This window comes from Melitaea cinxia, chromosome 30, assembly GCF_905220565.1.
Source record: "Melitaea cinxia chromosome 30, ilMelCinx1.1, whole genome shotgun sequence".
Lineage (NCBI taxonomy): Eukaryota > Metazoa > Arthropoda > Insecta > Lepidoptera > Nymphalidae > Melitaea > Melitaea cinxia.
The window spans coordinates 7,266,866-7,327,813 of NC_059423.1; the positions used below are offsets into that span (position 1 = coordinate 7,266,866).

The following is a 60,948-nucleotide window of genomic DNA, read 5'->3' on the forward strand; positions in this document are numbered from 1 at the left end:
ACAGACAGACAGACAGACAGACAGACAGACAGACAGACAGACAGACAGACAGACAGACAGACAGACAGACAGACAGACAGACAGACAGACAGACAGACAGACAGACAGACAGACAGACAGACAGACAGACAGACAGACAGACAGACAGACAGACAGACAGACAGACAGACAGACAGACAGACAAAGCCAAGACCAAGCCAAGACAGCCCCAATAACATCCGGAGGCTTCTGGGCAGTTACCTGAGTGACAGGCGTGCCAGGGCGAGGTACTTGGGGGAGGAGCACATAAGAGACACTGGGAAGGGCTGCGTGCAGGGGTCTATCGGTGGGCCGATATTGTGGAATCTGCTCTTGGATCCACTGCTTCGGGAGATGGAGGCCAAAGGCGATTACGCGCAGGCCTTCGCGGACGATGTTGTGTTGGTATTTGAGGGTGAGACGGGCCTCGAGATCGAGCGGCGGGCCAATGCCGCCCTCGAACGTGTGAGGGCGTGGGGCCAGTCTAATAAGCTCCGGTTTGCGCCTCACAAGACCAATGCTATGGTTGTGACGCGCAAACTGAAGTATGACACCCCACGTCTCCACATGGGCGGGGTCGACATTGTCCTGTCGCACGAAATCAAGCTGCTGGGGGTCGTCATAGACCACAAATTGACTTTCAACGCCCACGTCGCGAACGTCTGCAGGCGCGCGCTCGCCTTTTACCACCAGCTGGCCCGTGCGGCTAAGACCAGCTGGGGTCTCCATCCCGAAGTTATCCGCACTATTTACAGAGCGGTGGTTGAGCCCGTGATCTTGTATGCGGCTGCCGTTTGGGCGCCGGCCGTGGACAAGCTCGGTGTCCGTAAGCAGCTGAACGTGGTCCAGCGGGGCTTCGCGCAGAAGCTGTGTAGGGCATACCGAACCACCTCCCTGAACTCGGTATTGTTGCTCGCTGGGATACTCCCCCTCGACCTCCGTGTTCGCGAAGCGGCGACTTTATACGAGGCGCGGAGGGGGGTGCCCCAGCGGGTGATAGGGGATCGGGAGGTGGAGCGGATGTCCTCGGCTCTGCGGTCTCCGCATCCCGCCTGTCATGTCGACCTCGAGTTCAAGTGCCTGGTCGACCAAGAACAGTTTACCGCACATAGCGAACACGAAGTCAACATCTTTACGGACGGCAGCAAGATTGAGGGCAAGGTGGGGGCGGCCCTGTCCGTATGGACTGGCGCCGCCGAAGCTAGAACCCTCAAGCTTGCTTTGCCGTCCTATTGCACGGTGTACCAGGCGGAACTCTTGGCGATATGCCGGGCGGCGCGGATGGCCGCAGATAACTTGGCCGGATCAGTCGGGATATACTCTGACTCCCTGTCGGCACTGCTCACACTCAAGAATCTAAAAGCCCTCCATCCCCTGGCCGTAGAGGCGAGGGAACACCTGCGAAGGGCTCTGCTCCGGGACAAACATATAGAATTGTTCTGGATCAAAGCCCACGCAGGGCTAGAGGGGAACGAGCGTGCCGACCATCTGGCCAAGGAGGCTGCGCTGAAGTCCAAACGCACGTTTGACTACGACAGCTGCCCGGTTTCGTTCATCAAGCGGAGCATTCGCATGCAATCACTTGATGAATGGAACCAGCGGTATCGGGCCGGCGAAACGGCTGGCGTCACCAGGGTCTTCTTCCCTGACGCGACGGCCGCACACAGGATCATAGCTAAAATAAAGGTGGACAGGTTTGTCACTCAGGTGTTGACGGGGCATGGCGGATTCTCCGAGTACTTGTACCGCTTCAAGTGCAAGGAGAGTCCGTCGTGCGTCTGCGACCCTGAGTGTTCGGAATCTGTCCTCCACGTCCTCCTGGACTGCCCAACCATAGAATACGAGAGACTGCGTCTTGAAAGTCGGTTGGGAGCAAAATTGACTAAAAATACCTTGCCAAAACTGCTAGAAAACACAAATACTAGAGAGCTGTTCCTGCAGTTTTGTAAAAATGCTGCAATAAAAGTAAACAATAGGAACAAAAATTAGAAAATTATGTTGTGTAAATATTGTATATAATATTTAAGACAACATAATAGCGAAGGATACATTATATAAGGAATAGTTCGTAAGTTAATTTTGTAAATTTAGATTTAGTTTTATAGTCATAAGTGTAAGCGAGGTAATTAACTGTAATTAGAAATGTAGATTAGTTAGAAATGTAATTAGAAAATGTAAAAGATTAAATAATAAAATAAAATATAATAATATTAGCTCCCTCCCCGCTCCACTTAGCTTAGCGCTACACACTGTAAATAGGCTTGCTTTTTGTTCTTGTGGGTAATAACCCAAAATGAATGAATGTGAATGGATGAAAGACGAAATTGGAATGATAGTGTAACGGACTAAAAGCGTGATGTATGGTAAAAGAGGACTAGATTTAAAGTTTAATATTTCTTTTATTTTTACACAAAACTGAAATAGAATAAACTAAGTAGAAATGATAATTTAATTTGATGAGGGGAAATACCCCACAATGAATGAATGCGGATGGATAAAAGAAGAAACTGGAATGCGGAATGACAGTGCAATGGATTAAAAGCGAGAAGTATGATAAAAGAGACCTAGATGTAAATTATACGTATTGTAAATAAGGACTCCGAAACATAAAACTCGGAGGCGTAGGGATAAAAAAAAAAAAAAAAAAAAAAAAAAAAAAAAAAAAAAAAGACAGACAGACAGACAGACAGACAGACAGACAGACAGACAGACAGACAGACAGACAGACAGACAGACAGACAGACAGACAGACAGACAGACAGACAGACAGACAGACAGACAGACAGACAGACAGACAGACAGACAGACAGACAGACAGACAGACAGACAGACAGACAGACAGACAGACAGACAGACAGACAGACAGACAGACAGACAGACAGACAGACAGACAGACAGACAGACAGACAGACAGACAGACAGACAGACAGACAGACAGACAGACAGACAGACAGACAGACAGACAGACAGACAGACAGACAGACAGACAGACAGACAGACAGACAGACAGACAGACAGACAGACAGACAGACAGACAGACAGACAGACAGACAGACAGACAGACAGACAGACAGACAGACAGACAGACAGACAGACAGACAGACAGACAGACAGACAGACAGACAGACAGGACAGACAGACAGACAGACAGACAGACAGACAGACAGACAGACAGACAGACAGACAGACAGACAGACAGACAGACAGACAGACAGACAGACAGACAGACAGACAGACAGACAGACAGACAGACAGACAGACAGACAGACAGACAGACAGACAGACAGACAGACAGACAGACAGACAGACAGACAGACAGACAGACAGACAGACAGACAGACAGACAGACAGACAGACAGACAGACAGACAGACAGACAGACAGACAGACAGACAGACAGACAGACAGACAGACAGACAGACAGACAGACAGACAGACAGACAGACAGACAGACAGACAGACAGACAGACAGACAGACAGACAGACAGACAGACAGACAGACAGACAGACAGACAGACAGACAGACAGACAGACAGACAGACAGACAGACAGACAGACAGACAGACAGACAGACAGACAGACAGACAGACAGACAGACAGACAGACAGACAGACAGACAGACAGACAGACAGACAGACAGACAGACAGACAGACAGACAGACAGACAGACAGACAGACAGACAGACAGACAGACAGACAGACAGACAGACAGACAGACAGACAGACAGACAGACAGACAGACAGACAGACAGACAGACAGACAGACAGACAGACAGACAGACAGACAGACAGACAGACAGACAGACAGACAGACAGACAGACAGACAGACAGACAGACAGACAGACAGACAGACAGACAGACAGACAGACAGACAGACAGACAGACAGACAGACAGACAGACAGACAGACAGACAGACAGACAGACAGACAGACAGACAGACAGACAGACAGACAGACAGACAGACAGACAGACAGACAGACAGACAGACAGACAGACAGACAGACAGACAGACAGACAGACAGACAGACAGACAGACAGACAGACAGACAGACAGACAGACAGACAGACAGACAGACAGACAGACAGACAGACAGACAGACAGACAGACAGACAGACAGACAGACAGACAGACAGACAGACAGACAGACAGACAGACAGACAGACAGACAGACAGACAGACAGACAGACAGACAGACAGACAGACAGACAGACAGACAGACAGACAGACAGACAGACAGACAGACAGACAGACAGACAGACAGACAGACAGACAGACAGACAGACAGACAGACAGACAGACAGACAGACAGACAGACAGACAGACAGACAGACAGACAGACAGACAGACAGACAGACAGACAGACAGACAGACAGACAGACAGACAGACAGACAGACAGACAGACAGACAGACAGACAGACAGACAGACAGACAGACAGACAGACAGACAGACAGACAGACAGACAGACAGACAGACAGACAGACAGACAGACAGACAGACAGACAGACAGACAGACAGACAGACAGACAGACAGACAGACAGACAGACAGACAGACAGACAGACAGACAGACAGACAGACAGACAGACAGACAGACAGACAGACAGACAGACAGACAGACAGACAGACAGACAGACAGACAGACAGACAGACAGACAGACAGACAGACAGACAGACAGACAGACAGACAGACAGACAGACAGACAGACAGACAGACAGACAGACAGACAGACAGACAGACAGACAGACAGACAGACAGACAGACAGACAGACAGACAGACAGACAGACAGACAGACAGACAGACAGACAGACAGACAGACAGACAGACAGACAGACAGACAGACAGACAGACAGACAGACAGACAGACAGACAGACAGACAGACAGACAGACAGACAGACAGACAGACAGACAGACAGACAGACAGACAGACAGACAGACAGACAGACAGACAGACAGACAGACAGACAGACAGACAGACAGACAGACAGACAGACAGACAGACAGACAGACAGACAGACAGACAGACAGACAGACAGACAGACAGACAGACAGACAGACAGACAGACAGACAGACAGACAGACAGACAGACAGACAGACAGACAGACAGACAGACAGACAGACAGACAGACAGACAGACAGACAGACAGACAGACAGACAGACAGACAGACAGACAGACAGACAGACAGACAGACAGACAGACAGACAGACAGACAGACAGACAGACAGACAGACAGACAGACAGACAGACAGACAGACAGACAGACAGACAGACAGACAGACAGACAGACAGACAGACAGACAGACAGACAGACAGACAGACAGACAGACAGACAGACAGACAGACAGACAGACAGACAGACAGACAGACAGACAGACAGACAGACAGACAGACAGACAGACAGACAGACAGACAGACAGACAGACAGACAGACAGACAGACAGACAGACAGACAGACAGACAGACAGACAGACAGACAGACAGACAGACAGACAGACAGACAGACAGACAGACAGACAGACAGACAGACAGACAGACAGACAGACAGACAGACAGACAGACAGACAGACAGACAGACAGACAGACAGACAGACAGACAGACAGACAGACAGACAGACAGACAGACAGACAGACAGACAGACAGACAGACAGACAGACAGACAGACAGACAGACAGACAGACAGACAGACAGACAGACAGACAGACAGACAGACAGACAGACAGACAGACAGACAGACAGACAGACAGACAGACAGACAGACAGACAGACAGACAGACAGACAGACAGACAGACAGACAGACAGACAGACAGACAGACAGACAGACAGACAGACAGACAGACAGACAGACAGACAGACAGACAGACAGACAGACAGACAGACAGACAGACAGACAGACAGACAGACAGACAGACAGACAGACAGACAGACAGACAGACAGACAGACAGACAGACAGACAGACAGACAGACAGACAGACAGACAGACAGACAGACAGACAGACAGACAGACAGACAGACAGACAGACAGACAGACAGACAGACAGACAGACAGACAGACAGACAGACAGACAGACAGACAGACAGACAGACAGGACAGACAGACAGACAGACAGACAGACAGACAGACAGACAGACAGACAGACAGACAGACAGACAGACAGACAGACAGACAGACAGACAGACAGACAGACAGACAGACAGACAGACAGACAGACAGACAGACAGACAGACAGACAGACAGACAGACAGACAGACAGACAGACAGACAGACAGACAGACAGACAGACAGACAGACAGACAGACAGACAGACAGACAGACAGACAGACAGACAGACAGACAGACAGACAGACAGACAGACAGACAGACAGACAGACAGACAGACAGACAGACAGACAGACAGACAGACAGACAGACAGACAGACAGACAGACAGACAGACAGACAGACAGACAGACAGACAGACAGACAGACAGACAGACAGACAGACAGACAGACAGACAGACAGACAGACAGACAGACAGACAGACAGACAGACAGACAGACAGACAGACAGACAGACAGACAGACAGACAGACAGACAGACAGACAGACAGACAGACAGACAGACAGACAGACAGACAGACAGACAGACAGACAGACAGACAGACAGACAGACAGACAGACAGACAGACAGACAGACAGACAGACAGACAGACAGACAGACAGACAGACAGACAGACAGACAGACAGACAGACAGACAGACAGACAGACAGACAGACAGACAGACAGACAGACAGACAGACAGACAGACAGACAGACAGACAGACAGACAGACAGACAGACAGACAGACAGACAGACAGACAGACAGACAGACAGACAGACAGACAGACAGACAGACAGACAGACAGACAGACAGACAGACAGACAGACAGACAGACAGACAGACAGACAGACAGACAGACAGACAGACAGACAGACAGACAGACAGACAGACAACAATTCCAACATAAATACACTAAACAACAATTCCAACATAATTCAATAAAGTCCCGATCAATTGACCATACAGTTGAAATGAAAAACAATTTGATATGATTTGATTATAAAATTAAATTAACGTCAATGAATAAATCACAAATCATCGAAACTTACCATATCTTCATTGTTCTGAACAGGAGAACAACCATCATCATTGTTATTCAAACTGAAGGATATTCTTTTCTTTTCTGTAAAATATAAATATAAAAATACATACTATTCATTGTATTCTATAAACAGTTAAGGGTTTGTAACTTAACATATACCACATATCACTTCAGCCTATCGCAGTCCACTGCTGGACATAGGCCTCCACAAGTTCGCGCCAAAAATGGCGTGAACTCATGTGTGTTGCCCATAGTCGCCACGCTGGGCAGGCGGGTTGATACCACATAACATTTATAAGATGTATTTTTTTTTATACAACTAGACTGACAAGCGAGCGTACTGCTCAGCTGATGGTAAGTGGTTACCGTAGCCTATACACGTCTACAGCACTACGTCACGATAAAGAAACAAACACATAAATGTATAGGACAGAATGAGATAGAATAGATTACACAGTATTTTATATTATCTGTAAAAAAATCTCACATAGGCTACTTTTACAGAAGTTTCACTGCTACCGTGTATAAATTTCACATGCAACACGCGCTTTTATATAGAAGTTACACATCTTTTAGCGCGTTAAAGAAAAAATTTTACGATGCGCGCGCACACTGTCACGAAAAAACCGATACCCTGAAGTTAGCTAGTAAACGGAGAAGAAGTTAGCAACGTGAAGTTACCTAGGCAATGAATACGCATGAACTCCGTCACGAAAAACCGACACCCTGAAGTTGGCTAGTCAACGAAGAAGTTAGCAAAGTCAAGTTAGCTAGCCAATGAAGTATAACTTCTTACATGCGTATATACATACACACTAAGGGATAACAAGGTTCCACAACCACCTTGGAACTTAAGAAGCCGACCGATGGCGGGATAACCATCCAACTGCTGGCTTTGAAATACACAGGCCGAAGACGGGCAGCAGCGTCTTCGGTGCGACAAAGCCAGTACTGCGGTCACCAACCCGCCTGCCCAGCGTGGTGACTATGGGCAAAACACATGAGTTCACGTTATTTTTGGCGTAAACTTGTGGAGGCCTATGTCCAGCAGTGGACTGTATTGGCTGTAATGATGATACATACACACACTTTTTTTAAGTTAAATAAAAAAACATACCTCCATCCTGTTTCTCATTGCATATATCAACTGATTTGTGCCTTTTCATCTGTAGTACGTATCTCAAATCGCACGCATCCAATCTTTTTAAAGAATCTTCATTACTTTTATCATTTTCAGAATAATCAACCTTATTGGGTTGACTTAAGCTTCTATTTTCTAAATCCTCATTAGTTTTCGAAAGCAAGCTATCATTGTAAGTATCTTTCTCTGACAGTTTCTTTAATTTTGCTTCTTTTAAAATTAACTTTGGTTCAACCAATTTTCTTTTATATTGTAACTGAGATATTTTTCCTTTTTGATATTTATCATTACCCGTATCTAAAACTTGTTCAGTGATATTCCACACATTTTTCATCTGTGTTCTAAATTGAAATTCCTTAACGGGTATGCAGTAATTATAGTTATAATCAGTGGGAGATGATATCGTATTGATATTGCCAAGCGAAGCAAAACGTTTTGACAAAGGTATGGTACAATTCTGTAGAAATAAATCTCTATCTGGTTCAGATGTTTGCGTATTTTGATCCAACATTGCCTTTCTTTCCGCCATATTGGGGACAAACATTGGTATTGGCGCCCAAATTATGTTTTGAAAGTGTGGTTCATTATTATTGATGTATTTTGGAAAGATAGGAGTGTTAAATGTTTGATTTGCTGTATTTGTATAGCTGTTCCTGGGGTTAAACAAACTAGATGTGACAGTGTTTTCATTTGGTGGCGTCATCGGATCTGGGCAATTATGCACTCTATCCTCAGCTTGTTTGGTGCTATTCGAGCTTTTTAAAATTTTTGACTGAAATGTCTTAAAATTATTTATTCAATCTTTTTACAAAAATATAAATAAGTACTACTCTCAAATAATTTGAATGTAACTAAAGCAGATACAGATAATTTTTATCTTACACATAAGTTACTGATACAATTCAATAGAAGGAAGAAAAACAGACCCTTAGAGTAGAAAAGTAGTAGTTTTTTAATGTACGTGCTTTATCTCTTGCTGATAAAGTACATGATAGCCTATCAGTATCTTATGTAAGAGATACATTTTATCATACACCAGTAAAATAATTACTGAACTGGCAACTTGAATGAAACTACTATCTAAATTATTGTTTATTAAAATTGTGATTATAAATAATATGAATAATAAATAAGAGTACGCAAATACCTCAGCTCCATTCAAACTCCATACAGTCTCTCCGGTAACCACGTTAAAGTAATAATATTTCCCAGGGAATCTTTTCGAAGGATTGAGCACCCAATCACAACTATTTTGCTTATTTATGTTCATTTTTAGATTTATTTAGGCTGTTTTATCACATTTTCTTTTAAAACAATAATCAATAATCGTGTATTGTACTTACAAAAGTCCTAAAGTATAAATGTTTATACCATAGTACTCTGTGAGTATAAACAATGTTATAGAAAATTGATCGTTTATATTTATAGATATATACATATGAGTAAGCTCAGTAAGCTGATAACTTTTAAAATTTTGCTGACACCCGCGAAAAAGTTTATTTCTTCTCACAGATTAAAAAAAAAATCACTCATATAGAGTGTGATCCACTATGTGACCGCAGCGATCGATCGCGAGAGACCCGTCGTCATCGCGAGCGATCGCTCGACGTCAGTTCATGAACACATACACATCGCCCACAAAATAAAGGTGGGTCAGAGTTGGCTTTCATCAAAACGTGGCGGGAATTAAAAGAAAACAACTGTAATGTAAAAATGTGAATGTTATTTCTCATTGGATTCGGCAAAAACGCAACGATAAATACTCGGGAAACCATGTTGAATTAAGTTTTACTCCAATCCATGCGAAATATTTACTTACAACCCCAACAGCTACATGTTTCTATTATGCCGTCATATCGCGAGCAAACAGTACTCAAATACGCATTCGCCCTATAAAATTCGCCTACAGCGCCCGCGGCGTTTTTACGTTAGTGGAACAGCAGTTTCAATAGTCGTGGTCGATGACGTTGCAGGCCTTAAATGGAACGTAGCCATAACGATAGCATTTGACATTGACAAAGACAAAATATCAGAACCATAGATGAAAAATTTCTTTTATCATTGATCAGAACCAAAGAGCAACACGGAGGGGAGTAGCCATGTACAGGCGTTCCCCTCTGTCAAGGTATAAGGCCAAATGGCCATATGCGTACAATAAAACTAGTTGCAGCCGCACTGATCACTAGACTAAATCTAGTTGCGCGATTGAATCAACGTCCTTCAAAAAATGCCAAATTGTTCTGTTTTTTGCTTCAAAAAAAGATCTGTCACGTCAAATTTACTAAAACATGGCGTTACCTTTCATACGTAAGTATTTTTTAATCACATTATTACTTGTATACTACTTTTAAACCTTTTTTAAACTTAAAAATTACAAATATTATCGGTCGTGTTGACTCGATTTGTTTACCAACATAGGCCGCTCGCCCTCATACAATATGCGGATCGGTCGAGCGACTGATCGGAGTCTATTTCCGAGAAGTCACTGTCGCCGAGCGATAGTGTTGTTACCGGTTTGTTTGTAGATAGTTATCGATAAAAACGGCAAAGGCAAAAGAGGTGACAGACATTTTTGAGATCTTGATTTATTTATAATATAATATTGCTAGCTTTTTTAAAAAACATAGTTATATAATAAAATTGCATTAAATTAAATATAATACGCGTATTACGAGTATTAATACATTTTACTAGAATTACTTAATGTGAACTTCGACCATAATGTTTTATATAAAAATTTGGCAGGTTTTCTGAAAATCCAAATTTAAGGGATACATGGAAAAAAATTGTAATAACAGACAGACCTGGACGCTCACAAAAAATAGTGTAATTTGTTCAGATCATATCAATACCACTAACTTTCAAGTGTTGGCGAACAATAGAAGGATTAGTCGAGGGCACCAAACCAACACTAACGCCACACTGTTTTTGTCCCGTAAGTTTTTTTTTTGTCTCATGTACAAGGTAATCAAGATATGGTTCACCATTGTCATAGTAGTGAAACGAAACTTAGATTTGTCAACTTTGAAAATTAACAATGTTAAATCCATCCTTTCAGAGTCATCAACAAATCATTCAATCTAACAGATGACAGGCTATCGTCTTATGATGCCATTAGTGCTACGCTCCCTATTCCTGATTCGTTGAAATCACAGTGTACATCATCAACTCCTCAAAATGTGGGTTAATTTTAAATCGTTTATTGTAGACTGGCATTGTTTGGCACAACAACGTTGCACCAAACGTATTGTGACATAATTATAATAGTTAGACATATGCTGTCGCGACACTTTTTAACCGACTTCCAAAAAGGGAGGAGGGTCTCAATTCGAGTGTATTTTTTATGTATGTTACTTCAGAACTTTTGACTGGGTGGACCAATTTTGATAATTTTTATTTTAATAGAAAGCTGATGTTTATCATGTGGTTGCGCTTAAATTTCATCGAGATCTGATAACATCTTTTTGAGTCACTTTTGATAACGCGTATACAGGGTGGGGATGACAATACGACAATAACTTTGACATCGTATATGTAATGATATTCCAAGCCCACATACAAAAATCAATAAAATACATCCAGTAGTTTAGTCAAAAAATATGATTTTTCATTTTTTAAAATTACTACGTGTTGTATAACATTAATAAACGGTCACCCGCAGGTTAACGACCCTTTGAGCGCGATCGGTACAAACATAATATTACGCGTACGCGTAATTTAAAAACGTGCAAAATTGTTATCTATTTTGGTAGGTCAGTGTTGTGTTAAGACATATTAAAAACATTTGTTAAATAGTTTTAATATTCGGTATGATTCTAATAATTTTCTTTTTATAATTGTTTGTTTTTTAAAAAATTATTGTTTCTTTTGCTTAAATTTTAAATTCTGAAAATCTAAATTCTGAATCTAACATAGTTTTTGCAAGTAGGTAATATCACGGGGAGCACACATGGCATATCAACAATATTTAATAAATTTAAGTATTTCATTGACTATATTTATTTCAAGATCAAAATATTCGCGAAACTTTTGCTCAAACAGTTCAACAAATACGATGAAGACGAATAACAACAATTATTAATAATAAAATACCACGTTATTACATTAAAATATTAAATCTTGCAACAGCTGAAAAAAACAATCAACGTGGCACGTGTGTTGCAATGACCCTGAGAACGTCTAACGGTGTAAAGGACTGCTGTGCCAGGGCTGCTAGAAAAATTTGTCACACTCATACAAAATTTTCTGTGGTCATATTTTTTAACAAAAGAATTTGTTGGCTTAAAATTCGTATCATTTTCGTTTCTTCTTATTAATTGCTAGGCTAATAATGTGCCCTTAAGGGTATCATTGGATAAACTGTTTCTGCTGATTAAATTAACTTCGCTGAATTCTCGTTCACATTACAGATTGCACTGTAATGGGGAAAACATAACAAATTTAAAGCAAATTGAGCCAGTGTTTTATAATTTTCAAATTGTTTTTTATTTCAAAATGTATTTTTTTTTCAAGTCGCAATTATTACCACAAGATAAATTATAAGTTTCATTAGAAAGCAAACAAATACAGCCTTTATATGATTTTTCAAAGAGTCCTCATTCACATAAAAGTGGTAGGTTCATTCAAGTAAGGGAAATTAACGAAATTCAAGCTTGCCGGTGAATGATGTTTCTTTAATTATGAAATGCTTCCAGGTAATAGGAATATAAAAATCGCACATTTTGCATATGATTTTAGTCTAGCGATCGTACATGAGTAAAAATTAAAAAAAAAAATCGTATCGATTAAAATCGTACATCTGTCAGCCCTGGTGCGTAGGCTAGCGTAAACAAAACATGTTATAACCTGTTTTTGGTTTTTCCCTGAGTTGCCGCGTACGCGACAAGCGGCCAGTGGTCTCTGTGCCGTTTATTTAGGTACTCATGTTTCTTGATGTCATACGCGTTGATTTGTCAATTTTCTACATATGCGCACGAGTTTTGTTCGTTTTAATGAATTATTGGATTATCTCGAAAGACTTGGAGTGATTGTGCGATATTTTAACGCTTTATTTTTATAGTAACAAGAACATTAACGTAGAATAAATGCCTAGTTTAATAGTTATTAGGTGAATTGTGCTGTGTGGCTACGGCACTAAAGAATTTAGCCACCCTCTCTCTTCCCGTGGGTGTCGTAAGAGGCGACTAAGGGATAACAAGGTTCCACAACCACCTTGGAACTTAAGAAGCCGACCGATGGCGGGATAACCATCCAACTGCTGGCTTTGAAATACACAGGCCGAAGACGGGCAGCAGCGTCTTCGGTGCGACAAAGCCAGTACTGCGGTCACCAACCCGCCTGCCCAGCGTGGTGACTATGGGCAAAACACACGAGTTCGCGTTGTTTTTGGCGTAAACTTGTGGAGGCCTATGTCCAGCAGTGGACTGTATAGGCTGTAATGAATGAATGAAAAAAGGTGAATTGTGCGAAATTAGGCGCTAGTGTTAATAGTAAGAATAGTTTTTATTTTATTTACAATGCCACGTTATAATTACACAGCTTCGGAGTACATGATTTTTGTTTACGGAGAATGCCACGGCAAGGCTAATTTAGCAATACAAAAGTACCGGGAGAGATATGGGAACACCCGTATTTGTCCAACCGATGGCCGCACTATTTCAAATGCTTTTCAGAGGATACGGGAAGATCAATGCTTAATCCCGCATTTTCTGTGAAGTTTTGTAACAAACGACTTGTACTCAACAGACGTAAATACAGTTGATGAGTTAAAAAATAGAATTATTAGGCCTTTTAATAAATTAAAAAATATGGCCACTAATGGCGACATCATGTCAAAATTAATGAATTAAATTATAAGAAGATAATTATTTTAGATAGAATTTAAAAATTTAGTAACCTACTATGACCGACCAAACAAACCAACGTACCTAGTTCGTAGTAGTTCGTTGTGTCACCGCGCGTCATAACAGGTCAGTGAACCTATAGTCACACATGTTGTAGTATAATTTTATTATATTTTTCTTATTTAGTTTGTTTGAAAAAATCATTTTTTTGATTTTGACGTTAGAACTTTTTTGATGGTTTTGAAATACTCCTATAAACTAGTATTACCTGTGTTATCAATTTTTGTCGTATTGTCATCCCCACTCTGTATATTACATATATTGTGTTACTTGTCGATGTAATTGAAGTCAGTTTTTTTTTCGTTTGCGAGCAAATACAATTATAGTAGATAATGATGTATTCTACAAAGTCTTACTACATTTTGTATTTCTATTATCATAAGTTTTTGTAGCGCACGCAATGTAAGGACTTTTTTAGGATATTTTTTTATCCCTTGGGTTACATTATTGGAGTTTTAGTAAAGATCCCTAATATTTTTAAAAATATAGTATAACCTATGTCGTTCAAGGATAGTGTAGCTTCTCAACGATGAAATAATTTTTTGAATCGGTCCAATAGTTTCGGAGCCTATTCAATGCTAACAAACAAACAATCAAATCTTTACTCTTTATAATCGTTTATTTTACATGAAGATGATTTGTAGTATATAATAAATTAAGTCTATTTTTATAATAATATCTTACCTTTGTATCACTTTAAAAACATTATTTCCCTAACCGAGTAGTTGAATTTATCGATAATGCATATCGACAGTTGTTACAACCACGGCTGTTAGCAACTTTTCAGTGTAGTTGCGGTGTGTCATTATACTGTAATGACACAGAATGTATCTATGTGTGTGTGAAAAATGTAAGTGTGATTTTAATTTAGTATGTGTGAGTTTCGTAGTGACAGACGATTATTTTTGTGTGGGAATTAGATAAAGTGTGCATGTGTGTAATTTCCCCCCGCAAAAAATGACAGAAAGTTTTGTATCGGTAACAAACGCAATGGCTACTCCCCTCCGTGTTGCTCTATGATCAGAACACATTTAGAAAAAGTAAAAAGGCGCAGTCGTGTCACTAATGTCAATGTCAATGGCGGTTAAAGATAATTTAGCGGGCAGCCCTATTCATCGATCGCGAAATAGTCTATTTTCTATGTAGTAAAAATGCCTGAAACAATAATTGAAAGTGCTATTTCGGGAAAGTTAGATTTAGATTTACTGTGTAAATGGCTAAATAACGAATCGATTGAGGTTAGGAACCTAGTGGTGACATAAAATTATATTGCTTCAATAAGTTTTTTTTATTTATTTATTGTTTTATATTTCAGGCTGCACCAGAAGACTGCATATTATTTTGCTCGAATAGAAATGAATTTACCGGGTTTTTTCTCTCTTATCTTAGAAATCAGACTGATTGGTGAGTTATTATTTTTTATCAATAATAATAACACAAGGTGATCCACATCCGTTATAGCATATGTATTGTAGTTTATAAACATATTTTTGTACATAAACATTGTGTTTTAAGATACACAATAACTTTTAAATTGATCCAGCAGAACTTAATAGTAAATTTCTTCCAAAAGAAACAAACACTTCCTTTTTCTTTTTCATTTCTTTTTATTCAATATGGTAATTCTAAATGCTTGCATTAAATTGCCCTTAAAAATACCGAATGTGCTATATTATTATTATTGTAATATTTGTGTAGCTGCAAAAGCTGTTTATCTTAGTTTTTGGTTATTTGTTACTCACTTCTCCATGTGGTATTTTTCTATAAAAATTAATGTTACTTCAGTTAAATCAATAAATACACTGTTCCTAGCAGTGTTAGTAATCTTAATTGTCAATAAAGTTATGCACCTTTGACTCCTGCTTGAGGCCTACAATAATTTGAAGTATATAATTATATTATTTACTGTTTATTTGTTGTGGTGACACAATGGTCAATGATATTGGATGTTTCGCTAGCTACCAGATTAACCTCGGCTCATGGATAAATATTTGCAAAGATCAAGAGACTAAACTATATAATCCAATTAACCTTGTCATGTCTTGCAAAATAAAAATAAAAGTAATAGGAAACTTAAAAACAAAGTTTGTGTGTCACCTATGATAAGCGACTGGAGTTAACTCTTTAAAAACATTTACAGTCATTTTCTATTGTTTACACGAATTTCACTAATAATAATGAAACAACTTTTTCGAATTTTATTCTGGTTGGCTTTATCCTAAATTCTATAAAAACTTTTTAATAAATCAATTTTTACCATCTGTCAAGTGTCATATGACACTGTACATGAACACAATACTGCTTGAAAACAGTGTTATTTAGCTGTGATCTTCTGTAAGTTCGAGGTATATCTCCAGTCGGGCTGCTCCATGTTTTGAGCAGGAAATTCCCGCTTTTTCCCCAACCTCAGTAAAGTATTTACTTATTTGAGACATTCTTAAATTTAACATAAATGCTATGACTGATAAAAAAATATTCGTTACACAGAATCATTGCAGTTTTATCGCAAATATTAATTTATCATTTCAGCATATTACAGACGAACAGCAATTGCATACCAATCCCACACCAAGGTACACCAGAGAAAGCACTCGGCCAACGCAAGCACCATCGATCGATCAGTGATCCTACGTGTGACAATGACAAGTCGAATGATAGTCTCACCATCAAGTCAGAGAGAAAAACACAAGAATCCCCCCACAGGGATAGAAGAAAACCTGGCAGACGAGTCAAAACCAAATTATTCTCCGATGACAAGAAAGATCAAAATACATCCCTATCTTCTGACGAATCAAGAATCAGTATGGGGGTAGAGAGGCTCATGCTATCCAGTACTCCAGTCAAAAATGGCTTCAAACCTGACTATCCAAGTTTACCAACAAGCAGCCCTGTCACCCCACAGCCAAGGACATTTAAAGATTTTGAAAGGTGCGACACTCCAAGAGTTGGCAGGCATTCTAGATCTCAAGATAAAAGCGTCAGTCTAGCAGATTATTTAGTCAACGTCCAGCCGAAGACTTCAAAGAAGAGACGCTCCAAAAATACGTCGAACGATGATAGCGAAACGAAAATCGACTTGGATTTGAGCAATTCGGAGATTTTTTCAGAAATCGGTGCCAGAAAATCAAGTTCCTTAAAGTCTGAACGACGCAGGATCAAACCAACTAATATTGACAGAAGCCAGAAGAGTTATTCTCTAAATAGTTTCACCCCAGAAGCCTTCCAAACACCCTCACCATTAGCACTCGAGGAAAATTTAGCCTTTAAGCCAAAACTGCAGCCTAAAGAGCTGTCTAACAGCATCGAAATCGAACGTAATATTTTGAAACAGGAGAGACACAAATTGATGGAGAAATTTAACATTTTAAACACTACCACAACTCCTAAAGTTACAACGCCTCAAATAAAGATCATCCAAAAAGATTTGACTGATAGAAACCAGAATTATATCGAGGCCGAGTGCGGTAAAGTTGTATTTAGTGATAAAATCGACATTCTAATCGAAATTTACAACGTTTTACTAAAGAACAACTTAATATTGAGTATCAATACAGAAATATCTTTTCTAATAACTATATTGCTCTCGAAACAGTTAGAAGATGATTACAGGATTTCTGAATCTCAGTTACAGACAAATTTATATGAATCGATATTGAAATCAATACACAATAGTACATATTTCGCTGTTAAGTCGTTATGGAATCAGCGATCGACCCTAGAAGTTATACTAGACAAAAATTCCCTAAAAATTTTAGGTGAAAATAAGAAAGTTCGAAGTTTCTACCCTGATTTGGCGAAATTTCTTCTAAATTCCTATGGTCTGAAATGCGAGGCTGAAAGCAATAGTGATAGGTCTAAAAGCACTGAAAATAATACTTCAAACGGCATTGTCTGCTTTAACCATGAAACGGATAATGCAGAGAACTTTCCATCGATATTGAGTTTTCAAAATTTCAAGAAACAGAGGGATATGTTTTACGAAATATTAAGGTGAGTAATAATAATATTTATAAATAAATAAATAATTATCTTTAACATACACACGGTCGTCTGTTGCTAAGGTAATCTTAATGCTTGTGTTATAGGAAACAGCCGACTGGTATAGGTATATCAAGTTATTTCCCCAGTTGGGCTGAAAATGTGTGACTGGCGTATTAATGTCTGTTAATTACTGTGTGTCTGACAATTGCCTTAAGCTTTTATATTCTGTTCTATATCACTATTATATTTTTGTCAGCGCAACGGTCACAGTACTGTTTTATAGCTGTTGAGTTGGTAATCGCGAGTTCGATTCCCGCACGTGACGTTTATATGTATTGCCCATATAGATGTTAGTTGTGGTCTGGCCGTTTGCGCTTGTGTATTTTGTGTGTTATCGGACTGACACAGGAGTAAATCCTAGTGGAGGTGTATAGAAATGTGTTTTAATAGCTGTGTGTGGTGGTAGGTGGTACGAGAGCGGCGGTAGTAGTGGGGGTGGTGGGGGGCTACGCACTCGCGCTCGCTCGCTCCTGGCGCTGGGAGCGCGACCCGACAACCACGCGCACCTGGCCGCGCTGCTCACGCGCATGCTGCTCAACACGCCCGTGCCAGTGAGTGCTCTGCTCTGTATTGTAGTGGTAGGTGGTAGGAGGTACGTGGTACGAGGGTGGTGGACAACCACGCGCACCTGGCCGCGCTGCTCACGCGCATGCTGCTCGATACGTCCATAAGTGCTTTCCTGTGGCGTGGTGGTAGGTTTTTTTTTTTTTTTTTTATACATAGATAGGCTGGCGTTTGACCGCTATTTCACCTGATGATAAGTGAAAATGCGGTCTAAGATGGAGCACGCTTACCTAGAAGTAACCTATTCACTCGCGACTTAAAGATCCCCAGGTCATAGCTTTCAGGAAACACAGACGCTGGTAGAGAGTTCCATTCTTTGGCCGTACGGATCAAGAATGTACTAGCGAAACGCTTAGTGCGTATACGGGGAATGTCAACCATATAAGGGTGACGAAACGCAGAGCGTCTGGTTGTACGATGATGGAAGGGGGAGGGAGGAATCAGGTCATGGAGTTCTTGCGCACACTCTCCGAAGTGTATCCGATAAAAAACCGACAGGCCGGCCACCCTACGCCGACTACCGGTACTACGAGGGTGGTGGCGGCGCACTACTCTGTTCTATTCTGCTGATTAGATAATAATAATAATAAAGCCCTTTATTCTGGGATTAAAGATAATGTACGCGTTTGCATCATTTATAACCTATACAATGTCTCTAATCACAGTGTGCCTCTTGGCATAGGCCTCCTCTAATAATCCCCACTGTGGTTTGTCCTGAGTTACCCGTCCCCAATTTGGGCCAGCTGTCATTTTGAGGTCATCCTCCCATCTTATGCACTGTCTTTCATGCCTTCTCTTCCCATCTCTTGGGTACCGCTCTGAAATTGCCTTACAACATTTTCCTTTTTTGTCCCGCATCATATCCGGTCCACCTCCTCTTTTGTTGGTCTATGCGTAGTAGGATATCAGTTAGCTTAGTTTTCATCCTGATATCGGTATTTCTGACCCTATCCGCGAAGTTTTGTCCCTACTATACTGCGCTCCATTGCTCTTTGACATTTGGCAAGTTTGTCTCTTAGAGATTCGGTGAGTTGTCATTGTTTGCCCCATATTTCACACCCGTAAGTTAAGCATGAAAGGATACATGTGTTGAAAGTTTTTTTTTCAATGCCATGCCCATGTCCTGTGACTTCATGATTTTCATTATGTGACCAGAACTTCTTCCAACCATTGGCGATCCTTGTATTTATTTCCTTTGCTATTAAGTCTTCTGGAGAGATAAGCTGACCTAGGTAGATATATTCATCAACAAATTCTAGGGTCGCTCCGTTCACTATTATGTCCACCTTTGTTGAATTAGTCCTGCTAATCAGATACTATTTTGTAAAAAAAAAATTAGGACCACCATTTCATAATTTTCTAGGCATGAGCGGACTAGCATTCGTAGCCATAAACTGAACTTATAACTTTTCTTGTGTTAGTAAGGTAAAGATAAAAAAATTAACGGTGTGCTTTAGACCACACGACTGAAGTAAAAGGCCTGCACTGTGTCTTAGATATACGAAACGTAACTGGCTGTGAGAGAAAGAGAGAAAGAAAATGTGCGCTTGCATCTCTCTCTTGTCCCGTTCGCCACGCCCGATCACACTTTTCGTAACGCTCTGTTCACGCATTCACAAGCTCACTCCCCAAGTGAAGCGTGCGCAAAGAAATTTTACATCAAAAACATTATACTATATTTTCTATTCCAGGAATCGAAGCTAAGCAAACTTCAACGTAGATTAACATGTCCATCAGCTACTGAATCACATCGCTTACCTCATTTTACAGATAAAGAGATGTTTTACAAGTAAGTACTAGACATATTGTAGCCTACCTTCCTCATCACGTAGGCTTTAATAAGTATTGACAATTGTAACTAATGAATAAAATATATTTAACTGCAGAGATTAGATTGCGAATAAGAATAGCTTAATATAAACTGTATGACAAACTGATGTATATGTGTATGTGACGCCGCGTTGGCGCAGCGGTCACAGCCATGGATTGTACATGCTGCGCTGGCGGTTGCGGGTTCGATCCCTGCATATGACAAACATTTGTATTGGCCATACAGGTGTTTGCCGTGGTCTGGGTGTTTGTGCAGTCCTAGTGGGTCTCCCCACCGTGCCTCGGAGAGCACGTTAAGCCGTCGGTCCCGGTTGTTATCATGTACACCTGATAGCGATCGTTACTCATAGTAGGGAATATATCCGCAACCCAGTAATCAGCAAGCCCAGTAGTGGGATATTACAGGCTGAAGCGAAAACTGTATAAATTAAATTACTTGCGATAATCGCGCGATAGATTGCTCATTGTCAAGAATAATAAAACTGTTTGGTTAATATTTGTATGTCGCTCGCTGATTGTCAAATAAATTTTTTAATTTTATCTCGTGCCTATAAAAAATAGTGACGATATTGGGTTTATTTATTTATAACTAGATGCAACGTAATCGGTTTCTTCGTCTATCGTTTTTTGACTTGCAATATAACAGCAATATTTACACGGTTATTGCTATTGCTCTTGCTTGGCTATTGCATTGGAATACCTCACAATAGTTTTTTGATGAAACAAAATGTTCTTAACATTAAATACTTTACAGATATCGAAAGTGTATAAAGTTTTTTTTTAATCTGTCCATAAATTTGCCACATTTTTGGTTTTTCAGGGATTTCATAATGTATGCTGAGAATGAGAGTTTCAGAGTACATTTGAAGGATGCCTTCGCATCAGAAATTATTGCTTTGGATTCCACGCTTATTGGCAATGATACTTGTAAGTTTATTATATATATTAATAGTCAATTTTTAATATTTGTTATTAAAAAAAAAAATGAACAGTGACAACAGTGAACCCTTTTTAGGGTTTTTACAATATTTTTCTGTAAACTTTGTTATAATACAGTAATATAGTATAAATATATATATATTTTTATTGAATATTTTATTTATTACAATTTAAAATATTTTGAAGTAAATTTTTGTTAATTTTTGTGCGTTTTAGGTATATTTTGTCTTATTGAATTATCTCTTTTTATGTGTAATAATCTGTATAGAAAATTAATGAAAGTTGGAAACAGTTATATTTAATTTTAATACTTGTACAATATAAAAAATATTACTTAATTTTACTAAAGTAAAAACTATTTTTTTTCCAGCAAACGGATCGGATTGCTCAAGAGAATTACTAATATTATCCAAGAAGTTATGTCTCCTATCAAAATTCCTGGGATACCTTACTTCCCTGCCCTACGTCCAGACATCTGTAGATGTCATGTTAAAAAGTGGTGCCTTAGTGAATAAAGCCCAGAAGGACGATATATTTTCTGTACCCAAGGAGAAAGTTCTGGAAAACAATTTAGCTTTACGGAACTATGTAAGTATCTTTTGTATATCACTATGGAGCGTATTGCTCACCTTATGGTAAATGGTCACTGTAGCTTATAGACGCCGGTAATACCAGAAGCATTGCAAGCGCGTTGCCGTCCCTACCCTCATCCCCCCAAGAGCTCCAGTCACACAACACTACTTGATAGTAGTGTTATTTGTCTATGATCTCTGTAAGGTTATGGGACTTCCCCTAGATAGTTCTTCCCCCAAATACAGGATCTAAAATTATGTCTATCTTTTAGTTAACAGCCGACTGATAGGGACACATTTTCTAGTGATAATTTCTACTCAGGGCGGGAATTAAAATCAAAAACCAAGAATTAGAAATCAGGACTACTAAAAACTGTACTAACAGGCTAGTCAAAACTAGCTAAGGAATTAGATATTTTAGGTTCATAAATACATATATTACGTCCAGACGAGAAGCGGCAATCGAATCCACAAACCTGAAGTGTAAAGCAGGGTCATTGTCAACTGAACCATTGGTCGACACAAACTTAAATTACTTAATTATTTGCTTATAATAAATATTTGTGTTTCGTTACAGAGTCAACCAGCACTAGATGTAAAGGAAATTTTAAGGACAGCCATAGAGAATGGCAGAATGACGATAACAGTACCGTGGATAGTCCATTATTTATCCATGCTCGACTTTACCACTCTACGTCTGAGATACTACAAGAATCTCCTTAACTACCTCTTCTATATATATGAAACTATATTAAAATCAAATAATATCATGAAGAAAAACACGATAATTTATCTAAAATCCATTCTCGGGTGGCTGTTCGACCTGCCACATTTTCCTCAAGATTTTTTCAATGAAAAAAAAGATCTGGCAGCGGTCTTAAATGTCCCCGATGACGGTTTCGACGCGAGTGTAGTGATCGATGAGTCGATTTTATTTGAATTGTGTCCGTTTTTGAGAGATGTCAATATTTTGTTGTCAACGTCGAGAGTTAATCATGAAAAGGAGAGTTTCAGACACATAACGCCAGTCAGATTGAGTCTGAACAACGATGATAGGATTCGGAATAAGGAGAAGGAGTTACAGGTGCGTATTTACTTGTATAATGCTTTAGATTTAATTGGGGTAACGATATAATTAAATGAAATCAAAACAACGCTGTCATACACAGTTAACGAACGTAAAAAAGGACGTAGATTGTATAACACTTGGCGTGCTACGGCGGCTGGGGGTCGACTTTTGGACTAGTTGTGAACTACTCGAAGGGTTGAATAAATAAAACCACGACAGTATTCTGATTTACGTATCGACCACCGACACCGACGTCCGATAGCTCGATCGTTCGTTTATTTAAATTACTAATCTTACATACTATACCGCGTAAATAAAGTTTTAGCGCGATTTATTTTGATCCGCACGCCATCTGTCGAGCATTGGACTAATTTTACATACAACGATACTCAAATATACACAATATATTGCGACACCAACAATTTATACTACGCCAATTCGATTTTTCGATAAGTTTGTTTTTTAATGCGAACTTGATAAAATGTGTTTTTATATGTAATAAAAAAAATTGTGAAATTGCAATGAATAAATTAACTATTAAAGATACCAAAATTCAAATAAGTATCTTAATTAATATAAAAGGTATCACGTTTTTCCCTTTTATAAGTCTCTATTGTAAAGTTCATTTTTAAGAGTTAGTATAAATTGCTGGTGTCGATTTGTATTGTCACGTATGTATTATCTGCATTTCAGGCGCGTCTCGAAGAAGAGCTGATCCGCAGCCAGCCGCCCTCCAGCAGGCGGGTGCTGGAGCTGGTCTCCGAGCGCGTGTGCGCCGCCGCCGTGCGCGAGCTGGCCGCCAGCCTGGCCTGCGCCAGGACCAGGGCTCGGGGGGCGGCCGCCGCGCTCGTGGCGCGCCCGCCCAAGGTGAGGTGTCCCACCGTGTGGAGCTGGTCTCCGAGCGCGTGTGCGCCGCCGCCGTGCGCGAGCTGGCCGCCAGCCTGGCCTGCGCCAGGACCAGGGCTCGGGGGGCGGCCGCCGCGCTCGTGGCGCGCCCGCCCAAGGTGAGGTGTCCCACCGTGTGGAGCTGGTCTCCGAGCGCGTGTGCGCCGCCGCCGTGCGCGAGCTGGCCGCCAGCCTGGCCTGCGCCAGGACCAGGGCTCGGGGGGCGGCCGCCGCGCTCGTGGCGCGCCCGCCCAAGGTGAGGTGTCCCACCGTGTGGAGCTGGTCTCCGAGCGCGTGTGCGCCGCCGCCGTGCGCGAGCTGGCCGCCAGCCTGGCCTGCGCCCGGGGCGCGGCCCGGGGGGCGGCCGCCGCGCTCGTGGCGCGCCCGCCCAAGGTGAGGTGTCCCACCGTGTGGAGCTGGTCTCCGAGCGCGTGTGCGCCGCCGCCGTGCGCGAGCTGGCCGCCAGCCTGGCCTGCGCCCGGGGCGCGGCCCGGGGGGCGGCCGCCGCGCTCGTGGCGCGCCCGCCCAAGGTGAGGTGTCCCACCGTGTGGAGCTGGTCTCCGAGCGCGTGTGCGCCGCCGCCGTGCGCGAGCTGGCCGCCAGCCTGGCCTGCGCCCGGGGCGCGGCCCGGGGGGCGGCCGCCGCGCTCGTGGCGCGCCCGCCCAAGGTGAGGTGTCCCACCGTGTGGAGCTGGTCTCCGAGCGCGTGTGCGCCGCCGCCGTGCGCGAGCTGGCCGCCAGCCTGGCCTGCGCCCGGGGCGCGGCCCGGGGGGCGGCCGCCGCGCTCGTGGCGCGCCCGCCCAAGGTGAGGTGTCCCACCGTGTGGAGCTGGTCTCCGAGCGCGTGTGCGCCGCCGCCGTGCGCGAGCTGGCCGCCAGCCTGGCCTGCGCCCGGGGCGCGGCCCGGGGGGCGGCCGCCGCGCTCGTGGCGCGCCCGCCCAAGGTGAGGTGTCCCACCGTGTGGAGCTGGTCTCCGAGCGCGTGTGCGCCGCCGCCGTGCGCGAGCTGGCCGCCAGCCTGGCCTGCGCCCGGGGCGCGGCCCGGGGGGCGGCCGCCGCGCTCGTGGCGCGCCCGCCCAAGGTGAGGTGTCCCACCGTGTGGAGCTGGTCTCCGAGCGCGTGTGCGCCGCCGCCGTGCGCGAGCTGGCCGCCAGCCTGGCCTGCGCCCGGGGCGCGGCCCGGGGGGCGGCCGCCGCGCTCGTGGCGCGCCCGCCCAAGGTGAGGTGTCCCACCGTGTGGAGCTGGTCTCCGAGCGCGTGTGCGCCGCCGCCGTGCGCGAGCTGGCCGCCAGCCTGGCCTGCGCCAGGACCAGGGCTCGGGGGGCGGCCGCCGCGCTCGTGGCGCGCCCGCCCAAGGTGAGGTGTCCCACCGTGTGGAGCTGGTCTCCGAGCGCGTGTGCGCCGCCGCCGTGCGCGAGCTGGCCGCCAGCCTGGCCTGCGCCCGGGGCGCGGCCCGGGGGGCGGCCGCCGCGCTCGTGGCGCGCCCGCCCAAGGTGAGGTGTCCCACCGTGTGGAGCTGGTCTCCGAGCGCGTGTGCGCCGCCGCCGTGCGCGAGCTGGCCGCCAGCCTGGCCTGCGCCCGGGGCGCGGCCCGGGGGGCGGCCGCCGCGCTCGTGGCGCGCCCGCCCAAGGTGAGGTGTCCCACCGTGTGGAGCTGGTCTCCGAGCGCGTGTGCGCCGCCGCCGTGCGCGAGCTGGCCGCCAGCCTGGCCTGCGCCCGGGGCGCGGCCCGGGGGGCGGCCGCCGCGCTCGTGGCGCGCCCGCCCAAGGTGAGGTGTCCCACCGTGTGGAGCTGGTCTCCGAGCGCGTGTGCGCCGCCGCCGTGCGCGAGCTGGCCGCCAGCCTGGCCTGCGCCAGGACCAGGGCTCGGGGGGCGGCCGCCGCGCTCGTGGCGCGCCCGCCCAAGGTGAGGTGTCCCACCGTGTGGAGCTGGTCTCCGAGCGCGTGTGCGCCGCCGCCGTGCGCGAGCTGGCCGCCAGCCTGGCCTGCGCCCGGGGCGCGGCCCGGGGGGCGGCCGCCGCGCTCGTGGCGCGCCCGCCCAAGGTGAGGTGTCCCACCGTGTGGAGCTGGTCTCCGAGCGCGTGTGCGCCGCCGCCGTGCGCGAGCTGGCCGCCAGCCTGGCCTGCGCCAGGACCAGGGCTCGGGGGGCGGCCGCCGCGCTCGTGGCGCGCCCGCCCAAGGTGAGGTGTCCCACCGTGTGGAGCTGGTCTCCGAGCGCGTGTGCGCCGCCGCCGTGCGCGAGCTGGCCGCCAGCCTGGCCTGCGCCAGGACCAGGGCTCGGGGGGCGGCCGCCGCGCTCGTGGCGCGCCCGCCCAAGGTGAGGTGTCCCACCGTGTGGAGCTGGTCTCCGAGCGCGTGTGCGCCGCCGCCGTGCGCGAGCTGGCCGCCAGCCTGGCCTGCGCCCGGGGCGCGGCCCGGGGGGCGGCCGCCGCGCTCGTGGCGCGCCCGCCCAAGGTGAGGTGTCCCACCGTGTGGAGCTGGTCTCCGAGCGCGTGTGCGCCGCCGCCGTGCGCGAGCTGGCCGCCAGCCTGGCCTGCGCCAGGACCAGGGCTCGGGGGGCGGCCGCCGCGCTCGTGGCGCGCCCGCCCAAGGTGAGGTGTCCCACCGTGTGGAGCTGGTCTCCGAGCGCGTGTGCGCCGCCGCCGTGCGCGAGCTGGCCGCCAGCCTGGCCTGCGCCCGGGGCGCGGCCCGGGGGGCGGCCGCCGCGCTCGTGGCGCGCCCGCCCAAGGTGAGGTGTCCCACCGTGTGGAGCTGGTCTCCGAGCGCGTGTGCGCCGCCGCCGTGCGCGAGCTGGCCGCCAGCCTGGCCTGCGCCAGGACCAGGGCTCGGGGGGCGGCCGCCGCGCTCGTGGCGCGCCCGCCCAAGGTGAGGTGTCCCACCGTGTGGAGCTGGTCTCCGAGCGCGTGTGCGCCGCCGCCGTGCGCGAGCTGGCCGCCAGCCTGGCCTGCGCCAGGACCAGGGCTCGGGGGGCGGCCGCCGCGCTCGTGGCGCGCCCGCCCAAGGTGAGGTGTCCCACCGTGTGGAGCTGGTCTCCGAGCGCGTGTGCGCCGCCGCCGTGCGCGAGCTGGCCGCCAGCCTGGCCTGCGCCAGGACCAGGGCTCGGGGGGCGGCCGCCGCGCTCGTGGCGCGCCCGCCCAAGGTGAGGTGTCCCACCGTGTGGAGCTGGTCTCCGAGCGCGTGTGCGCCGCCGCCGTGCGCGAGCTGGCCGCCAGCCTGGCCTGCGCCCGGGGCGCGGCCCGGGGGGCGGCCGCCGCGCTCGTGGCGCGCCCGCCCAAGGTGAGGTGTCCCACCGTGTGGAGCTGGTCTCCGAGCGCGTGTGCGCCGCCGCCGTGCGCGAGCTGGCCGCCAGCCTGGCCTGCGCCAGGACCAGGGCTCGGGGGGCGGCCGCCGCGCTCGTGGCGCGCCCGCCCAAGGTGAGGTGTCCCACCGTGTGGAGCTGGTCTCCGAGCGCGTGTGCGCCGCCGCCGTGCGCGAGCTGGCCGCCAGCCTGGCCTGCGCCAGGACCAGGGCTCGGGGGGCGGCCGCCGCGCTCGTGGCGCGCCCGCCCAAGGTGAGGTGTCCCACCGTGTGGAGCTGGTCTCCGAGCGCGTGTGCGCCGCCGCCGTGCGCGAGCTGGCCGCCAGCCTGGCCTGCGCCAGGACCAGGGCTCGGGGGGCGGCCGCCGCGCTCGTGGCGCGCCCGCCCAAGGTGAGGTGTCCCACCGTGTGGAGCTGGTCTCCGAGCGCGTGTGCGCCGCCGCCGTGCGCGAGCTGGCCGCCAGCCTGGCCTGCGCCCGGGGCGCGGCCCGGGGGGCGGCCGCCGCGCTCGTGGCGCGCCCGCCCAAGGTGAGGTGTCCCACCGTGTGGAGCTGGTCTCCGAGCGCGTGTGCGCCGCCGCCGTGCGCGAGCTGGCCGCCAGCCTGGCCTGCGCCAGGACCAGGGCTCGGGGGGCGGCCGCCGCGCTCGTGGCGCGCCCGCCCAAGGTGAGGTGTCCCACCGTGTGGAGCTGGTCTCCGAGCGCGTGTGCGCCGCCGCCGTGCGCGAGCTGGCCGCCAGCCTGGCCTGCGCCAGGACCAGGGCTCGGGGGGCGGCCGCCGCGCTCGTGGCGCGCCCGCCCAAGGTGAGGTGTCCCACCGTGTGGAGCTGGTCTCCGAGCGCGTGTGCGCCGCCGCCGTGCGCGAGCTGGCCGCCAGCCTGGCCTGCGCCCGGGGCGCGGCCCGGGGGGCGGCCGCCGCGCTCGTGGCGCGCCCGCCCAAGGTGAGGTATCCCACCGTGTGGAGCTGGTTATCATGAGATCTGGAGCATCCCATCATCCCACCATGTGGAGCTGGTTATCATCGTGGTGTTTCGATGATGTTAGGTGGGCCAGGATGGACCAGGCTGGGCTGACTGGGCGACAGAGCTGGGACAAGCGGGGAGTGGTGTGAATCTTAACCAGATGTAGATGCGCTAGTGTAGATCGGGGAGGGTCAGAGTGATAAATTGTGACTAAACTGAGCCATGTGATACTACGGTAAAAAGTGTAAGCAATGGTTATCATCGTGGTGTGTTTCGATGATGTATGGTAGGTGGGCCAGGACGGACCAGGCTGGGCTGACTATGCGATAGAGCTGGGACAAGCGGGCAGTGGTGTGAATCTTTAACTGAGGTAGGGCACAGCAGGAATCACAGCAAAATAATACGGTTTTCAAGCAGTATTGTGTTCCTGTTGGTGAGTAAGGTGACCAAAGCTCCTGGGGGGATTGGGGATTGGGTCGGCAACGCGCTTGCGATGCTTCTGCTGTTGCAGGTGTCTATAAGCTACGGTCATCGCTTACCGTCAGGTGAGCCGTACGCTTGTGTGCCGACCTAGTGACATAAAAAAAAAAAAACTTACAAGATGTAGATGCGCTAGAGTAGATCGGGGAGGGTCAGAGTGATAAATTGTGACTAGACTGAGCCGTATGATAGAGCTACGGTAAAAAGTGTAGGGAATGGTCGAGAGTTGATTACAAAGGGTCGGAGTGACCCACGGTGGCTAGGCTGGACTAGCTCCCGTAAACAAGGAACTAGGAAGGGGTAGACAAGGGAGAGTTAGAGTTACCTTGGTGAGTCTTTATTAGTAATAAGACTCTTTTTTACGTTACGGCTTATGAACTTTATTTTCTCAAAAGAATTGCAATAAATTCCCCCACAGAGAAAGAAAGTAACATGATAAACAAATAATTGTGTTTGCTGGCAAACGAAAAAAAAAACGACTTCAATTACATCTACAAGTAATACAACGTAGGAGAATGAAAAAATAGTCAAGTAAATACGCATTATCAAAGATTACTCCAAAAGTTGTAATCAGATCTCGATGAAATTTAAATGTGACCACATGATAAACATCGGCTTTCGATTAAATTAAAAATCATCAGATCCTAATTTCCTTATCATGGTACCTTACACTTAGGATATCTCCTTTCTAACAAAAAAAGAATTATTAAAATCGGTTCATAAACGACGAAGTTATCCCCGAACATACATGATCATCACTGCCAACCACAGTTAAATTGTCATAATAGAATAATTAGAAATTAATTGAATATTCAATAGAGAATAATGTAGATTCGTTAAAATATTGTTATCAAACGCAATTAAGTATTTAAATATACCATTCAATTCTAGGGTGACATCATCGAAGCCCTACGGACCTTATACGCAGAACACCTGGAGAAGCTCAGAAGCGAGGCCCTGAACTCCTGCAAGAGTATCGCCAAGGATAGGGTATCTGCGGCCTTGACCGCCCTCATCCCTGCCGCCCCCCCTCCACTCCATGCCGTGGCTATAAAGACCTGTTATAATAGGCTTAGCAAGTGGATTAATGATCATTGGGCTAATACTGGTAAGTAAGCCTTTTTCTGTCAAAGCTTTTTTAGCTAAAAGTTTAAAATTAACCGAACTGTTACAACTTACAAACACAGAACTTTGTCTGCTCACATTTTTTTCTTTACGAACGATTTTATGAATACTGTTTAATATTATATAATAGTTTTTATTAATATAGATTATGTAATTTGATTTTATGTGAACTATGTATTGTGAATTTTTAGTAATAACTTAGTTTTTTTTAGTTAAATGAAATAATGGAATTGAATGTTTTTTTTTTCTGTTTTTTATCATGCAATCGGCTGGTAGGCCATGAGCAGATGCGGTGTCGGTCCATCATGTGTAGAGCGCAACTCCCATCGAAATTCAGCCCTTTAGTACGCTACAGCTAATCAAGTTGACCAGCCGTCTTCATCGTCAAACACGTCCCGTCGCTTTTTCAGACGGCGATTACTTTCCGGTATCGTCAGCTGACCCGCAAGTTGATTTGGGTGTTTCTGCAGTCGTGTTTTGTATCTACGACACGAGAAAGCTACTTCCTCTTTGATGGTTGTAATGTGGAGCAGTTCATGGAGTTCCGAGGCTTTGAGGAACCATGGCGCGTTCGACATCTGCCGTAGTATGCCATTTTGCACTCTTTGTAGTACCATCAAATTAGAGGCGCTCGCTACTCCCCACAATTGTATGCCGTAGGTCCAAATCGGCTTTAGAACGGCTTTGTAGATGAGCAGCTTGTTGTCGATGCTCAGCTTTGAGTTTCGACCCATAAGCCAATGGAGATCCTTGAACTTTAGGTTGATTGCATCCCTTTTCGTTAAAATGTGTTTCTTCCAGGTGAGTCTTCGGTCAAAATGCATGCCTAGATACTTGACAGTGTCATGGTGTGGGAGCTGTGTGCCATTCAGGGTGGCCGGTGGACGGTTCTCCTTGCGAAGCTTGAAGGTAACCTGAATGGATTTGGTGGTGCTAGCAGACATTCTCCATTTGGCTAACCATTCTTCTATCTTGTTAAGAGAGTTCTGGAGTATAGATGACGCCTCAATCGGACTTTCACTCGACGCCAATAAAGCTGTATCGTCCGCGAAGGTTGCAACAGTAACGTACGAGCCCTGTGGTAAATCCGACGTGTATATAGTGTACAAAACTGGTCCCAGGACGGAGCCTTGCGGTACGCCTGCCGTTATCTCGTAGAATTTCGATGTGGAATCGTTCTCTCTCACCTGAAATATTCTATCAGAAATGTATGATTTCAGTACTCCAAAGAAAGGGTGGGGCAACAATGACTTTATTTTGCACAGCAACCCCTTGTGCCAAACTCTATCAAAGGCTTGTTGTATATCTAAGAAGACAGCTGAACAATATTCGCCCCTCTCAAATGAAGATCTTATTTTTTTGCAAACTCTGTGGACCTGTTCTACGGTTGAGTGTTCTTTCCGGAATCCGAACTGATGGTTGGGAACGATACGATTTTGCAACAGAACCTTGCTAAGTCTCTGTAGGAAACATTTTTCAAAGAGCTTTGACATAGTCGGCAACAAACTAATAGGCCTGTAAGAAGCGACTTCGTGTGCAGGTTTGCCAGGCTTGTGTATCATTGTAATCAGGGATACCTTCCAGAGTTCCGGGAAGTGTCCCACTCTCATGATAGCATTAAACAGCATGGTGAGGTAGACTATTCCTTTACGTGGCAGTTCTTCAAGGACCCTCCTATCAATGAGGTCGTAACCTGGTGCCTTGTTGTTCGCTAGACATTTGATTTGCCGGGCTATCTCTCCCGGCGTAACCAGCTTTAGATGGCGATCAAGTTGGAAATCCTGGCTGAGAATAGCGTCAATGTCCGACTCGTCTGCATCAGGTCCCCTATTATTCGGCTTAAACACTTCGCTTAGATGTTTTGCGAAGGTTTCCGCTTTGCTTTGCGCGGTCCTAGCCCAGCTTCCATCTTCCTTCCGTAGAGCAGGCTTATGGTGTAATGGTCTATTAAAGTTTTTGCAAGCTCTCCATAGCGAATAGTTAGTAGCTGTGAGATTTTCTATATGTGTTTGCACAGTCACATCATTGGCCTCCGCTATTAGGACCTTTAACTCTCTGCTTGCTCTATTGAGGGCTCTTTTGTCACTTGTATGTCTACTTGTATGCCATACACGCCGTAGCCTCCTTTTCTCCTTTATTTTTGCCCTTACTTCTTCAGAGTATACTTTGCACTGAGATGGACGTTCAGTAACTTCCGGCGTACAAACCCAACAACATTCCTGGACGGTTGTAGTGAATATTTTTGTAGCTATATCAACATCATTTTCTGTTTTCAAAGCTACTTTTAGATCCAGCTTACAATCCACTAGTTCTCGAAATGAGGTCCAGTCCGTACGGTTATTGTACAGTTTGACTGGTTTCCTGATGCTAACCACTGTGGTACTGATTATTATCAGTACGACTGGCACGTGGTTCGATTCAGCATCCAGGCATGTGTAGATATTGTAGAAAAGTCGGGACAAATCCTTTACCACAAACAAATCTATGACATCTGGTAGTCTATTATGATCACTGGGCCAATTGGTGGGCTCTGCTGTTGAAATTGTATCCAGGTGGTTTTTGTCTATACTTTTCTTAAGTTGTCGACCTCTAGTATTAGTAAGTCTAGAACCCCAATGGATATTCTTCGCATTCCAGTCCCCTCCGACAAGGAATCGTGGTCCCAATGAGTCGAATAACTCGTCATACTGCTCCACAGTTATTCCGTATTTCGGAGGACAGTATATTGCAGAAACGTTAAACATACCGTTTCGATCCTCTATGGCGATGCTAGCCGCTTGTATGTAAGGTTTTCTAAATTGTGGGAGCTCATGATGTCTAATGCTAGATCTCACTATGACTGCAGCACCCGCATGTGCAGTTCCGTCTGGATGGTTGGCAGTATAAATATTATAATTTTGGATGTTGACACAACTAGCAGCTGTAAAGTGTGTTTCTGAGACCAAAAGAACGTCAACATTATGCGTATGCAAGAGGACTTCAACTTCGTGCTTTTTAGGTGATAGCCCATCTAAGTTCCAAGCACTATCTTGAGAGATGTCATTTTACTAGCTTTGAAACCAGCGTAGTCATGAGACTGATTAAAGTGCTCATTTGTTGAAGGATAAGATCAAACTTTTCTGCTTGTTTCAATAGCAAATCTTCCACTGCCCTATTAGAGGCTTGGAGGGGTGACAGATCTTCTTTATCATTTTTTGTTTTTAACTTTGTTACCTTCGCATAAGTCCGTTGCTGATTGTTAGCTGGTATTGGTTTCGATGTTTCGTGTGTCGGTTGTGTCAAAGGGGGTTGGTCGACTACTGGGTTGATGTTGTCTCTTCTCTTGAGGTGTGTTTGCTTAGCAGATTTCCTTGCAATCATCTCTCTATAGACTTCACAGCCTTTATAATTTGCCGGGTGAGAACCAAGACACAAAGCACACTTAGCTGGCAGATTGCGGTCTTTTTTCGGACAGTCTGAAGTTTTTTGAGACTCGGCACATTTCACACAACGGTACGGCCTCATGGAGTAGTTTTTGGTATGTCCATACTGCTGGCATCTCTGACATTGGACTACAGTATTCCGTTTACGTGGATCTTCTATGGTGATGGATTGGTGGTAGATGTATTTTAAATTTTTCACAGCTTTGTTATTAGGTCCCTGTGCCAAATTGACGAAGAATGTGGTAGTTGGTCGCTTATCAGGTCCATATTTGGCATTAATTATTTCACCGACAACTGTGTTACCTGTGTCTTCTATGGTCTCTTTTATCACGCATAGGGGAGTAGTGTAGTGAAGGTTCCTTATGACAATTCTGTATGGTCGTTTATCTTTACGATTAAACGTGTGTCCGATAAGACCATTCTTCCTAATAACCTCCATAATTTTTTTGAAGGTGTCCACCTTAGTACAGCTTATTCTAAGTTGGTTTTTGTTCATATTTTTATAGGTGAACTCAGATTTATCCGCAACGCTTTCAAGATCAGTTAACTTGTTGACATCTTCTATACCATACAGGATAATAGCTGGTGGCTTGGACGTCTTTTTGGGAGCGTCACCTTGTTCAGGGCAGTTTTCTTCTATCTGGTCGGTGGGAAGACCACTGAATCTATTTGAGATGCTTATTTTTTCAGGGGAGGGTGTAGACATTTTTCTCCTCTTGGCATTTCTTATGCTTGGGACTCGCTGCCACGAGGGAGGATTGGTATCTATGTTCTCTGTCTCGGAAAATTCCGTCACGTTCAACGTTTGTACTTCCGAGTGACGAGCAAGATCTATGTTTTGCGCATTTGCGTCAACCACGGAACTCATAGACGCACTCCTAGGTCTAGATACAAAAAGACTAGGGTGGAACGCTTGCTGAACCAGCTTTTTATTTGTTTCTTTAAGACCAGTAGTATTTACTAATGAGGGGGCCTGGGTACCCACCCCTTCACAGTCTTCGGTAACCAATTTCTCACTCACAGGCCCAGATACTTGTGCGCGCCGGGTGCTAACCGGATGGCATGGCAAAACAGTCTCGTTAGGCTCACTCATTTCATAATACATGGTTTGGGAGCGTAGTGCAGTATTTCCCCAAGGTACTACACGCCAGAATTTCGGTGTGACAACCTAGCCTTTAATGATCCAACATCTCTCCTACAAGGCAGCAGGTTTGCAGTTTTAATTCAGAGCTAGCGTCTCCTAGACCAATTACCAGTTCAAGGTTGACGAGGTTGGTCTCCCCGGGTCTGAGCTTTGTTTAGAGTGGCGGCTCGTACTCGCCACTGTCGTCCACTCTCACAGGGTTTCGTGCCGCTTTATAGAGGTAACTCAGCCATAAGCTACCCCAGCACCCCTCAAGATGGACCGTCCTATTGTCGGCGACTACCAAAGCAGCTAGCCTCCATATCTGAAAGCCGTTTCGCTATCCGCAACCTGCGACGCGGTGGGTGGCACAGGGCCGTGCCTCTGGGAAGTGTCACCCAGAACCCACATGAATTGAATGTGATATCAATTTTTGTATTTTTATCTGCGTATGACATGTATTTAATACGACAACGACACTAACGCATTAGGATAATATCCTGTAATGTTAGATGTATGATGGGATAAATAAATAAATTTTCATTTCCTACTTGTCCAACACACAACACTTTTGCTAAGTTATTGCTACACGTGGAAACTTGTCAATAGCCTTCGGTTGTTATAATTTATATTATTGTTAATGTTAGCTGTAAGTTTCCCAAATAAAATAAAAATATTTGAAAACAAACGCTCCGGTCTAGTGATGCGACTAGTCACCTTAAAGCACCAAAAGTTTGCGGGTTCGATGCCCGCTTGGGATCTATTATATTTGTACAATTATTCCTTTCCAGTTTGGACGTCTGTCCTTGTGGGTCTCCCCATCGTGCACCGAAGAGCACGTTAAGCTGTCAGTTCCGATTGTTATCATAAATATCTAATAGTGATAGTTACTCATACTCCAACTCGCAGTGGAGCAGCGTGGTAGATTAAGCTCCAATATTCCTGTATACGTGTGCGTGCTCGTGTGTGCGCTCGTGTGCGTGCGCGTTTGTGTGCGCGTGTGTGTGCGTGTGTGTGTGTGTGTATGTTTGGAGTAAAGCTTTTTTTTTTATTTCACTAGGTCGGCGAACAAGCGTACGGCTCACCTGATGGTAAGCGATTACCGTAGCTTATAGGCGCCTGTAACACCAGAAGCATCGCAAGCGCGTTGCCGACCCAATCCCCAATCCCCCCAGGAGCTCTGGTCACCTTACTCACCAACAGGAACACAATACTGCTTGAAAACAGTATTATTTTGCTGTGATCTTCTGTAAGGTCGAGGTACTAACCCAGTCGGGCTGCTCCGTATTTTGAGCAGGAAATTCCTGCTGTGCCCTACCTCAGTTAAATGTTGTTTGTTTGATTGGAGTAAAGATTAGCGGGAATTGTTGATTATTACAAATTTTTTTACTTGTAAGCGAGAGTTACGCGTCCGCACGTGCGCACGCACATACACACGCACCCTAACTAACCCTCGCGCCGCCCCCAGACGTGCTGTGCAAGGACGTGGAACAAGAAGTGCGGTCGCTGCGCGCGGCGGGCGAGGCCCCGCGCGCGCCGCCCGCCCCCGCCGCCGCGCCGCCGCCCCTGTGCAGCCCCGCCGCCGCGCTCATCGCGCTCAAGGTTACCCACCGCTTTCAATGTCACACTACCGCCGAGTTGCACGAAAAGAAATTTAAGTAGTGATTAAACTAATTTAATCGCAAGAATTGTATGAAATTCAAAAATAATTGTATGAATTATTTATATTTAATATTACTGTATGTGATTTATCGATTATTTCTTGTTAATGTGTTCTTTTTGCTCATTTATGAATTATTTACTGTTGGAAACTTTGCTGGTTTGTGTATTGGCTGTATGAATTTATTAATTTACTGTATTATTGTACTGTATGTTTCCTAAATAAAATAAAATAAAAATAAACTCGGCGTAAGCCCCCTAAACATACCGTTCCCACTAAAGATCTCTGTAGCGACATCTATCGCGCGGCATACAAACTAGAGAAAACTGACGTATCCTACATCGCGCTATCAAAGTTATCAGAGTGATTGAGTATGTGTACAAGAACCCGACAACAATCGTTGAACCAGTAGCCCACCAGAACACACCTGTCTGGTTGGAGAATCCTCCCTTTTCTTTACACTACCCAACTGGTGACCTAGCGTGATTGCTCATACATTCCCAAATCTATATCCGTCCACGCTCCATCTCCCCCCTTCCCCCCTCAAAATAATACGGTTTCTACCCTCTACTAAAGTAAGCTGGTGAAGGCGTGACGGAAGCGTTACGAAAAGTGTGATCGGATGAAGTGTACGGAGCGAGAGAGAGAGGTGCGATCACACACTTTCGTTCTCTCGCAACCAGTTATCCATACCGTCCGTACCGTATATCTAAGACACGATACAGGTCTATTGTGCAGAAGTTTTACTTCAGTCGTGTGGTCTAAAGCTCACTCGTTTTTTTTTTCCCAGGAACACATCTGTCTACTGTTAGACTACGAAGACGCCCCGGCTCCGGCTGCGATATTACAGGCCTGCGTCAGTAGTTGCTCTCCAAACAACGTGTTCAACAGAGCGCCCACACAGCGGGCGATCTTACAGCTGTCCATTGACTTCTGTGTTGTTTACGGTGAGCGTTTAATTAATTATCTATTTATTTAATTATATGTTTCTTAATTTATTTATCTATCTATACAAATAAATAAAGTTGGCTAGAGCACCGATACGGTCAGTCGGAGATGCAGGTTCGATCCCCGCTGGAATGGTCGATTTTTGATATGATGTTAAAAAATTGTTTATCATTGTTTTATTTTACATTTTCTTAATAATAATATAATTATTTCAAATTCCAGTTAGCAGAAAAACGTCAAAAATATCAGAAATCCTGCCAAATTTCCACGAGCTGTGGCACACGTGTTGTCCGGAGCGCCGCCGCTCCCCCCGCTCTGATGGGGAGAGCCTCTCTCCACCCCGGGGGGAGCCCTCGACTGGGTCTGATGAAGCGGGGCTGGGTAGAGGTAGGTTATGACACTACATATTTTAGATATTTTTTTTTTATACTACAAAAGTGGCAAACAAGCGACCACGGCCTACGTGATGGTAACCTGGTAGGATAAACGTGGGCATGCATTCCATGGACTATCGTACGGCGCGACTTGTTCGACCTCACGATCGAGGCGGTCAACAGGATACTCCAGATCGGACACTTCTCTGAAGTGTGCAAAACCCGGAAAGGTCATCGTTCTTCCCAAGTCTGGGAAGGACCATAGACTCAAAGAAAGCCAAGCTGCTTGAGTGTCTGCTGCTGCGGAGATTCTCGCCTCATTTATCCATGCGCGAGGAGCAGTTTGGTTTCCGCAGCAGCCTCTCGACGACTTTCCAGCTGGTGAGTTTTCAACCACTTAGCCAGTGAGCTCAATAATCGGCACTACACGGTTGTGGTCTTTATCGATATGGAAAAGGTCTTCGATCGTGTGTGGAATGCCGGACTTCGCTCTAAGCTGATCGATACGACAACACCCTTGTTTGTGCGTATGGTAGCGTCGTTCCTGAAGACCTAAGCTTTTTCGTCTCGGTGGACGGCGTGGACTCCCAGCCCCGCCCCATCCGAGCTGGAGTACCCCAGACGACAGCTCCAGCCTCCGCGACCTATGTGTGGGGAAGAGGATGAGCTGTTTCCCCTCATCGTACTACCGGGTCGTCACCACCAATAGAATAGTGTCTTCTGGATTCGTTTCCGGACCGGCTGGATAAATGGAGGATACTGACTTCTACTGACCGGCGACTCCAACCACTGTGTCAGCTCGAGCCCCGAGGTGAGGACATAGACTGCGAGACCTCAGTGAGGTATCTGGGGTGACACTTCGACTGTAGACTACGCAAGGCTCCAACCGTGAACCGAACGGTGAACCACGCAGTGACCGAAGTTCCACTCCGCGTTTACGTTGAGTCTGCTCCTCAGAACCAAACCGAAGGTCTACGGTGCCCGTTCCGCTCTACGTATTGGGCTAGAAAATTCCAAGTCCAGCGAAACCAATGCTCGCGCTTGACCCTAGGAACTCCGAAGTACGTAAACGACGTAGTCCCCGGCACACCAGGATACCCAACTCGGAGGAGCATGTCCGACGTAAAAGAAAGACCACTCGGCGAGAACAACCTAACCGAATAATGACGACACATGATCCGGACACCTTTAATAGGGCACTGGCCCGTTGGGACCGAAATAATGTGAACTCGGATGCAACGTGCTCTGGTGATGAAAACCCGGGTAAGGGGATTATCCTCTAGACCCGTGCTTAAACAGACAGGCTATCGGATCCGTCAGAAGGAACCACACAATATTAATAACAATATCGTTAAATATATCAGATATTAGCGGTACAACAAGTAACAGCTAGGATTTCGACTTGCATAACATTTCTTTTTTGTAACAATTTCATATTACGCCAATAACGTAAGACATACACATAAAAAACAACATATTATAACCACAAAATAATTGTTACAGCAGTCGAAACACCGAAACAGGATGTGAAGGAAATCAAACCTGACGAACCTAACAGCGATCTAGAATTCTTCGACCGAATCCTCTGTCCACGTAACATAGTCCTACTGAGTGAAACCAGGTACGTAATATTCGTTTTTTGTACAAGGGGTCGTCCATTCATGGCGGGAAACTCGGAAAAAAATCGCAAAATATCACAAGTGGGGGTGGGTGGTGGGCGGGGCTATGTTTAGATATCCATTCATAGTCCATTATAACGTGATATTTTTAGCAACATTTTTTAAACTACCTTACTTACACTTAATATAGGGGATTCCCCATACCCAAAAACGTGTTTTTTTTTTTTAGCAAAGTAAATTTAATGTTTCAGAATATTTATCTTTAAAGATGGAATTTATTTTTCTTGTCTAACGTGATCTATAACACCAACAGAACCCGCCCAAATGAAGGAACGCAGTTAGGAGTCGGACACCTGTATATATTATACTTTATGGCAAAATATTTCCATATTATTTCAGGTGCAAACCTAGTGAAGTTTGGGAAGCTCTGGCCGATGTTCTTGTGTTTTTACTGAAGAATGATTATTTGAGTGAGGATTCGCTAACGGAGCAGTGTCTAGCCGTGTATAGACAGGATTGGCCACAAGTAATTATTCATTTGAAATATATTAATTTATTTTTGAAGTAAAACTTCTATACGCACGCGTGACTTGGGAAGTAAGCCGGTGAATGCGTGACGAGAGCGTTACGAAAATTGTGATCGGGCGAGGTAAAAGAAGCAAGAGAGAGAGGTGCGAGGACAAAGTTTCTTTTTCTCTCGTAGCCAGTTACGTTTTGTGTATCTAAGACACAGTGCTGGTCTATTGTGCAGAAGTTTTACTTCGGTCATGTGGTCTAAATCACACTCATTTTTTAATTATAATTTTTTTTTTTTTTTTTTTTTTATATAACTGAGTAAACTATGTTGTGGAATTTTTCTTTTTAAACTAGGCTTAGGTCGACGATTACTCCATTTCTCTTAACTATAGACAATTTGTTTTGTTTCGTTTAGTAATTACTAAACTGTGTGTGCGTGCGTGTTTGCCTACTGTTAGGATGGCTCTCCGTTGGTCCTTTATATAAAAAAAAAACACTTTATTACTGCTGCTAATTTAATTATTGACAACAACTGTTTTTAAACAAAGTCGGACTCGAACTGAACTGAATACAATAGTCTTTTTTATATGAAATAATAAAAATGGAAGCGACGGGGTTTATCGCTGACTTAGCGATTTGGTATAAAATTTCCAGGCTTCATACTGCATATGTTGCATTTTATTTATATAATATTTGTTCATAACATTACGTGCCTGCATGTCTGTGTTTGGTTTGCGAGGAGACTCAATTATTACATTTTTAATTTATTGATAATAGTTATTTACTGTTGAAATACACAGGCCGAAGACGGGCAGCAGCGTCTTCGGTGCGACAAAGCCAGCTCTGCGGTCACCAACCCGCCTACCCAGCGTGGTGACTATGGGCAACACACATGAGTTCACGTTATTTTTGGCGTGAACTTGTGGAGGCCTATGTCCAGCAGTGGACTGTATAGGCTGTAATGATGATAATGATGAGTTATTTACTGTAATAATAGATACTGAAATCAAATTAATACATATATTTTCGTTATTTCAGAATATTTTAGAGAATCTCTCAACTTGTATGAAGTCTGTGTCATCGAGGTGGTCGAAATCATCATCGGGGAAGTTCACACTATTCCTAGACTTTCTGGCAGACTATTGTAATGATATGGACTATGATATTGTAGATTCAAATTAATTATTGTTGTAAAAATATAAAAATATATATATCATTTTTTTATATTTTTTTGTTATTTTTATTTATTATATAACTCAGAAATTTTTATTGAATAAGTATTTATTAATATACACATATTGTTTTTTATTGCTTTTTTTTTAATTTGACACACCCATATGTGTAAAAAGTGCTAGCGCCAAAGTATTAAAAAAAAGATTGGAAATAATAATAATGCTTTTAGTAAATGGTTATACCAATTTCCAATTTTCATGACACGGCCTCCAGACAACATAAAAAAATTATTCATAAATTTTAAACATTTTTCAACAAACATTCAAATAAAATCAATAAATTATATTTAATACATATCAGAGTTACCAGACTTTGATCTATTCTGCTCTGCTATCTAATTGTCACATATATGTTGCAATAGCCGAGCAATTGTAATGCAATCATTGCTGTCAATACGGTGTAAAACTTTACTGTCTAGTGAGAATTTGAATCAATTTTTAAATATCAATTTTTGAGTTAATTTCAATGCAAGATATACGTGTTCTGCGATAGCGGAGCGATTGCAATGCAATTATTGCTGTCAATATGATTTTAAAGTTCAAGTCTAGTAAGAAATATTTCGATTAATTATTGAATTTGCCGTTCAGTTACAAGGCGTGTACAACTGTCCCATGTATATATGGATAGTTGTATGTATGTACATTGCACAATAAATAAACATACGAAAGTACATAATTGCTGGGAAATTTAATGGTATCTAACGAAGTCGTTTGGCAATTTATCGCGCAGTGATTGTGCGATTATCGCGTTATCATTTCTTTGCGGAGTTTACTCCTTTATGTATGGCCGGGAGTGAGATCTGAAACAGTAACGCTGAAGTGCCTTAGAGACTTTACTGTGCAACGTCTCTTTCGAGAAAGATTTGAATATATTTTTAAATATCATCGTTCTTGGGAGTAAACTCCTTTCGCGTGTCAGATCAGAGCTGACACACAAACTTTTTTTAATTATTTTCTCAATTTAGTAATCTGATTCAATTTGACATGTTATCATATTTAATATGTATCGATTTTGGTGTTCTTTTGAACTTATGATAGAAAATTTTACCAACAATGTTAGCAATAAGAGATTTACGATAAATAAGTGTTTTTGGTAGAAATTTTAGAGAGTTTTGTACAGTATAATTATATTGTAATGAAAATCAAATATTGTAACACCAAGTCGTATGTCTTATTGTGAACTAGATAGTAAATATTAAATATATAGAATTTTTGTTATATATAATTTAATGGACAAGATTCTTTATTGTTATATTTAGGATAAAATAGTCTTGATACTTTATTAAATTGTAAAATATCAAATTGTATATACAATGTGTCCGGTTTCCGATGTCCGATACTTTAAGGGGTTAAAATACAATTAATTTTATCGACAAATCAGGGATTAATGATTTTTTTTTGCCATCAATAAAAAAATGGCAGTACTTTAAAAAAAATTGTCGGCGGAGCATAGATGCTTGTATTAATTTAACAATATCTACACAAGTAGAAGACTTTCAAACACAAAAGTGGTCTCAAATGTTAGTTAATAGTGTAGACAATAAATCTAGATTAAAAATATTATTTTCTAATTTTTCAGTATTAGTAAAAAACATTTTTGAAAAAATAAATTAGACAAAAAATTGATGTAATTTTTCAGATTCTTAGCTTTAAAAAAAAAACTATCGTGTTAACCATTTTTTTTTATTTGTTTTTATAATAATACAGGATATTTGCTATAAATGCACATTTAAATCTTAACTCTGAGTTAGATAGTTTAGGAGCTATGACAGTGTAAACATACTTACTTGAAAAGCGTGGATATACTAGCAAATGAAATAAAACAAAATAATTTATATCAATTGCATTTAATTTGGCAAAATAGTTACAAAAACTGCTCAAAGTGACCTCCTTGTCTCTGCAGACATGCTGTTGCTCTTAGTGCAACGTGTTGCGTAGAGCGCTGGATCATTGCCCTGTCTTCTCGCAATTCGTTTGCTGCTTGTATTATTCTTTCTGCTAACTCCTCTCGTGTATTTGGCACATTTACATACACTCTTCGTTTGAGTGTGCCCCACAAAAAAAAATCAAGAGGTGTTAAATCTGGCGACCGCGGTGGCCAAGCAATTGTTCCTCCGCGTCCGATCCACGACGAATAGTGTGCGTTTAAATGATTACGCACACGAAGCGCGAAGTGTGCCGGAGCACCATCTAATTGCAGAATCATTCTGGTCCTGTAGGCCAATGGTAATTCCAATAGAACATCCAAAAAATCCGTTTCCAGGAAATTTAGAAATCTTGGGCTATTCATTGTCTCCGGTAAAATGATTGGTCCAATTAGAGTGTCGTCAATCATTCCGGCCCAAACGTTAACAGAAAATTTGTGTTGAAAAGAACTTGGGCGGATCGCATGTGGATTTTCTTGAAGCCAAAGGTGTTCGTTACGGTAGTTCGTATACCCCGATCGCGTGAAAGTGGCCTCGTCTGTCCACATAATTCTTTTTAAAAAGTTTGGATCATATCGCGTTTCTCTCAATATCCACGAACAAAAAATTGCTCTTCTTACACAATCCGGTTCCAGTATTTCTTGCACCCTTCGAAAATGGTAAGGATGTAATCCTTCTCTTTTTAAAATTCTCCACACCGACCATTTCGATAGACTGAGACGATTAGCTATGCGTCTAATGCTCAGGCTAGGGTCTTGAGTAATCATTTGCAATATTTCCTGTTCATCTTGGAGCGACAAAACACGAGTACGTTCGTTACCGAGCTTTCTTATTCCATTTTCCGCAAGTCTCAAATGAATTCTCACGAAAGTGCGAGCATTCGGCGTACGTCTGTTAGGAAATCTTCGTGCATACTCTACAACAGCTCTATTTGCACTCCCGTCACACAATCCATACACGAAATGGATGTCAGCGATATGCTGGCTTGAGTACTCGTTCATTGTAATTAACAAAAAGTAACAGTTCAACAACAAAACAAAAAACGTAACAAAGTCTAACAACAAACAACAATTATGTAAAGTAAGTAGATTTAGTTAAAACAGCACAGGAATGTTATCACAACGCAGAGCGAGGGACGACTGCTCGACGGCACAAGCGCACACTGCACCCTTTTTACCTGGAGACAGCCGTTATTCTGTCTCGCTCGCACTGTTGTGCACAGCGTTTTTACCTGCTCACACAAAGGATCTTATTGTGCTTGCTTACGGTTCCTTGAATTATTGAAGAATTTATCTTACTCACTGGAATAGGTGTACAACTGTACAGTTATCTAATATGCACTTTGAACAGTTACATTCAAATTATCATAGCTCCGAAACTATCTAACTCAGAGTTAAGATTTAAATGTGCATTTATAGCAAATATCCTGTATTATTATAAAAACAAATAAAAAAAAATGGTTAACACGATGGTTTTTTTTTTAAAGCTAAGAATCTGAATAATTACATCAATTTTTTGTCTAATTTATTTTTTCAAAAATGTTTTTTACTAATACTGAAAAATTAGAAAATAATATTTTTAATCTAGATTTATTGTCTACACTATTAACTAACATTTGAGACCACTTTTGTGTTTGAAAGTCTTCTACTTGTGTAGATATTGTTAAATTAATACAAGCATCTATGCTCCGCCGACAATTTTTTTTAAAGTACTGCCATTTTTTTATTGATGGCAAAAAAAAATCATTAATCCCTGATTTGTCGATAAAATTAATTGTATTTTAACCCCTTAAAGTATCGGACATCGGAAACCGGACACATTGTATACATAGTTAGGAAGCCTGTGATAGGAATATTTAAAATTACTTACATAATAAGATTTTTTTTTTACATATTGCAGATATTTGTTTTTTTACAAATATTTGTTTGGGAGTTGTTGTATGTTATTCCCTTGGGAGAGCACGTTAAGCTATCGGTCCCAGTTTTTATCGTTAACACTTGATAGCGATCGTTACTAGTTAACCGCTATAGACTATATCCGCCAACCCGCAGTGGAGCAGCGTGGTGGATTATGCCCTGATCCTTCTCCTACATAAAGAATCTTTTGCCCCGCAGTGGGACGTTACTAATTGAATGACAAAATATCTTAAAATTATTGTCTATATTTAGTTTTCTTAAAATTAACATTCGCTCTCCAACGCCATCTGTTGGAATCTATATTTATACAGACGCCAATAGATGGCGTCTTGTCTGATTCCGAATCCGTTCAAGACAAGTTATCGAAAGGTCTAATAACAAATATTGAATTAATTACATTAATTATAATCCATTATAAAAATATTTTGAAATACACACACGGTCGTCTGTTCCTATGACGGGCTTAATGTTTGTGTGTAGTTAACAGCCAATTGATATAGCTATTTTTTTTTTGATCAATATACATAAATAAATACATATATTATACCCAGTATTATAGGATTAAACAAAACGCTTTGCACTCAGTGGCTCCAATTAGAATTTACTCCTGTATCGGGAGTCTGGATACACACAAAAACCCAGACCACGACAAACATTTATATAGCCAATACAAAGTAACGTAAGTACAAAGTACTGTCTGTTATATAATATACAAGTGCTGTGACCGTTGCCCCAGCGTGTCTTTAAACTCGCGTCATCAATACAGATTATATATCATCATCGTCAGTTCAGCCTAATACAGTCCACTACTGGACGTAGGCCTCCACAAGTTCGCGCCAAAAATGGAGTGAACTCATGTCTTTTGCCCATAGTCACCACGCTGGGCAGGCGGGTTGGTGACCGCAGGGCTGGCTTTGTCGCACTGAAAGCGCTGTTATCCGTCTTCGGTCTGTGTATTTCAAAGCCAGCAGTTGGATGGATATCCCGCCATCGGTCGGCTTTTTAAGTTCCAAGGTGGTAGTGGAACTGTGCTATCCCTTAGTCGCCTCTTACGACACCCACGGGAAGAGAGGGGGTGGCTATATTCTTAATGTCGTAACCACACAGCAAGATTGTATGTAGAACCACATATGTTTGATAGTCATCAAAATCAAAATTAAATACTTTGTTACGTCTATACAAGTAAATTATGAAAAATGTCTGTCACGGGCTTCCTATAATATATCAGGGGATAATTTTCAAAGCTAATCAAGTCTACTATAACTTCACATATGACAATAATGTAAAAGTTAACTTGCTTGTTATAGGCTATTTTTAATCAAAAAAAGGATCTTTTCAATTAGACTGTATTTTGAAGTAAAACTCTTTTACGCACTCTTGGCTTAGGAGTGAGTTAGTAAGTTGGTGAGTGCTTGATGAGTGTTTGGTAGTGTGAAGAAAAGGGAGGATCCTCCGACCAGACGGAAGTTGTATCTGGCGGGCTAACGCCCCGACGGTTGTTGTCGGGATCTTGTATATATACTTAATCACTTTGAAAACTCTGATAGCGCGATGTAGCATACGTCAGTTTTCTCTAATTACGTAGTTCGTAGTCGTTCGTATTTCGCGTGATAGATGTCGCCACAAGAGGGTTACGAAAAGTTTGATCGGGCGAGGCGAACGGAAGTTGAGAGGGAGATATAAGTTAGTGAAGATAGAAAGAGAGGGAGTTACGTTTCGTAAGTTTTACTTCAGTCGTGTGGTCTAAAGCACACTTGTTTTTTTATGCTGCCTCGTTTTTACTGCGTGTACTGATTTAGTTGACTCTTTTTCTTGAAAGCTGGTCCTTGTCACGTGGTTCCGGTTAAATTTGATCAAGATCTGACCAATAGTTCTGTAGTCAGAAGACTGGAAGAGATGTCTTTTAGAGATAAGTTCGCCCTTGCCAACTTCCTATATCTGTACATATAATAAAATGGTAGGAAAGTCAAAAATTACATACAATACACACATACATTAATACAGTACATTGAATATTTTTTTAAAAGAATACTTGGGGTGTGATCTACAATCGATACCGAAACCAAAAATATGGTTTTTAGAATTTGTCTGTTTGTCTGTATGTATGCCCGGAATAAACTCAAAAAGTACTGTATGGATTTATTTATTTATTTTATACTTTATTGTACACCACAAATATATTACAAACAAAGCATAAAGATAGTTACAGACAGTGAAGTACAATGGGCGGACTTATGGCTAATTAGCCATTTCTTCCAGACAACCCATACATAGAAAGGAAACTTATTATCTAAATTGGGTAGGTGGTGTAGATGTATAATAAACTTACATACAAATGTCTACATTCAAATACTTATAATAAAATAAAGAATTTATTATTATCATTAGCACTATCATAAAAAATACATAAATAAATAAAAAGAAGAATAAAAATATAATATAAATATATATTCTATTATAAACTAATAAAGTGTGTAAGCAATGAACGTAAATTGAAGATAACAATTAAGTGAAATGATATAAACACAAATATACATATATTATAAACAAAATGAGAAGAGAAAAAAAAAAGAAAAGAGATTGCACCATATATACACTAAATCGTCTCCGTCTTAAGATAATAATCCTTAACGTTTTTTTTAAAAGTCAACAGTGATTTGGCCTCCCTTATGGCTAAGGGCAGACTATTCCATAATTTAATAGCCTGAACAGTAAAAGACTGACTAAAGTACTTGGACTTATGTACGGGTAGCTTCAGCATAAGTCTTCGAGATGTTCTTAATTCTGAAGCTCCGCCGAGATATATAAATTTATCTTTTAAATAAGAAGGAGAATTTGGATTAAATAGCACACAGTACAACAGAGAAAGAATATGTAGGTTCCGGCGAAGGCGTATAGGAAGCCACTTGAGCTTGGAACGAAACTCCGAAACATGGTCAAATTTGCGTAGGCAAAATATGAACCGAATGGCAAGATTTTGAAGTCGCTCAAGCCTATTAAGTTGGTCCTCGGTCAAATTAGTGTAGCTCGCATCTGCATAATCTAGAATGGATAAGAGAAGAGAGTTTGCTAACATAATTTTTGTAGGGATTGGCAGAACGGATTTAAGGCGACGTAACGAACTCAGTGTCGCAAAAGTTTTCTTAGTAATTACCTTTAAATGATCCGACCATGACAGCGTCTTGTCTAAGTGAATGCCGAGATCTCTGACAGTGGAGCAGTAAGGCAAGCTAGTATCATTATAGGTAATAGGTGGTAAATTATTTATTTTTGCGATCATGCCAGGACTGCCTATAACAATGACTTCCGACTTGCCAGGGTTGATACTAAGCCCATATCGCTTGCTCCAATCAGAAATTTTTTTAAGGTCCATATTAATTAAGTTGATTGCACTCACAATATCCTCAGGCGTGGAATGGCGATAAATCTGAATATCGTCTGCATACATGTGGTAGTGAGAAGAAATATAGTGAGTAATTGAATTAATAAAAATTGAAAAAAGCAAAGGAGATAAAACGCCGCCTTGAGGTACCCCAGATTGGACGTCGCACCATGAGGAGAAAGCCTCATCAAGACATATGCGTTGACGACGCCCCCTGAGATAACTCAGAAACCAATCTATCACCGATGGAGATATGTTGAAGGAACGCAACACACTCAGTAGGATGTCATAATCAACACAATTGAATGCATTACTGAAATCAAGTAGAGTCAAAATTGTGAGTTGTTTATTGTCCATAGCTAATCGAATATCATCAGTAACTTTGACTAGAGCTGAAACCGTACTATGACCTTTGCGGAAGCCAGATTGGAGAGGACTGAGAAGCAAGTTTTTGTTGAGGAAAAGGTTTAACTGGTTTACTTCAAATTTGGCACGAATATTATTAAGAAGTCGGGTCAACATAAAGGCTAGAATGTAGTATTATTTAGTATTAGCATTGCACCCGTGAGAAGCCGGGGCGGGTCGCTAGTTAATAATAATACTCTTTATTGTACACAACAACAATCAACACAATAACATATTACAAATTACAAATAAAAAACAGTATACAAAGGCGGTCTTATCGCTAGAGGAGCGATATCTTCCAGACAACCTTTGGGCATATAGGACACAGCGTAGTGAAAGCGGTAGGGAAGTGTACACAGAGAAGTGACAATTAGTGTCACCTAGAACAATATCAACTATCGAGTACAAATACACATACATATACAGCATGATACATATATATATATATGTATATATATCGGTTTGCGAGCAAAAACGATTGTTATTTTATAGAGGACAAAATTTAAATTATTATTAGCTAAGGATTAGGTACATTGTATTAGACTCGGTTTGATAGGAATTAAATGTGTTACTCAGAAGTGCCGGGTAAATTATGTTTCAGAAAGTTTTAATTTACAGATTTCTGAAACTTATCTCCTGATATTGTACGTTTATTATTTAAAAAAAAAATTAACGAAAATTTACATAAAGCTTATGTATAAAAACTGCCATTTTTTCTATAGAAATATAAAGTTATATAAGTAATGAAAATATATTAAAAAGTAATTTCCAAAATGTGGCAAAAATTTAATTAAAATATAGAATATAAATAAGAATCGGAAAGAGTGATTTCCTCGTGTGAGATGACTGTGTAAAAAAAATCCCATACGCTATCAAAAGGGGCATTTTTTTTGGATAATTTGTCAATAATAATTCGCGCCTATTAGTAGTTAGGTATATAGCCTACAACCTCCCTCGAAGGGTTATTCTAAAATAATATTTCAATTTTAATAGCCGCTGTCTTCAGCTGAATAATATTACCCGACGTACGTTTTCCTGTCTAGTATACTTTGCACTTTTGAGACGTACGTAATAATTATGTTTTCATGTAATTTTACAATTTTCTGAGCAATTTTCTTAATTTTTCAATCAGTGGGAACCGTCTGTGAAGTAATAGAAACAAAATTCTATGAAAAAGTTGCTCCAATGTTACTGTTCAGACACTTACTGTATTAACGGCTTGCTTGTTTCATCCTGCTGATAAAGCAATCTGACTACGACTACAATTACGACTACGGTATCTGACATATAAAAGTTTCTGATATATTTTGCTTTTGCCATCATATTTCACTTTATCTTTTAGATTCTTCTATTCAATTCATCCAAATATTTTGTTTATTAGATGAGGTGAAATAGGAGGAATAGGATAATAAGGACCTGTTTTATCTTTTGACAAATTCTATCAGTAACTTATTTGTTAGATAAACCTATAGTAATGGGAAAGTGGAAATTCTATACATATAAAAATATATACTTGTCTAGACCTAGATAATGAAATGAATTGACAAATAATATTGTAATTAAAAAGTATTATAAGATCATTATTAATTTTATTCAATTCCTTCTTAGGTCATTTTTTTTTCTATATAAAATTAAAATTAATTAATTTAATTTTATTAAATAATTAATATTTGAAAAATTAAAATCAAGTGTGTGTGCTTAAAAAAATGTATTTGAACAAGATATATGAATATACATAGGAAGAGTGAACGTATAGGAATTGAATAGATTAGGAAGTACAATCTCAACTTTCACATCATACCAGTGGCGTAGCGGTGGGGGGTTAAGGGGGCATCATGCCTTGGCGCTACTCACAAAGGGGTGCCAAATCGGCCGAAAAACAAAAAATAGCTGGACATATATGGTTTTCGAATGGGGGGAGGGGGGTTAAAAGGGAATTGTGCCCCGGGCGCGAGTTAGGCTCGCTACGTCACAGTCACATACATAAATTATTTTTAGTATATGAAACGGCTATTGAAATGTATTAAAAACTCATTTTTAGACAAAATTCTTTAATTTTAACTATTTTATAGTTTTAAATTAAGTATCTTTTGTAAGAATCTTACCCCGACAGAGAAGAACACATAGAACCAACAGATTTATGGTAAAATTTCTCATAAACCTCATAATAGGATATATATGTACTAGCTGACCCGGCAACCGTTGGTTTGCCGCTAAACGCTATTAAAAATAGGGGTTGGTGGTGGAAGGGTGATATTTTAGGGGTTGTGTGTATTTTTAAATGCCAAATCGTAATAACATAAAAATCTCATAGCCTCTTAATCATTTTATTTAAAGTAACTCGATATGAGAATATGATCGGTTTTTCTCATAACGTTGGTTCAGTCGTACGGATGTTAATAATAATAATAAATGCGCAATAATACATTTCCGCGATTTATTATCATTTTTATAAGCAAATTATTTATGTTTATAATATAATCGATTACGTGTAATTTTAATAATGACTGTTAATGATGTTTTTTTTTTTAATACTTACAGTACCTTTTTAATTATAATTCTTAATTCTTTAAATATAATATTTTAAATTGTTACATTTCTTATTGTAATATTTTTATCGATTATCAATTAATCGAATTTATTTCATTTAAAAAAAAAAACACATCTGTTGCGTAATTAGTCGTGTAACTTAATGATTTACGCGTTTTGTACGATTTGTTTTATTAAAAATAAATATGTATATAAATCACGTTCTTTTATTTTTTAACCGACTTCATTTTTTTTTATATATCACTAGGTTGGCAAACAAGCGTACGGCTCACCTGATGGTAAGCGATTACCGTAGCTTATAGACGCCTGCAACACCAGAAGCATCGCAAGCGCGTTGCCGACCCAATCCCCAATCCCCCCAGGAGCTCTGGTCACCTTACTCACCAACAGGAACACAATACTGCTTGAAAACAGTATTATTTAGCTGTGATCTTCTGTAAGGTCGAGGTACTACCCCAGTCGGGCTGCTCCATATTTTGAGCAGGAAATTCCTGTTGTGCCCTACCTCAGTTAAAAAATGGAGGATGTTTCTCAATTCAACCGTATATAATACCGCGTATTTATGTGTAAGGTAATGTAACATATTAAATGTAGATAAAAAAACAAATAACTATTTGTTAACAAATGTAGGTCGTAATTTAATATGTGATACTAAATTCGTTTGCACAAATTAATTATCCAAAGAGCCTAGGTTAAGCTACTAGCAGGATACAACAAGTGCACCGTGCCACGCCAGAGCCAAGACCAAAGAGTATAATAATAGACTGTCTTAGCCGCGGTTACACCGGTGGTTTTATACACGTCAGAATGACTCGAGTAATAGAATGAGTGAGGGTAGGTGAGTATCGAACGATAGCGACGACGCTGGGTGGCTCGATCGGTGCATAGAATAAGTGAGGGTAGGTGAGTATCGAACGATGTGCTAGGTGGCGTGATCGGTGCATCTGTTGTTTATAAATTCCTTGTTAATTGCGTACGAGACCGAAAGTGCCGACATATATATATAACTAGCTGACCCCGCAAACGTTGTTTTGCCATATATGTTACTAGCAGATCCGTACCAACTTCGTTGGGCGTTAATTATTATTTTTGTGATGCAAATATATAGTAAAGTTTTCATCTCGCTCGCATTGACTTGATTTACATACATTATTATTTTTCACTGATTTTTTTTGTTAAATAAGAATAAAATATAGCCTCTATCACTCCTAAATAGTGTAGCTTTCTGTCAGTGAAAGAATTTTTATGATCGGATCAGTATTTGCGAAAATTACCCCCTACAAACAAACAATGTTAAAAACTTTACCTCTTTATAATATTAGTATAGATTAATCCCCTTAATAGCCCACCCCCTTATAACTTAGGGGAATGAAAAATAGATGTTGGCCGATTCTCAGACCTATCCTACAAATTTTCACAAAATCTGTCCACCCGTTTCAGAGGAGTATTTTAACTAACATCGTGACACGAGAATTATATATATATGTGTTCGCGTATAATTTCGTCGTTTGTGAATCAATTTTGATGATTCTTTTTTTATTGGAAAGGAGATATCCCAAGGTTGGTATAATGATAAGGAAACCAGGACCTGATGATAGCATCTCGGAGAAATCGAGGTTAAGCTTTAAAAATCGTAGTGGCGACTAGTGCGTTTGTTAATTTTATTCGCCCAGTTACATTGTATTACTTGTCGATATAATTGAATTCGCATTTTTTTCGTTTGCTAGCTAACACAATTATCTGTTGTAGTAAATACCTCAAGTTTACAGAAAACCACATATAAATAGCACTGCTCTGAAATGGTGTTGTGTTCCTGTGGAAGTAAGGTGGTCAGAGTCTGTTTCTTAATTTTAATATCAGCTCTCATACGCCATCTTTCGGAATCTATGAACAAGCGTCTGTACAGCGCCCTCTCTTTGTTCATCTAAGTTTAAAGTATTAGGTAGTTATCGAAAGGTCTTCACAATTTTTTTTTTTTTTACTGAGGACTAAGGTTGAGCACGCCAGGAAATATCATGCACAAAACTTTTAGAGTTGACCGACTGGGAAAGTGCCTAACCTTAAAAAGAGATCAGAAAAAAAACGAATGTGCTTTAGACCACATGACTGAAGTAGAACTTCTTTAGCTCCATATCCCTCTCAACTTCCGTTCACCTCGTCCTGTCACGCTTTTCGTAACGATCCGTTTACGATCAGGAGAGCTATATATACGAGTATGATTTTTTGTCTAGGTACTTTATAGTACAAAAAATATAAAATTAAAGTCAGGATGTTTCTTAATCAAAACTTTATTATAACTGTCACGAAGGGAATCGGTTCTCCCATATTAGTTCTCGTTTTGCGATCTCTGTGGCATCCGTCGCGTACGTAGTAAACTCTTCTGTGCAATTACCCTTCTTAATTGGAACCCAATCTTAAATAAGAAAATATGCAGATAAACAGTTATTTTTTAAAGTAGGTGAATATGTAACAATCTTTTTCTATTTTAGATGTTTGTGTAAGTACATAAATTAATTAAGGCTGTCTAAGCATAAACCCACGACCATTTTGACAATACTTAATAATACTTTTTGGTAGAAGAAAAAAAATACATCTAAATATTAGATACTAGCTGACTAACTTTTAACTTTAACTGATGTAGGGCACAGGAAATTTCCTACTCAAAATATGGAGCAGCCCGACTGGGGAAGTACCTCGACCTCACAGAAGATTATAGCTAAATAATACTGTTTTCAAGCTGTGTTGTGTTCCTGTTGGTGATTAAGGTGAGCAGAGCTCCTGGGGGGGAAATAGGGATAGGGTCGGAAACGTGCTTGCGGTGCTTCTGATGATGCAGATGTTTATAAGCTACGGAAATCGCTTATCATCAGGTGAGCCGTACTTACATTTGTTTGCCGACCAAGTTATTTAAAAAAACCGCGAACTTCGTACTTTAATCTTATTTGGTAAATAATATATCAACCTATTTGCCAAAGCCTTTGGTAAAGCTATTGTCAGGACAATAACATTATTTAGCTGTGCCCAATGGTTTTAAGCGCGTAAATTCGAAGAAAAAACGTACGTAACGCCACACCATATTGCCTAGCCGAGCCTTATGACGCCACGCCATAGCCAAGCGAAGCTAAGCCAAAGCCAAAGCCATACGGTTCGTTAAAGATCTTCCGGTTGTGAGTGACATTACGTTCAACCGCCAAATAAAGATATAACGGGTATAAATGCCCGATTGTTGATTTATGTGATTATTCTTGTGTTACCATTGAAATAAGTAGAAACGCTGCCAGTTTGTATAAGTGTTTATTAATAAAGTAATAGTTGTATAAAGTGTATACGTGTTTGTTATACCTCTGCCGTTTAACGTACTTAAAATATTGTATAAGTACCTTTCTTGGTAAATTTACTAAACAACACAAAACGATTTTTTTCAATTCGATCGTATTCGCTCCTGAGATTGGCGCGGTCAAACAAACAAACTCATCAGCTTTATAGTATTAGTATAGATTGCATACATACCTAATCCTGAAAAAGAATTAACGTAAAATCATAATAATCTACATTTAGTTGTTATGTTCAAAATAAAAAATAACTATTCATAGAGTCTTCAAAAGCGCTTTATAAAATAATCAAATAACTACTCTAGTATCTACTCATAAGTTGTATTCAGTTTTCTTTCATAATTTGTTTCATTGACTATTAAGTTGAATACTGTTATTATTCTGTTATTGTTTTGACATATCTAATAATATTTTTTGTACTTGTTTGTTGTGTGTGTGTTGTTTGTATTTGTTATCGTAGCCAGGTTGTTGTAGTATTTACTTGGCACCAACTTCAAAATTATAAAATATTTATTTAATCATTTCTGATTAACCAAATCAAAATACGAATTACTTTGTACTAATTGTAAGTAAATTTATTTTTCACTTTTTAGTTTCCTTTTTGAAGTCGGTTTTTTTTTTGTTAAAAATTATTTTATTTTACAATTTTTAGTGATGGGTAGACCTAACAAGGATGCTTTTTCTCTTATGTCGGGGGTTCGGAAACATACACAATACACAAGCACAAACACCCAGATCATGACAAACATCTATATGGCCAATACAAATGTCTGTCGTGCGCGGGGATTGAACCCACTGACGCCAGCGCAACAGCCGGTGCTGTGACCGCTGCGCTAACGCGTCGACATACTATGGGTAAAGTTTGCTATCAGGTGTACGTAATAACAACCGGAACTGACAGCCTAGCGTGTTCTCCGAGGCTAGGTTGGGAGAACCACAAAGATTAACAACTAGACCAAAAATAAATATTTATATAAACATAAATATCCACTCCGAGCTGGAATAGAACCCGTGACCGTCGGTGTTTAGGCGCCGCCGACACGGCACATGCACCATTATATCAAAGCGGTCGTCAAACAGCAAAAGGTAGCTGCTGTAAATTGTTGAGAAATTCCCTCGAGTGTTTATGGGCTCCATCATCAAACCTGGTCCTGCGACACAGATGATCACACAGCAGGTAATTGCTATAAATCGTTGAAAAGTTCCCTCGACTATCTTTCGTCTCCATCATCAGACTTTAATGGCACTTGTAACTCATATAGGTGCAAAGTTCTCATCAATAGAAACTAATTAAGTTCAAACAGAAGGTAATTGCTATAAGTCGTTGAAGAGTACCCTCGACTATCTTTCGTCTCCATCATCAGACTGAAATGGCACTTATAACTCATATACATGCAAAGTTCTGATCAATAGAAACTAATTAAGTTCAAACAGAAGGTAATTGCTATAAGTCGTTGAAGAGTACCCTCGACTATCTTTCGTCTCCATCATCAGACTGAAATGGCACTTATAACTCATATACATGCAAAGTTCTGATCAATAGAAACGAATTAAGTTCAAACAGCAGGTAATTGCTATAAATCGTTAAAGAGTTCCCTCGACTATCTTTTGTCTCCATCATCAGACTGTAATGGCACTTATAACTCATACATATGCAAAGTTCTCATCAATAGAAACGAATTAAGTTCAAAAACCAGGTAATTGCTACAAATCGTTAAAGAGTTCCCTCGACTAACTTTTGTCTCCATCATCAGACTGTAATGGCACTTATAACTCATATAGGTGCAAAGTTCTCATCAATAGAAACAAATTAAGTTCAAAAAACAGGTAACTGCTATAAATTGTTGAAGAGTTCCCTCGACTATCTTTCTTCTCCATCATCAGATCGACTCCAGACCTTTATTAAATAGTAGTGCTTTATAGAACTTAATGAAAACATGATTAAATTTACTAGTCACCCTTACGATTTTCGAAAGTTTCCCTCGATTTCTCTGGGATCCCATCATCAGATCCTGGTTTCCTTATCATGGTACCAAACTATGAATATCTCCTTTCCAACAAAAAAAGAATTATCAAAATTGGTCCATAAACGAAGAAGTTATCTCCGAACATACATAAAAATATATATATATACGGTCAAATTGAGTAACCTCCTCCTTTTTTGAAGTCGGTTAAAAAGTGAAGCTACCACCGATTTGGAATGTATATTCTGCAGAGGACAATCGGCAAGAAACTCCGCAGTTACTCTTTGGAAAATATTATATAAACTGTGTTTTAGTACAAAATCAGTAATATCTTGCTATTTCATACAGTATTTTTAACCGACTTCCAAAAAAGGAGGAGGTTCTCAATTCGTCTGTATTTTTTTTTTATGTATGTTACATCAGAACTTTTGACTGGGTGGATCTATTTCGACAAATTTTCTTTTAATCGAAAGGTGGTGTGTGCCAATTGGTCCCATTTAAATTTATTTGAGATCTAACAACTACTTTTCGAGCTATATCTAATAATGCGTTTTTACTTGACGCTTTTTTCGTCGACCTACGTTGTATTATACCACATAACTTTCTACTGGATGTACCGATTTTGATAATTCTTTTTTTGTTGGAAGGGAGATATCCCAAGTTTAGTACCATGATAAGGAAACCGGGATCTGATGATGGGATCCCAGAGATTTTGATGGAAATTCTTGAAAATCCGCAATAACTTTTTACTGGGTGTACCGATTTTGATACTTCTTTTTTTGTTGGAAAGGGGATATCTCTAGTTTGATACTATGATAAGGAAACCAGGATCTGATGATGGGATCCCAGAGAAATCGAGGGAACTTCTTGAAAATCCGCAATAACTTTTTACTGGGTGTACCTTTTTTAATAATTTTTAATTTAATCGAAAGCTGATGTTTGTCATGTGGTCACATATAAATTTTATTGAGATTTGATAACTAATGTTTGAGTAATCTTTGATAACGCGCAGTTACTTGACTATTTTTTCGTCGATCTACGTTGTACTACTCGTCGATGTAATTGAAGTCGGTTTTTTTTTTCGTTAGCGAGCAAACACAATTATTCTTAGAATCATCACCCTCAATCAGTGTCTTTGTCTTATCCACGCATCTTTATCTACTATGTAAATCTTTTTTAACCGACTTCCAAAAAGGAGGAGGTTCTCAATTCGGTTTTTTTTCGTTAGCGAGCAAATACAATTATCATAATATCAAATCAGTGGCGAGTTTACAAATTTGCCGCCAGTACATAGGCTATTCAATTTTTGCCACCCCTACTGACACTCGGAACTCGATACCCTATTTCCTTGTAGGAGCACAACCAGGCGCGGATCCAGCCCACAAAGCTCGTAGCCATAGCCGGCCGAAAAAAGGGCCAAGTGCTAGTCGCGATTATTTTAAAATAATCGGATCGAGGGAAATGTATTTCGGCTGCTGATTTTTTTAGTCAATCATTCTTGTACATAGGTTGTGGACCCATTCATTTTATTTAGATCTATATAATCTTGTTTCAAAAATTATATTTAGACAAAATTTGCCGCCTTAGGCAGTGACGTAGCGAGCTTAACTCGCGCCCGGGGCACAATACGTTTTAAGCACTAGCAATTCACATCATATGTGCTGCAATTTTTGGTTTTGCAGACCATTTGTTGCCTTTGTAAGTAGTGCCCGGGGCATGAGGCCCTCTCTTGGTCCCCCCCTCGCTACGCCACTGGCCCTAGGCTCCAGCCTATTCAAGCTACAGGTTAATTTTGCCAATGTATCAACCACATAATTAATATAAAGTAATACAACTTTACAGATAAGAAATAATTGTTTGTTTGATAGAAAAAAAACCGACTTCAATTTACATAGACAAGTAATAAATTGAGAATATAAGTCGAATTTTTATTTAACACACATTATTACATGATTATTAAAAAAAAAAAAAACTATTTGGCAGATCTCGATAAAATTAAAGGGACCACATGACAAGCTTTGGAATATATCTATAATATAATACAAAGTAGGAAAACGGAAAAATTGTCAAGTAAATACGCATTATCTATTATTACATATAATAAAATAGTAGTATAGTGTAAATTGTACATTGAAAATTTTTTTAAAAGAATACTTGGGGTGTGATCTACAATCGATACCGAAGCCAAAAATATAGTTTTTAGAATTTTTGTCTGTTTGTCTGTATGTATGTCCGGGATAAACTCAAAAAGTACTGCATGGATTTACTTCAAATTTGATACAAATATTATTAAAAAGTCGGGTCAACATATAGGCTACATATTATCATGCTATCGCCTACCGGGAACGAGCAGTGAACCTTTATTTCCTCAACGCATTCTGTAACAACATGTAATCTAATGACGCAAATTTGAATGTTATTGTTATTATGTTAATAACCATGCTATATAAGCTAGCTTCACACTATAAAAATCACGCAATATAAGTAACTAAGCCGATAAACATAATTAAATGAATATAAGTAGACAAGACAATTTTAAAGCAGCGCCATCTATGAGATTTTTCTGTAGATATGAAATGTAAAGAAGAAATAGGTAAATGAATGCTATTTCAAAAGGTATAATCGTAGGTATTTTTGGTGCTGTATAGCGTTCACGCAGACGACGTCGCGGGCAGCAGCTAGTTTGAGGTAAATCAAAAATTAAGGAACTGTCAGATCTCGATCAAATTTAAATGGGACCAAATGACAAACTTAGGAATATACCAATAATATAATACAACGTAGGAAGACGGAAAAATTGTCAGAGTAGGTACTTGTCAGATATCGATTAAATTTAAATGGGACCACATAACGCACCATTTTTCGATCAAAAAACAATGTTCAAAATCGGTTCACCCAGTGAAAAGTTATGTTTTACCACAAACAAAAAAGGTCGAGGTAAAAATAAGGTCCAATTGAATTTCTTTTTTGAAGTCTGTTCAGAAACGGACATTTATTGTAAACTTACGTTTTGTTTTAGAAACGCAGTTAGCGTGTTCCAAATAACACATGTTAGCAAATGTTTGGTATTCGTATGTGTGAACGTGTCTGTCCTTCTTAAACCTCATGCCGCAGACTGTGCCGTAGCTATGAAAGAAATCATTACTCAATTTTATAAAACTTAATAATATCTAAATTTTCTGAGTTTTCGTAGACTTTTTATAAATAAAAATTATACGCTAAATTTGTAACAACTGAGGTAGGGCATAGCAGGAACTTTCCCGTTCAAAATACGGAGCACCGCGACTAGGATAGTACCTCGACCTTACAGGAGATCACAGCTGAATAACACTGTTTTCAAGCAGTTTTGTTGTGTTCCTATTGGTGAGTAAGGTAATCAGAGCAACTGGTGGAAACTGGGAAGCCGTATGCTTGTTTGCCGATCTAGTTACATAAAAAACTTAAGTGGAAAATTCGAGAACGGCTTGCGAAAAGAGAAACTAGAAAACCGATTCGATTAGGCTAAAAACCGATTTCAATTATATTCAACAAGTATATTACCATACGCAATATTTGGGGTAAATCAAAAGTACGCCACGGGTCTTGCTCAAATTTAAATAAGACCATACGCAAACCAAGCATCAGCGCTCGAATAAAAAAGAATTATCAAAATCAGTATTAATCATATTGTCAACAAAATACGCATTATTAGAGATTACTCAAAAAGTACTTGTCAGATATCGATTAAATTTAAATGAGACCACATGACATGCACCACCTTTCGATCTAATAAAGAATAATCGAAATCGGTCCACCTCATCATCATCATCATCATCATTACAGCCTATACAGTCCACTGCTGGACATAGGCCTCCACAAGTTTACGCCAAAAATTACGTGAACTCATGTGTTTTGCCCATAATCACCACGCTGGGCATGCGGGTTGGTGACCGCAGTACTGGCTTTGTCGCACCGAAGACGCTGCTGCTCGTCTTCGGCCTGTGTATTTCAAAGCCAGCAGTTTTAAAGCAGCGGTCCACCGAGTAAAAGATTATAAAGTAACACATAAAAAAACAATCGAATTGACAATCTTTTGTATTTGAAGTCGGATCGTCAGTTCAGTCAGTCAGCCAGTTCAGCCTATTGCAGTCCACTGCTGGACGTAAGCCTCCCCAAGTTCGCGCCAGACATCCCGGTTTTCAATCCGGTTGGCAATCTTACGTAGATGTCTTATGTAGATGTTGCATAACAAACGTAAAATTAATCTTACTCTTGATAAATTTGCAAGCAGATCTGATTACATTCCGGGTGTTGAGTGGCGTTAGTGCTTAGTATGAAGCCTCGAGGCTTATTTGTTGATCCTTTTCTGTTAAAAATAAATACGAAAATTTAATATATTAAAGCAATCTAAGTTTTTTAACCATCACTGTAGAAATTATATTGTACATAAATATATTTAACTAGCCGACCCCGCAAATGTTGTTTTGCCAAGTATGTTATTACCCCCCCCCCCCCCCCCTAAATTCTCCTCCCTCCTCCTTATAACTTAGGGGAATGAAAAATAGATGTTGGCCGATTCTAAGACCTACCCGGTATGCACACAAAATTTCATAAAAAAACAGTCCAGCCGTTTCGGAGGAGTATTGTAACTAAAA

At 41.9% G+C, this 60,948-nt stretch overlaps 2 protein-coding genes across 2 annotated transcripts; both read left to right on the top strand.

Moving 5' to 3' along the window:
• The first annotated feature begins 372 nt into the window (after nucleotides 1–372).
• Nucleotides 373–2,083, top strand: LOC123668146. The gene is made up of 2 exons (XM_045601938.1): nucleotides 373–1,963; nucleotides 2,046–2,083. The coding sequence occupies exons 1-2, from the start codon at nucleotides 373–375 to the stop codon at nucleotides 2,081–2,083; spliced, it is 1,629 nt and encodes a 542-aa protein (XP_045457894.1).
• A 13,166-nt stretch (nucleotides 2,084–15,249) lies between these two features.
• On the top strand, nucleotides 15,250–40,822 carry LOC123668147 (codanin-1). The gene is made up of 17 exons (XM_045601939.1): nucleotides 15,250–15,429; nucleotides 15,507–15,595; nucleotides 16,721–18,181; nucleotides 18,639–18,895; nucleotides 19,818–19,822; nucleotides 20,488–20,585; nucleotides 21,447–21,553; nucleotides 21,936–22,153; nucleotides 22,715–23,221; nucleotides 23,900–24,073; nucleotides 29,713–29,929; nucleotides 35,960–36,093; nucleotides 36,942–37,098; nucleotides 37,322–37,486; nucleotides 38,977–39,094; nucleotides 39,492–39,618; nucleotides 40,647–40,822. Exons 1-17 carry the CDS (start codon nucleotides 15,343–15,345, stop codon nucleotides 40,788–40,790), a joined length of 4,065 nt encoding a protein of 1,354 aa, XP_045457895.1. The 5' UTR covers nucleotides 15,250–15,342; the 3' UTR covers nucleotides 40,791–40,822.
• The last annotated feature ends 20,126 nt before the right edge of the window (nucleotides 40,823–60,948 follow it).

Bases quoted from the DNA above. Each gene is read 5' to 3' on its own strand.
- LOC123668147 (XM_045601939.1), top strand. From the start codon at position 15,343: ATGCCTGAAACAATAATTGAAAGTGCTATTTCGGGAAAGTTAGATTTA. The intron at 18,182-18,638 runs GTGAGTAATAAT...GTGTGGTGGTAG, and splicing joins ATGTTTTACGAAATATTAAG to GTGGTACGAGAGCGGCGGTA. The intron at 23,222-23,899 runs GTGCGTATTTAC...TCTGCATTTCAG, and splicing joins ATAAGGAGAAGGAGTTACAG to GCGCGTCTCGAAGAAGAGCT.
- LOC123668146 (XM_045601938.1), top strand. From the start codon at position 373: ATGGAGGCCAAAGGCGATTACGCGCAGGCCTTCGCGGACGATGTTGTG. The intron at 1,964-2,045 runs GTAAAAATGCTG...ATAATATTTAAG, and splicing joins AGAGCTGTTCCTGCAGTTTT to ACAACATAATAGCGAAGGAT.